This window comes from Mandrillus leucophaeus, unplaced genomic scaffold (genome assembly GCF_000951045.1).
Source record: "Mandrillus leucophaeus isolate KB7577 unplaced genomic scaffold, Mleu.le_1.0 Scaffold5, whole genome shotgun sequence".
Taxonomy (NCBI): Eukaryota; Metazoa; Chordata; class Mammalia; order Primates; family Cercopithecidae; genus Mandrillus; species Mandrillus leucophaeus.
The window spans coordinates 14,506,852-14,578,940 of record NW_012105364.1 but is presented as its reverse complement, the minus strand read 5'-3'; the positions used below and the strand labels follow the sequence as shown (position 1 = coordinate 14,578,940).

The 72,089-nt window shown below is 36.7% G+C and overlaps 2 protein-coding genes across 5 annotated transcripts in view; both read left to right on the top strand.

Moving 5' to 3' along the window:
- The first annotated feature begins 16,113 nt into the window (after positions 1–16,113).
- Positions 16,114–44,502, top strand: ING3 (inhibitor of growth family, member 3). 3 transcript variants are annotated; one of them, XM_011995977.1, is made up of 12 exons: positions 16,114–16,291; positions 16,531–16,602; positions 18,673–18,773; positions 20,971–21,036; positions 33,496–33,592; positions 35,376–35,447; positions 36,671–36,790; positions 37,076–37,233; positions 38,150–38,343; positions 39,519–39,711; positions 42,044–42,082; positions 43,568–44,502. In XM_011995977.1, the coding sequence occupies exons 1-12, from the start codon at positions 16,264–16,266 to the stop codon at positions 43,682–43,684; spliced, it is 1,257 nt and encodes a 418-aa protein (XP_011851367.1). In that variant the 5' UTR covers positions 16,114–16,263; the 3' UTR covers positions 43,685–44,502. The 3 variants fall into 3 exon arrangements, with proteins under 3 accessions (XP_011851367.1, XP_011851369.1, XP_011851368.1); XM_011995979.1 differs by lacking the exons at positions 33,496–33,592; positions 35,376–35,447; positions 36,671–36,790; ... (3 more) ...; positions 42,044–42,082; positions 43,568–44,502 and adding an exon at positions 21,584–22,389; XM_011995978.1 differs by lacking the exons at positions 33,496–33,592; positions 35,376–35,447; positions 36,671–36,790; ... (3 more) ...; positions 42,044–42,082; positions 43,568–44,502 and adding an exon at positions 21,581–22,389.
- Positions 44,503–57,245: 12,743 nt separating this feature from the next.
- CPED1 (cadherin-like and PC-esterase domain containing 1) overlaps positions 57,246–72,089 on the top strand; it is a 327,742-nt gene continuing 312,898 nt past the window's right edge. Inside the window, exons 1-2 of one of the 2 annotated variants that reach the window (XM_011995975.1) lie at positions 57,246–57,480; positions 57,959–58,439. In XM_011995975.1, the coding sequence (XP_011851365.1) occupies positions 58,191–58,439 (249 nt within the window). In that variant the 5' untranslated portion in view covers positions 57,246–57,480; positions 57,959–58,190. Of the gene's footprint in view, positions 57,844–57,958; positions 58,440–72,089 lie in introns of both variants that reach the window. The other variant, XM_011995976.1, reaches the window with a different exon arrangement.

Here is a 72,089-nt window from a genome sequence, read left to right as displayed (position 1 = left end):
TTGCTTTATTTATTTCACTGTGAAATGAATTATTGAGTCAGATACAATGACTGCGATTAGATATTTAGTCAATCCATAGATGCTAGAAGGGAAAGTGAATCAAAACTGGGTTTATCCCACTAAAGAAAATATAATTGCTCCTTCTAACGTGGAAGATGTCCAACATATTCACAAGCTGGGCATAACTGGTTGCTGTTGCTATTAATTCTGGTACATAGTAGTCACACTACCAAGTCAATCTGGATGAGGAAAAGTTCTTGTTGAGCTCAAGCAAAACCTCTGCCCTTGCCACGTGTCCACTGAGCAAGCCTCAGGGTTGAATAGGAAAAGTAACTGACATCCATAGAGTTGGGCATCTTGCTCACCTGGTTAAAGAAAGCCTATTTTTCTGTGGAGGTATTTGTGTAAACATTCATATGAGACACAAATATTCTCATACATTGGGTCTAATACATGTCATTTCCCCCAAAGTCCTCATTACCAACCTTCCAATGTTGCTTTTCCCAAGTCCCAGATCATTTAGTCAAATCATTAAAGCATAACCATGAATTGGTATGCTTAGTTCCTTATCTCAAGTCATCCCACTCTACAATTCTTTTTTTTTTTTTTAAGTGAAAGCAAATTTACTAGAGAAGTAAAGAAACAAAAGAATGGCTACCCCATAGGCAGAGCAGCACCACTCTGCAATTCTTACAATTAGCATTGCTTCCATTCTGTTCAGTTCTCATGGCTAGTCCAATGATGCACCTTTTATCTGAGTTTACTGCAGAAGAAAGTATCAGGAATCATGATGGGGTAGTCCATGACAGAGCCTATGGCTTATTTGAAATTTTACTATTTGGGAATAAAATCCAAGAGAGTATAGGTGAAAGAATAAAAGGGTGGGAGGGAAGAAGGCACAGATAATATAAGAGGATGACGTTTTGACCTGGCCACTGTTTAGTACTACTGTTTGTCCTCAAGAAGTGTATATCTAGAGCACATTTCTGGATAATCACTGGGTGGGTTGGGAGGTAGAGAAATTCATTGGTTGCCACTCTCCAGTGGTCAAAAATTTTCCTTACAGTGTGTTAATTTCTCAGCAGGGTGTGCATGCATAGATGTGATCATGGAGCAGAAGCAGGAGGTAGGTAGCATAAAGCACAGGCTGGAGGTCAGAACTGCATGATATAGACAAACGGGAAGAAACCAATTGTGTGATAAGAGTGCAAGGCATCCCTCTGATTGTGGCTAAATGATGTCAGTTAAATCTCAGGCAGTTTGGAAAAATAAACAGATGCCAGAAGCTCTGATAGAAGTCATCAAAGTTGCCTGAAATACAAAGACTCACATCTGTAAGTTCTTGATATCCAGTCCTGGAAGCATTATTTTACCATATAATGAGCCAGCATAATGTCCAGTAAAACGCTGAAATGATCAAGGTCCTGAGGGATTAAACTATGGCAAGGAGTGGAAGCAAGACAGTAAAGGTGCACTGCTGTCCCTTCTAGATGAAAGACACCTTCTTTCAATGTTCTGGCTTATTGGGATATAGAAAAAAATAACATTTCACAGATAAATAGTTGCATACCAGGTTCCAGAATATGGGCTGACTTGCTCCAATAAACAGACCACATCCGAAACAACAGTAGTAATTTGCATCACCATACAATTTAACTTTGAAAGTCTGCTTTCATTCTTGCAAAGATGCCTTAGGCTCAATGGCAACGTAACAAATATCAGAACCACTAAGAACCACTAAGCTTCTCATTATTCCATAACAAGTAATTATGGAGCTATTAATATATACCAGATACACTTCTCCATAATTATGTACAACAGTTAATAAAATAAAAATCTCTGCCCTGATGGAGTTCACATTCTAGTGCACAAAAGACAAAAATACAAATCAATAAGATATATATGTATATATCTTATATGTTGTATGAGATAGTTATATATAAATAAGATCGATCTTATTTATATGTATATTTATCGATATATAAAATATATGCATATATTTACAATATATAATCTTATTATCTTACAAATAAATTATATATATACACACACATATATATATATACAATCTTGGACCACATAATGGCATTTTGGTCAATGACAGACCACATATGCGACGGTAGTCCCACAGTTACAATGGAGCTAAAAATTCCTATTGCTTAGTGATTTGTGTTACAGTTTCCTATAGTATGCAGTACAGTAACACGCTGCAGAAGCAATAGGCTGAACAGCCTGAGTGTGTAGTAGGCTACATCAACTATGTTTGCGTAAGTACATTCTGATGTTCGCACAATGACAAAACTGCCTAACAATTCATTTCTCAGAATGTATCCTCATCATTAAGTGATGTAATAAAGAAAAGAGAGGAGGAGTACTTGGTTGAGCGAAGGGTTGGGGCGGGGGGTGTTGAAGTTTTAAATAGGGTCACTAGAGAAAATCTTACTTAGAAGGACGTAATTTGACTGATATCCATAGAGTGATAGGGGAGAAAGCAAGTTGTGAGACATATCTGGAGGAAACAGCTGACAGAAAGGTCCTTAGGTAGACACCTGCCTGGTGTGTTCAAGGAAAAGTAAGGAGGTTGTCATGGCTATAGTGCAGTGAATGAGTAGAAGAAAATGACAACAGAGAGATCACAGGAAGTCAGGTCATTTGGGGCCTTGTGGGCCATTGTAAGGACTGTGGCTTTTGTTGTGACTTAAACGGTAAACCACTGGAGGGTTGTGAGGAGAGGTGAAAGGTCATTTGACGTACCTTTTAGGAAGATAACTATTTGCTAGTCATGTAGAGAATGGACAGTAAAGAGGAAGGGGAAGAGGGAGGCAGGGAGACCAGTTTAGCACACTGCTACAATCATACAGAGAGATTATGGTAGATTTGTCCAGTGTGGACTAGGCAGATAATCTTCAAGGTTTAATGGTAGCATTGTTCTCTCCGGTATTCCTGAAATGTGTTATCACTTGAGAATTGGATAGTGCTAGAAGGATAAAGTGATTTCCACTGGCCCTTTCCTGGTATTGTTCCAAAGCAGAGATTCTCCCAATTGTGCAGTACGTTAATATCTATTTCAACATTACATTAAGGAACCGATGAATTATCAAAGACTGAGTTCAGAGGGGTAGTAGGTGTACTATGAGGCAGAGTTCCTTGAAAACTACATCACTCACACGAATCCCAAAAGTACCTACATTCATCTGTGAACTGTAGAATTCTCTGTACTCAGGAAGCAACAATTAGTTAAGGGCAGTATCCAATAGTCTCAGAAAAGGTAGGTATATTTCACCTAAGCGCAAATTGTATCTTTGGAGAAGGCTAGAAAAAAAAATAATGGCATGGCCTTACAATGATGCAAGGTCCCTTTTCAAGTGCATCAATCTCCCCATCATTAAAGGGAATCTAGATGTGTAAACTAATTCAGGTCTCATAATCTAATATGGTGGTTCCAATTAAGATCCTGTTCTCCAGACCTCGAGTTTTTGGTTAGAGAGAATAAAGACAACCTTCGTGTGTTGTCCATCTACTAATTTATATGAACCTGATTAACATTCAGCCATGCATCACTGAGCTTTATTGAAGGTCAGATCATTCAGATTAACACTCAGGCCACAGAGATATTAAGAGGACTAAGCCCACTTGCCCCGGTAGTTAAATGTGGCTATTTCGCCCATGCTATCTTGGATCTTAGCATGCCTGCTGCAATCGAAGAGTTCATATCAACTGCAGCATCTTCTACCAGCTTCCTTAGCCTACAAAGAATGTTCCCCCAGAACATTTTTTAAAGTTACTGATGTTGCGCTCAAAATACATTTCCCAGTGTCTTGATAAAGGGAAAGTCTTCAGACATACTCAGCAGATATGATTAGGAGGAGGGTGAAAGAAGAGCATTTTATAAATTCATTCCAAGCTTCCTATCTCCCTAAGTCTTGCATTCATCTCTTCAAGAAATTTTTGGCACCTCAATCCATTAAATGTAGGCCACCGTTAAATACTTATTTAGTCAACTAGTCAAACAGAACTGCTTCCAACTGCTTAAGCCTACAAGAATCAGATTCACTGGCATATGCCCCAACATGGAAAAATTCAGCCTAACCTGAAATTGTTTCTCCTGTCTTAGGTGAGCATCTTCACAATGCATTTACAATTTCATTCTCCCGTTTTTTTTTTTTTTTTTTTGCTGATACAAGTTAGCAAATCTTGTATATGTGGGTGCATTAACCTTTTCGTCTTAAGTTTGACTTTGTATTTGGCCTTCTCTATAAAAAAAAACCAAAAACCAAAAAACAAAAAAACAAAAAAAACCAACAGGTGTTTTTATTTATGGCAGTGTAAGCTCAGAAGTATTTGAAGATTTGGGGTCTCTGAGTCTTCTGAAACCTCTCATAGGACCACATTTCTGTTCTTCATGCCCTGAACTTTCATGGAAAAAAAAAAAAAAGCATTGTGTTCACATAAGAGATATGGTAGGGCTGTGAATTTTTCTGATGCTACAGTCCTACAACCCATAGGATCTAGTTTGAAGTTTACTGGTTGCAACACATTATTATTTTTTTGTCACAGTCAGACAAAAATTTTGGGAATGCATTGAGAAAACAGTTTAGTTTTCCACTGTTATTTTTTAATTTATTCTGCACAATGTTAAAAGCAAACACCTGATCTGGAATTCTTCACAGCCTTCACACTTGAGGACAACATAACTGATACCTCAATCAGACAAGGCAAAGACTAGAAAACTACAAGCCAATAATCAATAATCCTCATGAGCATGGACACAAAAAATCCTCAAAATATTGGCAACTCAAATCCATTAATATATAAAAAGTATTACTATAGTATAACCAAGTGGGGTTTACCCCCAGAAACACAAAGTTGGCTTAGTCATCAAAAATCAATCAGTAAAATGTACCACCTAATCAGAATAAAGGAGAAAAATCATATGCAATATCATGAAATTTAGATAAAGCATTTGACAAAATTCAACACCAATTATTTATTTACTTTTTTTTCTTTGAGACAACGGAGTAGATGGCATGATTGAGAATTACAAGGTAACTGAGGATGTAATATAAGAAAAACAGAGAAATTATACACTACAAAAACAGAGGGAAAATGAGTAATAATTAATGGTCCCAATATAAAACAAGGTAAAAAGTGGCATGATTTTGAGCATGTGATGGAGTGTCATAAAATGGTGCTCAAAACATTTTTCTTCAATTGCCCCATAGTTGTAATATTAAACCCCCAGAAGAAAAGGTTCTTTGCCTTAGTATTAAAAAAATTATGTCGTCATAGCGATATAAATGTTACTTATTTCTAACGTTTTAGAGTTATCCTACAGACATCCCAATAAAGACTCCGGGGTAATCTTATTACAGAGCAGAACATATTAACAAACATGACAATGTAAAAGGATAGCTAAAGGAGGTAGAAAATTGAAGGGGAGGAGATAAAGATAGGAAAAAAGTTAGGCGTTCTAATAACTTTATCTTCTGAGGAAGAGTCAAGAGAGCCTGTCTCAAAATGATGGAGTTAGGGTTGTGTTAGAGTTAGGAGTAGGATTATACACACATAACTAACATTAAAATTGTAACCAATAAAATATCAAATCATTAAAGTTATATTTCAGACCATGCAAGCAAGGAGGAAGTGTAAGTGTTGTATATTGTCATATTTTGTATAGAAGCAGCAATGTATCTCATCTAAAATTAACAAATTAAGACCTTTATAAACACATAATTTTGACTTCTGCAGGCCACGGTCAGAAGAATGTAAAACAGAAATAGTAATTACCTCCAGAGAACGGAAGGGAGATGAGGACAAATAGGGCAGGAGTCTGTTGCCTTTTACCACAACCTCTTTTACGCTATTACTTTGTTACTACATTCATGTACTACTCTGAAAAAATATCTATCATGTGTCAATTCTTAATTTTATAATAAAATTGGGGGGACAACTAAATGACCACTTAGAATATAAGTATTTCAGATTACTGGTCTTTCATTTTACCATGATATTTGTTACTATAAATATAATATTTTTTAAAAACAGAGTCAGGGTAATAGTACTGCATTTTTTAAAATGGTCTATCAAACTACCTCTAACTTTTTGTTTTTTCTGATGAGTTTTTAAGTTGGAAAACAGACTAAGTATGCACTTTAAAAGTTCTTTAAGCACATAGAGTACTAACATAAGGAGACTAAATGCCTCTGAATTTCATGAAATCAACTACAAAAGAACATATGCTTATAGTAAAGAGTATTGGGTCAAGCAGTACAAAAATAAAGATTATAAAATACTAGAACAGGCTACCAATAAAACTGTGATCAACTATACATTAGTATTACGTGATATATTTTATTTTCTCAATATTTATATACAATTGGTTCCCCCCCCCCCCAAAAAAAAGGTAAAACATTGGAGATATCAGTACTCAGGATATACATTAAGAAGGTAAAAAAGTCATGGTTCCTATATCTGTGGAACTTGTATTTTAAAATCTTCAATACATCTTTGCATAAAATGTGTTTTTTCCTAAAACATACAAAATTATTTTCTTTTGCTTTATTGTTTTGCATCTACTATTATTTTTGTTTTAGGAATTAGAGAAGTAGAAAAAGAAAAAAAATCTATGGAGGACAAATGATAATGTAACACAAAAATTTGTTTATCACTGCCCTCTACTGTACAATTTTCTCAAACCAACATTGATTAAGGAAATGACAATGTGACTGAAAGGCACGGAACACTAACCCAAGAATGTTGAGTATTCTTCAGCTATAGTATCTATCTGCAGCAGAGTTTCTTAATCTCATCATTATTGACATTCTGGGTCCCGATAATTATTTGTTGCAGATGGCTGCACTGTGTATTGTAAGACATTTTGGCAGCGTCTCTGGTCTCTACTTACAAGATGCCAGTAGTACTTCCCCAAGTCATGACAACTAAAATATCTTCAGATATTGCCAAATATCCACTGAAGGGCAAAATCACTCCTGGTTGAGAACCATTGAGCTACAGGTTAGCAGTTCTATCTGTAATTCGGTTTATTTACAAATCAAAGCCCTAAGCATCGAACAATGTTACCTGTTCCCATGGATCCACTTATAAGCTATATCTGGATGGCATACAGAATTACTTGTTTACTCCGTCAATTTAGTTCTAAAAACACACCCTCACATGTTGAACTAGATGACTAAGCTACTCAATGGATACCAAAACACTGATGATGCTATCCCTCTTAGTATCATCTTCTCCTGCCATCAGCACACAATCATCCCAGGGTGAGTGAGTATGTGCAAGAAACAGGACTTCACTTGGCATCCAAAACAGACTCCTCTCTCTACATTTACTTAATTCCAAAACCTGAATTATGCTGTTTCTGCTACCTCAGATGACCTTAACCTAGCATTCTGAATGTTGTCCCATGTTCCAGGATTTGTCTTGGCAAGTAATTCTTTCCTCCACATGTTTTTAACCTCATTTCCTATTTGTGTATCTGCTTCCCCCAGATCCCTGACCTTTATGCATCTGACCCAAGGTCGGTAATGGGACTCAGAATCCTAAATGCTTCATTTGCTTAATGACCTGGCTTCGTATTTTGACACTTGGACACCATCTGGACCCTGACAGCAATATTAACCCAGCATGAAAGTCTTTTGAGAATAAAATAGTTTTGAGAATAGTTGCAAAAATATTGGACCAACGTTTTTAGAACTTAAAAAAATTTCGAGACACAAAACACCACATAGGTTGTCAATCTCATTGCTTTCATTTCGTGTGTGTGTGCGCACAATATATTTCTGATTATAAAATAATTTTAAAGTTTGAAAAATATAGAAGTAGATAAAATACAATCACCTGAAATTCCATCATTCAGAAATATCTATTGTTAACTTTCAAAATGTAAACTGAAGTCTAAAGTATAAATATGTCTGTATGTATCCATGTATCCACATACTTTTTTTTTCAGAGTACTATCATATCCCACACAGTGTTGTGACCCATGTTTTACTTCATAATGTATCCAGGAATGATATCCAAAATAATTACCAAATCACATAGCAGAGGCTGGCCTCATTGATGCAAAGTTCTGTGGTGCATGTTTTAACTCTATGGGAGCTACGTAATAAGAGGCCCAAAAAGTCTCGTAGGAAGGGTCAGGGCAGACAGGGTGATATGAGACACTGCAGTGGCTCAGAGGAGCTGCTATTTAGAAGCATTTCCACATTTTAACAACTGGTTAGGGTTGTACCAGTGTAAATATTCTGATTAGCATCCCTGTGCATACTGCACATTAATATATAGTTAGTAATCAAAAACATGGTATTTAATGACTACAAAGTCTGACCTGTAGATATTTTATGTATTGAATCTTTATATTGCTATCACTTTTTCCTTTTGCTGAATCAATATGATTATCCATTAAAAAAACTCTACCATAACTCAATAAAATTTATGTAACTTCCTCTTGATGAATCTAGTCCCTTCCTCAAAATTTCACCACATCATAGCATCTAGTACATTATGTTTAAATCATTTCCTGAATCATCTATTTCTCTTAAAAAGTTATATGTTTTGCAAGAACAGGGACTGTGTCTTGGTCATGTTGTGCATTATTAGTATGCGTTGTTCAGTAAATATTTACTGAAATAAACTGTAGTAATACTATTTCTCAAATTCCCTAGATGTCTTATTTATTATGCTATATTAATATATACAATTTCAAAGAGTTTTTAAAAATATAGAGCTTCAAGAATTACCATATTACTTTCAATTTCCCTCTGCCTCTCCTTTTAGGTTAGCCTAATTAAAAATCGCTATGAAGGGGGTTGACCTACTTCTGTATTTGAGAATTCTTCAAAGAATTCTATTTAGAATATTCTTCTCAGCATTCCAGTCCAGCTACTTGAATGACAATTGGAATCCCATTTTCTTCAAAGAGCTTAATGGTTAACAATCATGACAACTTTATGTTGCCCTCTCTATTCTGAACTTGGAATCTTATGAACTTCTGCTTAATACTCATGCATTCGTTCATTCAATAATTTATCACATCTTTATTGAACTCATATTACCTGCCAGATCTGTGGATCAACAGATGAATAAAACATGGTTTCTGCCCTTGAAAAATTCCAAATGAGTCGGAAAGGCAGGCTCTAGACCACGATGTGGTAAGTCTCATAAGATATTCATGGACAGAGTGTAAAAAAGCACTGTATTGTCATACTTCTACACTTTATTTCCTCAATGGCAAGAATACCCTAACCTACTTTACAAAAATACTTTTTTACCCTACTAGCAAAATAAATATTCCTAAGACTCTACTGATTTGGATTCATTGAAGACAAGGTAAAAAATAAAAAATAAGAAAAAAGCTAAAATTTTCGAAACACCACTTCTTGTCAGTATCATAGAGCACCTGTGTGATACTAGAGAGCAGACAAGGAAAATCTTTGGAGCATTTCCAACAGTGTAAAAAGTCCTTATAGTCACTGAAATATTCTCATATTGTGTTACAAAGAGAAGATGGTTGGTAATTTATATTTACATTACCAGTCTCACAAAAATGAATGCTAGAGAGTCTAAGTCTTTCAAAATCAAACCCAGGGAAACAGTTAAAGACAATTATGGCATTGTGTATAAATACATTTACACCTGTTTCCTGTGAGAAGTATTTAAATATACTTACCTAGCATATCTGGCACCTGAAGCAGTTAATTTTAACATGCTCCTTCTCTATACAAGAATATTATTTTTCAGAAATAATCATGAAATTAAATGAATAATGATAATGAACAAAATAAATTCAGAAAAGGCAAATTTTCTTTTTCTCAAACTTTATCATATAATCACACTTGTGGTGAACAATTAACAATTAATAGCATTGAAGAAAAAAGTAGTGATTATCTTTAAAATTAGATTTAAGCATTTTTTTGGAAAGAAACAATGGCCTGTTACACTAATGAGTCACTACATTAAAATGTTATAGCCATTAAATAAAAAACAAGAAGAATAACAATCTTAAAACAATACATTTCCATTTTCAAAATATTCAATTCAGTAATGTGTTTCACATTTAAACTAAAATTTGCATTTAGTAAACAAACACAGAGATACTACACCTAGCAGTTCAGTTTCACTGTTTTAAATTTAAAATACAAATAAAAACTCCGAGTGATCATATATAACTGAAAGAACTCAAGTTGTATCTTGTCTTTTATGTCCAATCAACTATTTACATAATGTCTCAGTTATTAAAATTTCACCAAAACTGAAGCTAATGTTTAGACCTTAGACTATCAGAATATTTTTTCCAGGAGAAATATTTCATCACTGACATTGTTTAGAATTGCTGGCTCATGGTAGTAATAAAAAGCAGGCTGTAAAAGTCAGTTTTATTATTGTTTTTAAACCCTCTAACGACAATACATCCCTTTATTTGCCTTCTCTGGGGTGACTGCTTCCACTGTAGTGCCCTTGGCATGGCACTTACTAGATCATTTATCTTTGTACTGTCAATTCTACAAATAATGTTTTTCCTGATTACATTTATGTGCTGGACACTGTGCTAGGTACTCTTAAACACTGTCTCCTTTGAGACTTGTCACAATCCTACAATGCAAGTGTTCTTTCTTACTCTCATTTCATGAATGAAAAAACAATGTAGGGACTCTGAGTAACTTGGCTCAGGTGATATGAGTAAATAACAGAGACAGGAGTCAAACTCAGATATGATTAAAAAGCCCACAACCACCCAATACTACGTTTCTTATTCATGCAACAAATATGAACTTAGTGTCTTCTGCAAGCTTGTAACAGAGCAGTGCATAAGAAACAATCCCTGTCAGCCAAGGATCAAAGATGAGTTAATCATCTACTTTTCCTAGAGGTGGTCACTCTCCTATTTCTATCATCATAGATTACTTTTATCTACTCAGAAACTTCATCTAAATGTCATCCTAGCATATGTACTCATGTGTGCCTCCACTTTTTTTTTCCTATCCTCTCCTTCTGGAACTTCTACGAATCAGGTATTAGAAATTTCAAATTGATTCTCCAATTGTTACATGTTTGTTTTTTGTTTTTTTATTTCTTGTTTGTTCTACTTCCTGGTTTAATTTCATCAGTCGTGACTCCCAGTACTCACATTTGTAGAATTCCTTTTTATTCTATCTGCAATAATTTCTTCACATCTTCTTTTCTTTCAGGGTTTTGCAATGTTTCAATGCGAGCTCACCATCCACAATTGCTCCTCTCTGTGTCCTAAGATGAGGAACATTCTTAAAGGATATTATTATATATTATTGTATTTGCCTCTCTGGGGGGTCCCTCATCTTTTGCCAGGCCAGACCAATTTTTACTGTCTTGTTTAAAGGGTCTCTGTAGCTTGCGTGCAGTCTGAATTTGGGTTCCACACCCATGCATGGTACAAGTTTGAGGTCTAAATTCCTCTGGGTTGCCTTTTCACCCATGATCTCAGGTGGATGGATAGAAAGCTTTATTATTGTTTCCCCAGGCAACTTCATAGGAGTAACCCTTCCTGATTACTCGTTTATTACAAGATGGTTAGTGTTAGCTCCCTGCAAGCACAGTACCTGAGGCTTGTATCTTTACACAGTCAGAAACCAACAAGTAAAGCCCAAAAACTCTCAAGTTCTTTCAGCTTAAACTCTTATTCTCTACACCAACTTTGAGTTTACTCTTATTTCTGGTACCTGGAGATTTCATTCTCTGTTTTAAGTGTTATCCTTACATTTTTTTCCAGAATTTCTATTTGTTTTGAGGGAATGGTTTTGTGATGGCTTTGTATCCAGTAACCCACCATCTATATCAGTATTATCCCTCTATCATCCACTGAATGCATAGAGAGCAGTCCCCTTGGCAAAATCGCCTTAACTATCCTCCCATTACACACTTGCCTTCTTCCTCTCTCTCCTCTTTTACTCCAGATTCTCCATTACCAACGCCCAGCAACCAGTCCAGGAAATTAGAACGTGCATAAAGAGGTTTCTTTAGTAGGTATTAGGGGAGGGGGGAAAGGCTGAAAACTTCCACAGGTGTTTAAAGGGAAGAATACCATCCTATTGATGCTGCTTATAACCAACCCAGTGAGTGACTCGATGAGTTTCGAAGATGTAAAAGTAGGTTTATGTCATGATAGCATTTTACTCTGCTTTCTTCCCACATCACAGGGATGATGCACTGCTTGGTGTAAAGTTTAAAAATTTTCACTTCAAAGTTTTAATAGGTTTCAAGATGGTAGTTTTCTTTGTAAGATAGGAAAGTGTTAGAACCTTAAGACTTCAAGCAACGGTTCCTCGAGAAACATGCTATGTTAGGGACTTAAATTTCCCCTTGTCTTAGACTCAAAACAGTCATATTCTATACCTACTTTTGAATCCTTTCCCTAAATTTTAATTCCATCTATTTTTATTTACCTAGTAGCCTTAACTGCAGTGTTTTTTATTTTGTTTTGTTTTTTTTTAGACAGTCTGGCTCTGTTGCCCAGGCTACAGTGCAGTGGCGCAATCTCTGCTCACTGCAAGCTACGCCTCCCTGGTTCACGCCATTCTCCTGCCTCTGCCTCCTGAGTAGCTGGGACTATAGGCACCCGGCACCACGCCTGGCTAATTTTTTGTACTTTTAGTAGATACGGGGTTTCACCATGTTAGCAGGATGGTCTCGATCTGACCTTGTGATCCACACCTCCTTGGCCTCCCAAAGTGCCGAGATTACAGGCGTGAGCCACCGCACACGGCCAACTGCCGTAGTCTTGCACAGCCTTCCTTGCTTCATTTCTCCCTTATATTTAGTATGACAGTGGCAGAATCACACTGGTAGGTGAGATAATCCTAGAGTTCTGGTGGTGTCCAGCCTCAAGAGAAGCAGGGGCACAAGGTAGAGCTAAGAGCAGCGAAAAGGAATATGAGTAACTTAGGAGGACACATATGATATTAATGATGGTAATAGTTGATGTTTATTGAATCATAACATTTACATGGCATTAATATAAGTGTTTTGCATAGATAATACTTCAATCCACACTCCTATGATTCTGCTACTGTTTCTATTTTCCCATTAACAGATCAGGAAACAAAGGGACAGAGTGTTAAAATTACTTTCTCAAGGTTATACAACTAGTGTTAGAGAAACTGACAAAGAAAGGGGGGAAAGGCAAGGAAAAAACTAGATCTTCTCTGGGGGCTCTCACCAGCAGGAGTTTGTGGGCCATGTATTTACTGTCTTGTATTTGTAAGTTTGCCAGTCTCTGTGTCTTTTCATTCCCAATTTCAAATCACAAGAACATGTATCTGATAGGTCCAGCTTTGGTCAATCCCTGATAAATTAATGAGTTTTGATACAGATATGGTCAATCCATATGAGGAGCACTCCCTAGAAAAGCAGTATTGGTTTTAAGTAGGCAGCCACTGGAAAACGGTATCTACTGTATGACCTAATGATGTAAGAAGTTATCACAAGCCTTTGCAAACATAGTTTCTGCAGCTCAGCTGATACATGTTCCAACAATAAGAGTTACATTTATTAACTAAAATATACAATGTGTAAGTTTTATTTTTGGTTTCTGTGGAGTGTGTATTTATACTGACTGAATTGGGAACCATTTATTATCTCATTTCCCTTAATATGGAACACTCCCTGAGGAAGCTCAGTTTACACTGAAATGATGGACTTCTATTTATGATAGCATACCATTTTAGCTACTCTGAAAGAGCCACCTGGCGAAAACAACTAAAAGTGCTAGATTTTAAAAAATACACTGATGAACTAGTAGGAAATCAAGGAATTTTCAGAGGTAATATAAAAGGGGAAAAAGAAGGAAAATGAAAATATCCTCAGAAATAAATGCAAGCCAAAGTAGGCTTTTGTTCAGATACTATCTGTCAAGTTCTGGACACCTAGAGCTCTTGCTTTAATAGCTGTGCAGCATGCCAGGGTCAGAAGATAAACCCAAGTATCAGTTCAAAAGGAAGAGTCTTATAGCGGACAAAAATCTGGGACCCCAATGGACTATACGCTCCATGTAAGGGTAAATGACTTATAAGCCTCATGCACAAAATAGGCCAGTAATGAAACGTGTCTTGGCCTTGGAGCCCAGTAAAGAAAGAAAGAAAAAATTCTCCTCTGAGAATCTGTAACAATTCATTTGGGATAGAGGCCCAAATTCAATCTATCTGTGCAATACAATAAACCTGAAGTGGACAATTTAATCTGGTCCTAGGGTTTATGATGTCTCCAAACAAATTGACAAGCAAATTCTAATGCTCTCCAGGAAAACTCAATTTCAACTCCAGCCTCAAAGAATCCTTATGCTTGTAATCCCAGAAACAGGAATTCAGAGTCCAAAATCACAATCCAACAGGAAATAGGCACCATAAGCAAAAGTGCCCATTTCTGAAGCAATAGCGCAAAAAGGCCCACACATTTTTCAATATTAGGTTTAACAGAAACAAGATACAGACTAAATAATTTGTATAAATTAGAAAATGGCTTGAAAAGAGAACCAAATAGAACTTCTAAACCTGAAAAATTCTGAAAATTCTAAAATAAAACATATAAAAGATTAAGATAAATAAGAGAATAAAGAGAGTAAGTCTTAACGGAAAAAATGAGAAATAAGCAATACTGAAAAGACAATCGTTGAAAATTTTCTAGAATTGTTGCAAGAAACCAATCCTGAAATTCGGGAATCCCCTCAAATCCTAAGCATAATTTTAAAAATTTAAGGAAAGAAAAGGGAATAAGGAAGGAATTTAGACTTAGATCACTGCAAAACTGCAAAAACACGTCAAAGAGATCTTAAAAGCAACCAGAAGGAGGAAGGATGGGAAAGAGGAAAGGGAGAAAGAAGGAAAAGAAGGGAGAAAAAGATTGAAAGTACTTGATTTTAGATGCAAGCAATGAAAAAATTAACTAGAAACTAAAAAATTCTAATTCTTATTCAGATCGAAGTAAGGTTCCGTTGAGATTCATCATGATTCATCATTCACGACAGGGAAGTTTCCTGCTTAAGATGAGTGAAAACCTTGAGTAAGAGTATGTAATGGAGAAGGAAAGCAGGGAACACACACACACAGTTTCAACTGCAATCTGAAAAACAGAAAATGAAAAATAAATTATCAACTAATGACAATTTCCCCAGAAAATCGAAGAGCTAAGAAGAGAGGAAAACAACACCTAGTATTTATTGAATGCAGGAGTTTTTAATAAAAACAATGTAAAAAGAAACTGAGTAGGGACGTACTAACTATATCACAGGAAAACCTTCCCTGGGAGACGTCGAAAAGTAGAAAAAGAACGCCCAAGACAACCAACCTCGAATATGGACTATTTACTCAACATAAAGTTACTGCTATTACAGCCTATTCGAAATGAAGGCTCCATCCGTAATTCATGGCTGCTCACTATGATGATGATGATGATGATTACTATTATTTGTGGGTGCACATTGTATGTATAGATCAATTACATTAGAATGACGATTAGGCGGACTGCAAACTACAATATGTAAGTGGCTATTGACACTATTTGTGCATCTTTTAATCTGGGAAATGCATATTCACTCCACAGTCTCAGTATAAACCATTTCAAAATTACACGTAAGCCAACCAGGTGTCTCTCTTATATTTTAGGAGTGAATAATGAGGATAAATTCCAGCAGAGAGTTCTAGTTTAAGTAACCCAAATTCCCTGAACTTTGCTGATTATTCTAGCGTTTAGAACCTTTGCTATTTGCCTGGCACTTCTTGAAACCCATGACTCACAAACGCCGGGAATCACAGCAAAGAACAGGTGAAAAGTTGTTCCTAGTTGTGTTATGCAGGCGCACACAACTCCCGCCATTCTCCGTGCAAAAATCAACAAATAAACAGAGGCACCGCATTTCGGATTCTGTTACGCACTGTTTGCAATGGCGCCTGGTATTGGTAGTTTCTACGAGGGGAGCCGCCAGCGCGCCAACCCTTGCTCAGCAGGAAGAAAACTACATTTCCCACAAAGGCACGGGGGCGAACACCGGCCGGATTACGTCATTCCTTTAACCAACCAATAGCAGCTCCGGGCGGCAGTGAGGCAAGCGCCGTCAGGCGCCAAAGTGGTTTTTTTTTTTTTCTCTTTTTTTTTTTTTTGCCGGAGTCGAGCGGGTGCTGCTAGCGGAGGCGCCATATTGGAAGGGACAAAACTCCGGCGACAGCGAGTGACACAAATAAACCCCTGGACCCCCTTGTTCCCTCAGCTCTAAGGGCCGCGATGTTGTACCTAGAAGACTATCTGGAAAGTGAGTGCGCGGCGCTGGCGGCGGCCGCCGGTGGGACCTGCGGGAGGGCAAGAGCGCGAGTGGACGGGCAGCGAGATGGCGGGAGGGAGGGGGCGGCGGGGGATGTTTCTCTCTCACGGTAACTGGCAGCCTCGTTGTGGGCTGCCGGCCCCCTCGACCCCCCTGACGCACGCGCGCAGTGACGTAAGCGCGTATTTCGCCGTTGGCCCCGCCCCTCTGACGGACTCTCCCTTTGACAGTGATTGAGCAGCTTCCTATGGATCTGCGGGACCGCTTCACGGAAATGCGCGAGATGGACCTGCAGGTGCAGAGTAAGTCGGCGCGTCTGCTCTTCATGTTGGCTGTGCGCGTTCAGTGCCAGACTTGCTTTTCATCACTGCTAGCTTCTAATGCTCTTTCACTGTCCTCTGGCTCACTTCGCTAGTGCATAAGGAGTTGTCAAAAAGAACTGGCAGCCCTGAATCTCGCCTTTTCCTTCCCTCCCATGCTACTTTTTTCTGGCTTTTGCAAGAGGAGGCGGCATTGAGACAGGTGTATTCCTTTCTAGAATGTAGGATTGTGCAAAAAATATTTCTCTACCGTCATTTAGATAGTTATCTATGTTTCAATGCACGTCAGCATAATAAATGTTGAGATGTTGTCTTGAGCCTTTTCGTATCGAACTTAGATTTCAGCATTTATACTTATTTTAAAGTTCATCCTATTCAGTGTTTCAAGCGTGGAGAGCATAGAAGCACAGGTTATATATAGCTCTTTAGAGACCCTGGCGAATGTCAAATTTTGAAAACTTAGTTACACATTATAAGATACATTTTAAATTGTAACAATCGTCATTTTCTTGGTTAAAATGAGTGACAGAAATTAGATTTCACTGTAAAGTTTCTTATGTGCTGTACTAAAAATTTTAGCAGTTAGTGAACATTTATTTTTCTTTCAGTGATAGCTTGGTAGTCTCTGTGACTTTTTCCCCAAATTAACTTTGCTCTTTCGTAGAGCAAGGACTATAAATAGTTGGCTTAGGGACCACTTGCTGCAGCTAAGAACCTGTCCTTTTCACTGCCCCTGTCTTCTCTGCCCATGACCACACACCCACTTCTATACCCTTTGTTTATGCGTATATTTTTCCAGTAAGTTCCAGGTGGCACATAATAAAAAGTGGTGGCATGGAAGCCACCTTCTGTTCAGTGGATTGTGGTATGAAGTATGAATTGTGTGTGTGTTTCTCCAGCTATCTCACAAATTCATTTTAATTTTAGTGTAGTCGAAATGCTAAAGATTTGCTGAAGAAGTATTTTCTGCAGGACTGAGCATAGACATGGATGTCAGATAGATCTGAGTTTGTTTTAGGGTTTTACTAATTTACTCATTGACTCTGACTGTATTACCACTTGTGTGGGGCTTTCATTGTCTATAAAAAGAGAATCATCTAAGGATTTAAAATATTACAGATGGATTAGAATTTATAGTATCTGATACGAAGTAGGCATTAAATAAAGGGTAACTTATTTTAAATTTATTTTTATATTTTGTTTAAAATTTTAAATTCTCATAATTTGGGCTTACAGTATACATATTACAGGGTTTTTAAACGTGCATTTCTTTACAGTAACGAATTTTCTGAAGTTAATAGATATTATGGATTAACAGAACAGTGTGCCAAATGAATTCAGAAATGCTTATTTAAACAAAGGAAGATACTGAAAATTAACCATAGTACTTCACAGAGTCTTTAAAAGGCTATTGTGGACTGAAAATCTCCAAAAGAAGTATGCTATGAAAAGATTTTTCTCAACTTACATAACAACAGAATCCTTTTTATTAATTTTTCCTTTTTTTTAAGCAGACATCCAATGAGATGATTAGTCTTAGCACTTAATTTGGGGAAAATTTATCTAGAATTAATGTTTAAATGATTGCACCTACTACTTTCAGTTGGGATATGACATGATGAGATGTTTAATGCCATATACCAAATCTTTTTATCACTTTTTCTTGTTAAAAGAAATGTGAGGATTATCTAATGGTGTTTTCATTGTGTTTTGGTACATTTGTCTGATTAACACCTATAGCTTTTGACCCCAAGGCTGTATTGCTCAAAAATTATAGGATAGAGCCGATCTACTTTGTTGACTCTACTTTGGCTATTGGAAAAAATTTTGAAATAACAAAAACAAAAATAATCTGTCTATAAGGAAAATTGTAACTTTTTAAAGGAAGGTAATTGAGGCTTTATATATTTACATAATCAAAGCATAACATATTTAAGTTACTGGCAAAGTGAAAGAGTATATATTGTCAGATTTTTTCCCTCCCTAAATCAAACCATGTATATTTAGTATATGAATTTGGTCATTTAATATGATTTTTTTATTATGTCATAGATGCAATGGATCAACTAGAACAAAGAGTCAGTGAATTCTTTATGAACGCAAAGAAAAATAAACCTGAATGGAGAGAAGAACAAATGGCATCCATCAAAAAAGTATGTGCGACACTTTGGATAATTTATCAAGAAATATTGGGACCCTCTGAAAAAGATATTTCAAAATTAAATAGTGATCTGGATATCAAAATAAGGGAATATTATCAATGACTCTTTAGAATGTAAATAATTTAGTGTGGTTTAGAGCTTTAGATAGTGATTTTTAGTCATTAAAGCATTTTGGTAATTAAAAATATTGTTTCAATAATTAGTGACTATTAGAAAGTGACAGACCATTTAAAAGTTACATTTTTTTCTATTTGTTTTATTCTAGTTGTGTATAATTAAAGTTGAGTCATTTCCAGAGATGCAGTACTGTATTCCAGTTTTGTCCACAAACTAGCGTAAATAAACATCAGCAGACCTTGAAGAATATTTTATATATTGCTAGGTACTTGAATTAGTGGACCCACAGAAGAACAAAATCTTAAAAGTTAGAAGGAACTTAAGAAAGCCTTTTAGTTAAAAACTCCAAATTTGCACGTGAATTGGTCTGGAAACATAGAATTCTTTGAGGTTTTGTTAGTTTTATAGTGGTTATAGCTCTCTTCCAGAACTGAGTGAGTATACACTCACATCTCAAAGTTTGCCTTACAAATATCCAGTTCATTCCGGGATAGATACATTTGAAGAACAACTTAAAAGACTTGAGTTTGGTCATGACTCTGCTATTTAGCTGTGTGACATTAAATCTTGATATTTCTGAGTAATAATGCCTTCCGAAACCCAGTGTTCATAGAATTGTTCAAGGATCAACTAAGAGGCCGGACCTGGTGCCTCACACCCATAATCCTAGCACTTTGGGAAGCTGAGGCGGGTGGATAACCTGAGGTCAGGAGTTCGAGACCAGCTTAGCCAACCTGGTGAAACCCTGTCTCTACTAAAAATACAAAAATTAGCCAGACGTGGTAGTGGGTGCCTGTGATCCCAGCTACTTGAGAAACTGAGGCAGGAGAATCACTTGACCCCGGGAGGTGGAGGTTGCAGTGAGCCTAGATCGTGCCACTGTACTGCAGCCTGAGCAACAGAGTGACAGAGTAAGACTGTCTCCAAAAAAAAAAAAAAACCAAAAAAAGGGGATCAATTAAGAAAGAAATTTGGAAACTACAAATTGAGTAGTAATGTTGTTATTTATTCTACCACATGGAGGGAAGATTATTTCTGTTAGGGAAAAAAAAGAATGATACTGTATAACAGAAGTGGTTCTAGCTTGGAAGAAACCTGGAGGGACATCTATTTGTGAGTATAGACATGATATAGCCACATCCCAAAGTCACTAATCATCTCTTTAACCTAATAAATTTTTGGTGGAGTGTACCTTGAGTATACCCTGAGAAGTCTAGTACCCCATGGAAATTCATAGTATCATCTTCTTTCCCCCTCTTTTTTTAAAAAAATAATAAGTTGAGGCAAAATCTAAAATATAGATTGAGTTGTATGAATATATACCTATTTTAAAGTGGGAGTTATGGAACAACTGGAAAATAGGGAAATGCAGATCAGAATCCTTTCAATAGCTGAACTTTAACAAATTTTTTTTAATGGAATGCAAAGGTACTCTACAAGTTAGATAAATTTTAGTTAACTTTTTATTTTAAATACTGTTCGTTAACTCATATAACTTTTTCTAGACTTACGATGGCATTTGCTTTTAATTATATCCTTTCCAGAAATTCTGAACATCTCCCTTTTACTCTTGGCCATTGTGCATAATTTCTAACCCTTTTCCATCCCACCCTATTTCTAACAGGTTTTTGTTTTGTTCTGTTTTTCGTTTTTTTGAGACAGAGTCTCACTCTGTTGTCCAGGCCAGAGTGCAGTGGCCCAATCTTAGCTCACTGCAACCTCTGGCTCCTGGGTTCAAGCAATTCTTGTGCCTCAGCCTCCCGAGTAGCTGGGATTACAGCGCCCACCACCATGCCCGGCTAATTTTTGTATTTTTAGTAGTGATGGGGTTTTGCTATATTGGCCAGGCTGGTCTTGAACTCCTGACCTCAAGTCATACGTCCTCCTTGGCCTCCCAAAGTGTTGGGATTACAGGCGTGAGCCACCATTCCTGGCCTCTAACAGGTTTTTTATTACTAAGGTAGGATGACTGTGATAACAAGGTATGATAATGAAAATGCAGTTATATGTCCTGCATATGAATATTTTTAAAGAATTAATTTATTTTTGAAATGAAAATGTTTTCATTCAGGACTACTATAAAGCTTTGGAAGATGCAGATGAGAAGGTTCAGTTGGCAAACCAGATATATGACTTGGTAAGTAAAAGTAATGTGCATACTGTGTCATAAGTACTTGGATAATAGATTATGTCTTAAATTGTATTGGCTTAAATGTAGTAGGAAGAAGCAACTAAAACTGAAGTATTGCTTTCTTGATCACATCCAATTTGACATTTCAGTGTCCATTATTTTATGTTTTCTTTGTGGAAAAGTCAGAGTCCACAGTGTTAGTGAATGTGGTGAGAACTGTACATTTTAGCAAGTCTACACTGCGGTAAGGTGGTTTCTGATGTTAGATATTTTTTAAACAAGAATTAATGTTTAACTTTATTTTCCTAATCCTTGTCTTCTTAAGGTAGTGTGTTTACTTACCTCACACATCATTTTGAGATTGTTTCTGTGGTAAAATACACCTGAGAAGACTGCCTTGACAAGAGTTGTTGGTAGTCTGGTTGAAATGAAGAAGAATCATTTGAATCAGTGTTTATGTGAGTGATGTTAATAGATAGTATGTAACAGCTGTGTCCGTTGTTTACGCAATACAAGATGACAAACTTTAAACAAGATTCTTTTTTTACAGCAGCAGTTCTAAAAGATTGAAAACACCAAGAAGATAGATAGAATATTCACTATTTCTCATATTGATGCAATTATGGTGTTCTTTTTCATTTGAAACATCTTCTCCTAAAATATATACTTTAAGAAATAGTCATTTCTGTTTTTGCATTAAAGTAAATTAAAGCAGAAAGCATGCTCACTTTTGGCTAACTTCAGTGTATAGATTTCATACGGATGTTGTCTTTCCTGGGTATGGATTTATTACTGAACAAGTACGGGTAAATGAAATGTCACTGGTGAGCAAGACACAAGATAAAAGGTGAACACCACATATGGTGTGAATTGTAAATGCTTGTACCAACCTGGAAAACATATGTCATGTAGAGCCATGGAAAATGTTTAGTTGTTTTTATGCAGTACACACATTTTGATGGCACTAATAACCTGGGCTCTTTTGTTCATACGGTTATTCTGAAAAAAATTTCATAAAAGACACTGCTTAAAGATAGGTAGAATAGGCTGTAGCTTGATTTACTGTAGAATAAAAACAAAAAAAGTTCTTAATTGTTTCAGTCTTTAATTATGTCTATAAACTTAGAAAAAGGCATTAACATTTGAATCTAGACTGATTTGTTTAGTAACATTCTTCCTCATATTTAATGACTGTATGTATCAGTCCTTATTTAGAGACTGCCTGCCTTTTAATTCATATAGCTCTTTGGTTCTATTCTTTGTTTTGTTTATTCTTTTGTTGTTTTACTGCTTGTTAGACCTTTACTAAAGATATTTTGTGTATTTAGAAAAAATATAAATATATGCTTTTTAAATATGTGTGTGTGTGTGTATTCATCTCTTACTTATAAACCACACTGTTCATCCACTCTGTGCCTGAAAAAAGGGAGTTGTACCTGGGTATAATGGAGGAATAAGAAGCAAATACTAGGCCGGGCGTGGTGGCTCACACCTGTAATCCCAGCACTTTGGGAGGCGGAGGTGGGCGGATCACGAGGTCAGGAGATGGTGACCATCCTGGCAAACATGGTGAAATCCCGTCTCTACTAAAAAAATAAAAAAAATTAGCTGGGCGTGGTGGCGGGCGCCTGTAGTCCCAGCTACTCGGGAGGCTGAGGCAGGAGAATGGTGTGAACCCAGGAGGCGGAGCTTGTAGTGAGCCGAGATCGTGCCACTGCACTCCAGCCTGGGTGACAGAGCAAGACTCCATCTCAAAAAAAAAGTGAATACTAGAAATGGCTTTTGTCCTCAAGGTGTCTGTAAACTACTGTAGTGGGGCAGACATACCTGCAAACTAAAATGGAGAACCTATACAGAAACATGTAATAAACATTAACACAGTTGAATATTAAGGGGTGTCTGCTAAAAAACATTGAAGTAAGTCATGCAGAGTTACTTATTGATTTCTTAGAGGATATAGGAAGAGTTTTGAACAGAGTTTGTTTAGGAAGTCGGGGTGCTGAATTAGGTATTGTATTGAGGGGAAAGCATTTCACTCAGAGATAATGACATAAACAGAAGGAAAGTACAAATTCAGAAATTAATTGAGAAGGGATAGATTACCAAGGCTAGAGAGTGAAATTATAAAGGCGAGGTAGTAAATTTAATAAAACATAAGAAATGTAACCGAAAGCAGGTGTCCATAATGGATCCATGCAGACGTGAGTTCAAACCCTAGCTCAGCCATTTGACTGACACCATGACTTTGGAAAAGTTGCTTAATCTTGAACCTCAGTTTCCTGCTGTAAAAAAGCAATATTAATTTATACCTTACTGGAGGGTTTGCATTAAAATACATATAATGCTATTAGTTTGGCAGATAGTAGGATTTACTCCTTCTTTGAGAACTCAGTCCAACTCATTTCCTGAACTGGAATTTTCTAGTTTCCTGAAGCCACTGCTTCCCTTTCAACTCTGCCAAGCTGAAGCTGCTGTCTCTCACTCCCCTGGTATCTGTGAGGCTTCTTTTTGTCTTCTTTTTCTTCCCCCACCCCTTTTTTCTGCACCCTCCTTTGCTCTACCCTCTTCCTCTTTATTTTTTCTTTTTCCCTTTCTCCCTCCCTGCCTTTCTTTTTAAATACTTTAATCCTATTTCAGGTGAGCATTATATCCTTAATATAAAAAATCCCTTCTCTTTCAGACTTAGTGATAATCATCTCAGTTGCCCTCTACCTTTTATCACTATAATTTAATGGCTTCTAGGTGAGTCTCAGATTGAAAAACTGGCATCTGGTTCACAGTTCTCTGTTGAAATCATCTTATACTAGCTAGCCATCTACTTCTTTGGCTTCTGTAAATACTAATCCACTTCAGTTGCCACAGACTGAACCTGATCATCACTTGAAACTGCCCTACCTCTGATACTTCTTGCATCTACATTTCATTTCTTCCTATTTTATCAGCCCTTTCCTGTTCAGTCAAGAGACTGGTTGAACTCTTGATCTCTTTTCTTATAGGTACCTTCCACATTGCTACTGCCTTAGGGCATGTTTTTACTTGCTGCATTTTTGCTTCATCACTTATGCCTTCTCTTTTTAATCTTTAGCCTCTTTTCTTTCTATTGGCTTCTATACCACAGCATTTTAACATGCTCAGGTCTTCCTCATATTTAAAAAGAACCTAGACAATCTAATATAAATCCTGTCATGACCATGACTCTGCTTTAGCCAGTGTAGTCTGTAGTTTCTCATTCAGACTCTTGGACACTCCCTTACCTTTGATTTATTCCTAAATTTATGGCAATTGGGGTTCTATTTACCAACCCTCTAATTTCATTTCGTAAATTCTTTATTGCTAAATTCATCAGACAGCTTCAAGTCTTTTTAGCTGACAGTATTGGTAAATTTAATGCTTATTGCTATTCATTTTGTCTTGCCATTCTTGATCATGTATTACCATGTGACTGCCTGCTCTGGATGCTCCCACCTTCGTGTCCTTCCTTAGTCTCCTTCTTGGATTCAGCCTATAATGATGGTGTTCCTCAGGGTTCTATCCTTGACCTACGTGGTTTCTTACTCTTCAAGTGGTTCTTACATGAAGGTGATTCTCTTCCCCTCTTCTACCTGCCAAGAGGGCCAGGAAGACCAAATTCCACACACTAAAGACCTGTTCTTTCAAATGCCAGTTTTATCCCCAACCTTTGCACACCACCCAAGTTGAGAAACACTCCTCTATTACCATTCCATGTGTTCTGTTAGTGTTAACAATTATACATTAATTATTCCTTAATTAATCCAAGCCCAAGCTCTTTCTTTTGAGTCTTTTAATCTTATCTGAATATTCCCAGACCCTAGAACTCAGTGTTTTGAAATTTAAAACTCAAAGCATCTCCTTTTTCTTCTCTAACTACCCTTTCCTGTCCCACCACCAACTTTTTGTTTCTAAATCTCAGATGAGGCACTGACCTTGTAGTCATTCAGATTAGGGCACTGAAAGTCACCCTATACTCCTTGTCACTAACTTCCTCACATTTAGTTAATCACCATGTGTTGTTCATTTTACTTTATAAATACCTCTAATTGTCCTTTCTTCACCATTGCTGTAGTTCAAGTACTTAAAAAAAAATGTAATTATAGATAATATATGTACATGTCCTAAGTGTACAATTGACATTTTGACAGACCAGTACCCCAATCAAGATATGGAACATTGTCTTTCACCCTAGAAAATTATCTTATGTCATTTTCTAGTGTCTGTCCCCTCAAGTACTCTTCGTCTCTCACCCAACTATAATAGCTTTTCTAAATGGTTTTTCTGCCTTTGATTTATCACTGTTTTCCTAAAATACACATTTAAGCGTGCTGTCTCCTTGTTAATTTTTTTTTCTTTTTTTGTTTTTTTTTTTTTCAAGGCAGAGCCTTGCTCTGTTAGCCAGGCTGGAGTGCAGTGGCACAATCTCAGGTCACTGCAACCTCCGCCTCCTAGGCTCAAGCCTCCTAGGTGCTCGTACTACAGACACTTGCCGCTATGCCTGGCTAATTTTTGTATTTTTTGTAGAGATGAGGGCTTCCTATGTTGCCCTCAGGGTTGGTCTTGAACTCCTGGGCTCAAGTGGGAGGCTTTGACCTCCCACAGTGCTGGGATCACAGGTATGGGCCACTGCACCCAGCCTGAAATTCTTAAGCATTTTGCTACTGACTTGTTTGATCATGCCATGTAGAAAGTTCTTGATTTGGTTTCTGCCAGATCTCTAACTGCATCTCTTTGTTGTCCTCTGTCCCTCACCACCATCCATGTGCCCGACCGTGGTGAACATACTGTGTCTGCATGACTCTTCCTGACTGGGATGAGTTTCTTTTTCCTGTTTGCTTGGTAACCTTTTCCCTATCCTTCATAATCCTACACATGCCTGTTTATTAACATAGTCTTGATAACCTTGATATTCATATCATTTATATCTAGGAGAAGATATTTGACAGCTTATGACAGGAAAGGCATGTAAGAGTGGTATTTACAAATGCATTTATTTTTCCCTCATATAAAATACCTGTTGGAGGAGGCAGACCAGGGTTTGTATGGCCACTCCAACGCAATCACTGTCCCAGGCTGCTTCTGATCTGTTCCACCATCCATTCTGGACAGGAAGAAGACTTGCAGTAGGGGATTACTCAGAAGGGTACATTTTGTAGTTTAGTCAGCTCTTTGAAGGAGTCTTCCTGAAAATCTTACTTACTGCCATCTTATATCTTATTGGCTCCCTCTAGCTACATGATTACCCCAGATAGGTGAAATTCTGTCAGAAAGAAGGGGAGAATAGAAACTATGCAGCTATTTAGCAGTTTGTGCTTTACCCTGTCCTCAGACATGTCAGCCTCCAAATCAGTCTTACTCAAGTGATGTTATTATTGATCAAATAACATTGTAATTATACATTTACCTTTGCTTTTGTGTTTGTCTTCCCTAGTATAAATGTCAGGAACTGTGTATTTTTATTTTAGTGTCTTCAGAACCTAACATAGCTGTTCTTCAGTAAATATTTGTTGAGCAAAAATCACCTGAATATGTTAATAGAGAAGAAAAAGCACTAACATGACCCCCAAGTTAGGAGTCTTGGTGAGAGAGTTTAATGCTGCTATTGTTGGTGGAGATGTATTTTCGTTGGGAAGCAGTTTCTCCAGGGTACCAGAGTATGCTGAGATTGGTTCGGTTTTGATGGACAGACGAGGACAGACTGCAGTATACAATAGCTACTTCTTTTCAAGGCATGACTTCAAGAAGTAATATATAATTCAGGTGAAATTAGTTTCCTTTATAGCATCACTTTGAGAGACAAAACACCCAATCTTATGATCCTTTTCTTTGCTCCAATCTTTTTGGTTTTCCTCTTACTAAATTGCTCTCATAATTTTGTTACTGTCTTCAATTTGGATAGATTTCCTTGTCTGATATATAAGTTCATTTTGAAAGTTCTTGTAAAACAGGATTTGCAGATGAGCATTCAGTAAAGGGAATTTTTTTGCAATAAAAACTTATAGTAATAAGTAATATGTATGTTTTGAGCATTTTAACTAAAAATATCTTCAACTTTATAATACTTTTTCCTTCCTAGTTTTAATTTGTTTGTTTTAAAAGAGCTCCCCTTTAATGAAAAAACAGACTTATTAAACAGTGAAGTAAATTTTACTATTCAAAGTAATGAAAATATTGGGCCTCCAGTTAACATATTCCCTAAAAAAATCTTTTTTTTTTTTTGAGATGGAGTTTTGCGCTTGCGCCCAGGCTGGAGTCCAATGGCGCAATCTCAGCTCACTACAACCTCTGTCTCTCGGGTTCAAGCAATTCTCTTCCCTCATTCTCCCGAGGAGCTAGGATTACAGGCGTACACCACCACCCCTAGCTAATTTTTGTATATTTAGTAGAGACAGGGTTTCACCATGTTGGTCAGGCTGGTCTCAAACTCCTGACCTCAGGTGATTCACCCACCTCGGCCTCCCAAAGCGCTGAGATTACAGGCGTGAGCCACCGCACTCGGCCATTTTTTTTTTTTTTAAATAAAATAAAAAATATTAGCTCTCCTGACCAAGGGGTCTGAGGGTAGGTGAGGTTTTTGGTCATTCTGTACCCGAAGAGCCTGACATAGTAGATTAAGTAAACAATGAAGAGAAGGACAAAGGTTTCCAAGGTAATCTAATCCAGTGTCTTCCAAACCTTAGTCATCTCTTTCATGCCTTCACGATTTTTACAATACCTGCATACTAAGTAAATTTTTAGATGAAATATGTTTAAGAGGAAAACTTACTAATTTGATACTACAAATATAAGTAAAATACTAACATCACTTATGAATACATAATTACCAAAATGTCAAAAACAATTATGTACCTTCCTGGAAAACTTGTGCTTTGTGTAGCACATATCAACACAGCGTCTTATAATATTTGGGCACGTTATACCTGAGGGAAAGAAATTTACATTATTACCCTTACATGTAATTAGAGTCAGATATAAGGGAATTACTGACTTGTTCAATTGGGAGGTCACTAAATGGAGTTACCCTGTCAAATTAGTTATTCTCCCTGAAATAACAGTAGTAAACATCCAAATGTAAGTTGATAAATAATAGAAATGGCATTCCTATAAAATATAACATCTGAGAACTGAGACTACTAGTCTGCTTTAGAGGGGAGTGGATGGGACATAATGTAAATGTAAAACTACAGTAAATTCTGTTCTGATATATTTTACCCAAAAAACAGTGATATACTTGTATTTGTACAACTTTATATAGTGGGAGAGTATGACGTGGAAGAGTATGACTTTCATTCATTCAGCAAGTGTTTATAGAGCTCCAGCTATGAGCAGTCACAGGTAGCAGGTGGGCAATAATGACACAGACAATGCTGAGGCAAAATGTTTTTTGTTTGTTTGTTTTTTGAGACAGAGTTTCACTCTTTTTGCCCAGGCTGGAGTGCAATGGCGCGATCTCAGCTCACTGCAACCTCCGCCCCCCGGGTTCAAGTGATTCTCATGCCACAGCCAGTAGCTGGGATTACAGGCATGCACCACCACACCCAGCTAATTTTTGTGTTTTTAGTAGAGATGACATTTCACCATGTTGGCCAGGCTGTCTCGAACTCCTGACCTCAGGTGATCTGCCCACCTCAGCTTCCCAAAGTGCTGGGATTACAGGTGTGAGCCACCGCGCCCGGCCTGGCAAACTATTAAATAAAGACTATTTTAGATTTTGATAAGTACACAGGAGGAAATAAACATTGTGGAAAGGAGAGAGGAAGGGGGAGAAAGGGAGAGAAAAGTGAATAACTGGTGAAGGCTGTTAAGAATGTAGTCTAAGGAAATGACATTTGAGGTGGTACTTGGAAAATGAGAAAGAACCACCTGTTGGAAAAGCTAAGGGAATAATGTTTCAGGCACGTGATATACCAAGTGCAAAGTCTGGAGTGGAAAAGACTTGGCATGTTGAACCAAGAGAGAGGCCGGGGTGGTTGGTCTGTGGTCTGTAATGGGAAAGGAGCAGCGTGAAAGGAAGCAGGCAGGAACTAAGGTATGGGGGCCTTGCGAGCCAATCTAGGAGGAGAGTGAGTCTTAGTCTAAAGCAGTGGGAAGCCAGTGAAGGACTTTAAACAGAGGCATGGAGTATAGACCTTAAAGGAGATTTTGTGTATGTATGCCTTTGCTTAAACATTATATTATAGGAATTTTAGACAAGCATGTATTACTTTTACAGAATTTATGGTACGTCACCATAGTATGTAATTGTGTTTGATTTTGTCCCTCAGTGTTTTATATGGCACTGCATTGCATTGTATCTTTTTCATTGAAATATTTTATTTACTTTTAAACCAGTAGTAAACTTTTTTTTTTCTATGACCATCACTGCACTGGTCACCTCTTTTATTAAGGAATAAACCAAACTACGTATTATCAACAAATGAAGAAATTTGTTTTAGGGGTCCGGTAAAACTGACAGTTTATTTTAGTAGCCATTTTAGTGAAATTTGACTAACATACACAAAATCTATCCTGTTAAAATAATTTTCTTCCAGAAACCTGATACTCATAAATAGTCGTTAAACACTTATTTGTGTTTCTCAGCCAGATGTCACTGTCATAAGGATGTATTAGATTGCAATACCTAATAAAGTTGATTTATACATACCCTGATAAAATTTGAGCTTTTAGTTGATGCTTGAATGATTTTAGCAGTCTCTTGTAGTGCTCAATACCCTTGAACTTGCTTCTTTTTTTATATCCTGGCCTGTTCCTGAGATGATTATATTTCAGATGCACATTTTACCTATAAATTTGAGAGTTTTCATCTGATACTCTAATTAAGGAAATATATTATGTGAGTTTGACCTTTTGATTTCTGTCCTGTCTTTATTGTCTTTCAGGAAGATGATTAGACAAAGTTGTATGCTAAAGCCTCTCAAGTATTTGTTTCAGCATAACGATAGGTCACATTTTCATCTAGTTTAAATGTAATTTAGAGATATAAAGAATCATTTTCATGACCTATCATCTGAGAAATACTTTGCCATCATGGTTTCTTTTTCTTCCCCAATTTACCCTCCTTACTCGCTATTACCAGACCCTTTCATGGATAGAAATTTAACTTACTGCTGTCAATTTCAACTTAGAATGGAACAGACTTGATTGCCTATTTCGAAAGGGCAAGCTAGAAATCTAAATTTTATAAATTGATTGTATTGGAAGCAGTAGATCATGTAGAGACTTTAAAAAAGCTGTATTTAGTTGTGTTTGGGTCCATTTGTGATACACTTTAAAATTTGAATATTGGAAAACCAGAGAATCAAAAAAGAAAGAGTCACAGATTACAGCTCTATGCAAATATAGGATGAAGGATTTGTTGTTTTTTTTTGTGCAGAGGAGCCAAGTATGACTTAAATTTGCTGTGATCATGAGTATGTTAACAAGTAATGTTGCTAGAATATCCTTTGTCTTTAAAGAGGCTAGAAAAATTATAGGAGTTTAAACTTAAAGCTGTTATGATTTGGGGTTGTAGATATGATTTGGGGTTATAGGGCAGGGAAACTTGTTGACATTAACTGGGAAAAAAATGAATAATTAGACTCTGTGGTTAGCCCTGTCTTAGGAATCTGTGGCTAATGGAAAAATCTCTCAACTGGATTAGTACCCTCTTTACTATAGTAAATCAGTGTTATGAAAGCAGATGTTTGTGGAAGGGTGAGGTAACTTAGGTCCTTGCTTTGCTTGATGCCTATGGGGACAACATGGTGATCCCCTGTAAGAGGTGCTTTAACTGTTCAGAATCATGTAGGTTGAGGGAATGCACATGATGGATTTGAGGCAAGTTCGCAGCTCTTATTATTGCTGTTTAATATTGTTTAAATATCCTAGTGCTTTATAGCTTAAGTTAATTCTTGTGGTCAGTGGTACTTTCCAACTTCTAATTTGATTTAGTACAGCAGTGATAAATAGAAAAATAATTCTTATTGCCTAATAATTGTTTATAATAATAATCAGTTCATAATCTCTTTTACATATGAGGAAGTGAGAATGACTGGAAGCCGTCTTTTAAAGCTGCCTACCACAAGTGGTTAAGGCTTTTCTGTCTTTGTTTATTTTAACTATGAATTTGGTTTTTAGAGTTATTAACCCTTTAAGTTCTAGTGCCTTTTCTGAGCTATCTAGTATTGAAAGTCTCGTCATTATTTTTCACATTTTCATATGTAATGAACTTTATCAATATATTTAATAAAATGAAACAATCCTTAAATGCAGAGGTGAAGTGAGTTAGAGTAATGTATATGGTATGAAAAAGTCTGTATCTCACCCTAACCCTACCCCCTCAACCTAACATTCTTGCTCACTGTGCTTTATATACATATTACACGCTACATCATACTTTGTTTTTCACTAAGCATATTGTCTGTCTTTCTGTCTCTATACATTTTTTATTGTGATTCCTTTTTTCCCTCTATTTGAGTACAATCCATCTTTACTGTCTAACTAATTCATACCTCCTTTGTGTCTACCAGTGTTATTTTTTTATGTACAACTTTTGACTCTTTTTGAACTGTTGCTTATTTGTGACATCTAGACTATATTTTTATCCCTTATTATATTAAAAATCATATGTAAATCTTGATTTGTCAGCTAAATTCTAATTCCTATAAAGGCAACAATTCTCTTCCATTCTTCATATATCCTTCATTTAATCCAGCACCAAGCACATAATAGCTCAATATTTATTATTAGTATAATTGTAGGTACAAAAAGCAGTGGAGTGTTTTCATTGCATTAGCGGTCTTGGAACCTAAATATGAATATTTTTTCTGATTTCCCTTGAGATTAAATTTTGACAATGAAAGAGGTATGCTCAAATAACAGACGTCTGTGTTCGCACTATTATTGGAAGGGAGGTTCCATTAAAGGATGCTCAATTACCTGCAGATTCTTTGAATAGGAGCAAGGATCCATAATATGTGATGATACAGGTTTTTAAATATTCTAGAACTCTGAAAAGTAATGTGTGTGTAAAGGTAGAAGGAAAACTGGCTTTCAATTATTGAAAAATCACAAACCAACACCCTAATGATTGTTGTTAATATATAAAATACAAATAATAGGACAGTATTACTAGTTTTTATACTTGAGTTATATTATTCTGAAGAATGTTTTTCAAAAAATAAAAACAGTTGTTTTCTGCATGCAGAAAGTTCAGAGGTCAATGTCAGGTAAATGGCAAAGCACAATTCATTACAAATAAAGTTAAATTTGGTTTCTGTAATGCATTAGCTGTATGACTTTGGCCATATTACTTAAGTAACCCCTCTGAGCCTTAATTTCTTCACCTATAAAGTAGAGACAGTAATAACCTCAAAAGATCAGCTTGAGGATTAGAAAAGATAGGTCATCTGATGCGCCAAGCACATTACCTGCTCTTCGTAGGCATCTAACCCATGCACGTTGTGTTTTGCTACCTTTCTCTCCTTCTTCCTCATGTTAGTTATACATGGTTTAATTCTAAACCTTACTTACAATGTTGCCCTGATGCAGTATCATAGCACATTTTGATATCTGTAAGAAAGTTATTTCTAATTCTAGCAGTAATCCAATGGGAAACTAGACTTGGAAAAGGATGTTGTCAATAATGTGACATGAATATTTTTCAAAGAATTTGTGTGTTTTTTTGTTTCACTTCAAAGTAGTTTGAAAAAGTATTAAAAAATTTAATATTAAGCTTAAAAAATACATTAAGACTTTTTTGTTAGCTTGAGGCGTCATACAATTTTCTGAAACTAGTCAAAAGATCTCTCAGTGACAAAATAAAATTTTGCCACATTAACTAGGGAAATTGTATTTTAAATAAAATAATTTTAACCAGGCCCTTTGAGGAATGGAGTTTTCTGACTAACAACCCCTTTTGTTTCACCTCTTCACATAAGTGTTTACAAGCATTATGATTCACTCTCATGCCTTAGAGAAATAAATGTATAGAATATAGGAACTTCTTTGTAGACTGAGGATCTTTCATCATTCTAAATAATAGCTTTTATCGTGTGACAGTAACAGTGTGGATGATGGCCTTATAAGTAGGAGGAGATTAGGCTCTAAGTAATCACAGGGCGTATTATGAAAAGTGACCAGCCTCCACCATCCCCTCCTCCCATTCTCTAATCCCTAATCAGTTTTGCTTTAATTTTCATGTCCTTACTTCTGAAAATGGAGTATAGAACATTTCCTAACAAGTTGAGAGTCTGGGTCTTAGAACTTAAAATTTATTAAAGGAGACTTCGGAGATTATTTAGCCTAGCACCCTCATTTTATAGATTAAAAACCTCTGAGGCATAGGTTAATTGACTTGCTCAAGGATACTAAGCAGATTGACTAAAAGAAACAAAGATTTAGGTTTCCTCATTAAACTGACACTTTAACAGTGTCCCAAATTTTGGTGGTTATCTTTGATCTTCTTTGAAACAGGTAGATCGACACTTGAGAAAGCTGGATCAGGAACTGGCTAAGTTTAAAATGGAGCTGGAAGCTGATAATGCTGGAATTACAGAAATATTAGAGAGGCGTAAGTAAAATTTACAGTTTTCCATCAATATTGGACAGTACATGTGCAAATCACTGAGAAGACCTTGTCTCACAGAGGCTTTTGAAACCTGCCCTTCAGTGGATGGTGGCATCCAGGTCAGATAGCTTGGACCCTAGCAGTTGGAAATGTTTGGGTCATGGATACTGAGAGAGATAATATAGGATATCATCCACTCACTCTTTATGAAATAACATATTAAATCATTTTATATTCACATATATTAGTAAGTTGAGTGGTAAGAACAAATTTAAAGAAACGTAACCATCGGGACACAAAGTAACCATCTTGCATTAAGTATGTTGACTTTACTCTGCCTCTTTATACACTTAAGCTTTGAGGAAGGTTGTTAGTTTCTTAAGAATTGTTTTATGGCTTTTCCTTAACTGCATATACTGAAAAAGATTCCATTGGTTTCATAACACTACCTCTTTTTCTTAAAGAAGTGTTTCCCTCTTTCCCTTATCAGCAAGAAACCATTTTAATATTTCTTTGCAAGGCTCTATTTGATCTCCTGCTATAACTTACCCCTGTCACTTCTTTGGTGTGTCTTCCCAAAAATGGAAGCGTGAGCACTGTTTCCTTGACTAATTTAGCATTTCCTCCAACCTAAATAGGTAATATACATAAAAGCAGTTAGTGTGGTACTTGGTATAGAGTAGGCACTCACTGGATGTTAATTGAACCAAGTTAGTATTATGGCTAATTTCTACTAGAATTTAATTAAAACTTTCAAACATATTTTTTCTTGATGCACTTCAACAGCAAGAATATATACCTGTTCCTACACACAGATGAAAGGTTTCTTTATAGTGCCAATCTATGTATCTCTCTATATAGTCACTAGAAGTCAGCTAGGGAAGCCAATCACAGATCTGTCTTGGTGTCTATAGTTGCATTTTTGTGTTCAAAAGTAGATGCATCACTTTAGATAATCATCTATTTATTTGTGATACTTTTCTTCTGGAGGAACCCTATATAAAGATAATAAGTATTTTGAGACAAAATTAAAAATTCTGTAGCTGCTTTGATTTTTAAAAAATGCTGATGATAGCTGTGAGTAATGATAATTCATGCCTATTCAGTACTGCAGGAAGGTTACTAAAGCATCCTCTCTAAGGACACAGACATATGAAACAAAATTGGATCAAGTTATAAAAACTGCTCCACCCTGTGCCCTGCCATAATTTCATCTCAAGGGATCAAAAATAAACCCAGAAAAATTTATTTAGAGGTGTTTTAAAGCTTGGTGTTACAAATTCTATTCCTCACTTTTTGCAAACAAATCCCTCACTTCTTTTAGGAAGTCTTTATTACCATAATGTCATTTTAATGGTCAAATAATTTTTTTCATATAGTAATGTCCCCCATCACATAGAACTTTAGAATCTCCCATTAAAACATCTTCAAGTCAGTAAAACTAGATTGCCTCTTACCAGTAATGAGATTACAATGTCCATTCATTCATTTATATGCCACCCACTGTGGTGAATTCCCTAATTAGACACGAGTATTCCTTGAGCCATATTGTACTTAAGGTAAATATTGGGAAAGGGATAACTTATTGTTTAGAGAGAGGATATACTCAGTGTGGGATGGACAGTGGTGATCCTCTAACATGTCTGGCTAAAATAATACAGGCATATGCATCAGAACTTGCTAGTCCTCTGCTGGGTAAGGGAACTCATTGCCTGTAGTTGAGTGACATCTGAAGTTCTGCGGTGACATTTAATGGTGGTGTATCTCTGTGCCTCTCTTCTTTTAGGATCTTTGGAATTAGACACTCCTTCACAGCCAGTGAACAATCACCATGCTCATTCACATACTCCAGTGGAAAGTAAGTTTGGTGTAGTGCAGCTAAGTTTTAAAAACAATGAAAACCTTATTATATCACCTGTATGTTCTCTTTTTTTAACTCTACACAACCAATTGAGAAGTAAATCCCTTCTTTTTTTTTTTTTATTGCAAGTACTGGTAGACTTATCTTTTTCCTTGAGGAGAGCATAGGTGATTCGGAAATGAGTATTCTGTTTCCTCTTAAATGTGTAGAGGGAGAATGTATAGTACTAATAGCATATATTCCCTTCATATACATACCTGATTCTCCTTAGGGAGCTAAGCATATATTCTAATAACATATATTCCCTTCATACGCATACCTGATTCTCCTTAGGGAGCTAAGCATATATTCTAATAACATGTATTCCCTTCATACTCATACCTGATTCTCCTTTGGGAGCTAAGCATATATTCTAATAGCATATATTCCCTTCATACACATATCTAATTCTCCTTAGGGAGCTAAGCATATATTCTAATAACATATATTCCCTTCATACACATACCTGATTCTCCTTAGGGAGCTAAGCATATATTGTAATAACATGTATTCCCTTCATACTTATACCTGATTCTCCTTAGGGAGCTAAGCATATATTGTAATAACATATATTCCCTTCATACACATACCTGATTCTCCTTAGGGAACTTTTCAACTGAGAGTTCTCCTTAGGGAGCTTTTCAACTGAGCCAAACAATAAACTATTTTGTAATAGGCCCTTTGTCTTTTTTATCCTTGCTTCTCCAGTGCTTAACCTAATGTTTGGCGTATAATTAAGTCTGAATGGTTGGTAAGTCAGTGAGTGGATGAATTGTTAGTCAGATGACTGCTGGCTAGTTGATACAGTCAAAAAATGACTGTATCAGTGCTTCTTTTGACACATCAATTTGGTGGGAAAAGATAGTTGACTAAACACTATTCTAAGTGGTAGATGATGTTTTGAAAACAAAGTTTCCCTCACCTTGTATGTGAGCCCATGGTGTATCTTGAGTTATCTTTAGTACTTCGCTACTGAAGTTTTTTAAATGGTGGAGAAGTCTACTCTTAATAAATATGTGACACAGAGTTCTGCTTGTCCTGGCTTCTGAGGAAGCATCATGTTCTGTATTTTATGAGGAACCCAGGTCATACTCTTTCACATTATAGCTGGATATAAGTATTATGCCTTGTCCATAGTTCTCTAAAATTTAAAAACACGTGAATTCTTTATTTATATTTAGAAAGGAAATATAATCCAACTTCTCACCATACGACAACAGATCATATTCCTGAAAAGAAGTTTAAATCTGAAGCTCTTCTATCCACCCTTACGTCAGATGCCTCTAAGGAAAATACACTAGGTAAGTTAATTTTCTTAAATACGATTGCTTTGTTTGTTTGTGTTGGAATAAGGGGAAATAAAATCTTTCAGGATAAATGAATCGTACAGTTTCTCTACCTGGTTAAATTATACATATTGAGAAAGAAGAAAAAGGAAAACCAGATACATTATTCAGTTGACTTAATGTACAAGTGACATGACAAATTTTAATAATTTTATGTCTGTGTTGGGAAATAATGTAATTTAGACTCACTGACATTATGTTCTCTGCAACTATTTTTATTTCTTTTTTACATCTACACAGGTTGTCGAAATAACAATTCCACAGCCTCTTCTAACAATGCCTACAATGTGAATTCCTCCCAACCTCTGGGATCCTATAACATTGGCTCGTTATCTACAGGAACTGGTGCAGGGGCAATTACCATGGCAGCTGCTCAAGCAGTTCAGGCAACAGCTCAGGTAACAAGTAAAGGGTTTAAAGACAAAATGTTACATTTTGTCGGAATCATTGGAAACCTAATAGAAATAACTGGATGTGAACAAATAGTTTTCTAACATTGTATAGTTTCATTTTTAAGTCATGGGTTCATGGTATCTGAAATTTTATTTAATGAAATAATACAGAGAAACTACCTGATTGATAGTGAAAACTAAAAAATAGGTTTATCATGCAGATTATATGCAGACCCTTCTCACAATAACTCCTCATGTTGCCCGTGTTCTTGACTGCTGTCCACAGCACGTGCTAGCATAGTTCTTTGTTCCTTCTGCCAGTTCCACGGCTTCCTATGTAGCCTTGGACTTAGGTCATCTTGAGTTTGTTCACTTCTGTATAGTTTGTCTGTATTCCAAATTAAGAAGTCGCCCATCACATAGTTTATATTCTAACTGTAAAATCTTATTTTAAATCTTTTCGTAAAAAAGGTTAGGCCGGGCTCAGTGACTCACACCTGTAATCCCAGCTCTTTGGGAGGCCGAGGCAGGTGGATCACTTGAGGTCAGGAGTTCAAAACTAGCCTGGTCAACATGGTAAAACCCCATCTCTACTAAAAATACAAAAAAATTAGCTGGGTGGATGGTGGGTGCCTGTAATCCCAGCTACTCGGGAGGCTATGCAGGAGAATTGCTTGAACCTGAGAGGTGGAGGTTGCAGTGAGCCAAAATCATGCCACTAGACTCCAGCCTAAGTGACAGATTGAAACTCCACCTCAAAAAAAAAAAAAAAAAAACACTTAAAGGCCAGCGATGAAAATAATAGTTTAAACAATATAAATTAATATTTGATAAACCAAAATAAAACTATAATTTGTAATACTTGAAAAAGAAAATCTACATATTTACATATATTGATGCTGTCAATGAATGTCTATTTAAGATGAAGGAGGGACGAAGAACATCAAGTTTAAAAGCCAGTTATGAAGCATTTAAGAATAATGACTTTCAGCTGGGAAAAGAATTTTCAATGGCCAGGGAAACAGTTGGCTATTCATCATCTTCGGCACTTATGACAACATTAACACAGAATGCCAGTTCATCAGCAGCGGACTCACGGAGTGGTCGAAAGAGCAAGTAAGTTTTATTGGTACAGTAGCCCTACCCCTTTACTGGGCGCTTGGCCTACTTGACACCTCAGCCAGGCCTCTCCGTGTTAAAGGCAGGATATAACGGCTTAAAATGAACCTTGCAGAGGTGGGGAGACATGCAGTTTTCATTTTATAGTGCCATACTTTGAAGGGGTCAAGTCTTTAAAAAGTATTAGAGTTGTTTTTAAGTTTTCTAGAGTCTTAAATTGAGTCTGTTAATAGATGACTTCCGTTTATCTTCTTTTATTCATTAAGATAAATCATTTTATGGAACTACTTTTCATTTATTACCCTTTATTTTGCCATGTATGTCAAGGTAAATTAATGCAAAGCAAGTTATATCCTGGTGATGATTTTTTTTTTTTTTAAACAAGATTGTTCATTTTGATGAAGAGTAAGCAAAGCATCTTAGTTCTTAGTCTTGGGCCCCAAAAATGAATGGTATGAAAATATCCCTAGATTTTGTATATGAGACTTGGGATCATTTTATAAGCTTTGAATATGAAAGCTTAATAGCATTTATCACTGTCAATCCCAGGTAACTGAATATCCTGGATGTTTACACATAATGAAAGTTCAAATGCTAGGCCAAAATAATTAGTTACCTAGTAGTTATATTTTCTGTATTTTTAAATATGTTATATTTTTTGTGAATTAATCCCTAAAAGAATGATCAATATGAAATAACCATGACAGAAATGTCAAACATCTTAAAAATTAATTCATCTTAATGGTGCAAGTTTAATATAATTTCTTATGATAAAGTTCTATACTTGTAGAATTAAAATAGCATATGGCTTAGCAATAAATTACTTGTGAATTTTCAGTCCTGGTTCCCTGCCATACTCGTGGTAGGTATTCACCCATTAATTGATGGTTATAACCACTTTTATCACATGGTTTTGTGTATATGTGCTTTAGCTTTTGATGAAGAGTATTCAGTTTACTTAAAAATACAAATAATGTCTGTAAAGTAGCCAAAATTTATATTAATTCTTCACAGTACTACCTATAATTTAAGTCATTGGTAAATCCAGATTACTTTAGCTTAGACTTTAATTTATACATTTGATGTCATTTCATTTTATACTATTTATTAAGGAGTTATTCTCTGGTAACTTCTGGATGGTGAGCAAATAAAACTTATACTATTTTTTTCAGAAACAACAACAAGTCTTCAAGCCAACAGTCATCATCTTCCTCCTCCTCTTCTTCTTTATCATCGTGTTCTTCATCATCAACTGTTGTACAAGAAATCTCTCAACAAACAACTGTAGTGCCAGAATCTGATTCAAACAGTCAGGTTGATTGGACTTACGACCCAAATGAACCTCGATACTGCATTTGTAATCAGGTAAAAGTCTGGTATATGTCTATAAAAGTATAATCTGAATAAACTGGAAGAAAGAGAACTATTTCATTTTTAAGCATTTTTAAAAACTCACTTAAAATACCCCTGCTTTGTTTGTATACTTTTCTCTCCCTTCTTACAAAAGTGACATTTGCTGTAAATACTGAGTATAAAGAAAAATGTTACCCATAATCCTAACCCTCAGATACAACCTGTAACTAAACATTTTTGATGTACCACTACCATATACCTCACGTGCACATTGGCTGCCTTAATAAAATTCAACAGACTGGGTAGCTTAAACAACAGAAAATTATTTTCTCACAGGTATGAAGGCTGGGAAGTCCAAGATCAAGGTGTCCACTGACTCAGTTCTGGAGGAGGGCTCTCTTCCTAGATGCAGACTGCTGCCTTCTCACTGGGTCCTTACATGATAATGAGGGAGAAAAAGAATGCTGTGGTGTCTCTTCTTGTAAGGGCACCAGCCTTTTCAGAGTAGGACCCCACTCTATGACTTCGTTTAACCTTTACCACCTCCTCATAGGCCCTGTGTCCAATTGCAGTCACATTGGGGATTAGGGCTTCAACATATGAATTTTGAGACGTAAGCATGCATTTCATAACACATATATATGCAGATAATGCACACACGTGTGTGTATGTAAGTTTGTCAGTAGGAACCACAGTGTATACCTTCTTGATGCTGGCTTTTTTCTCTAAATCAGGTATACCAAACATGGTTTTTCTTTAAAATCATGTTTGTAATCTTCACATAGTTATCTCTTATACCATCCACTATAGTTTTTTTAACCAATTCCTAGCTATAGATTATTTTAGTGGTTTTAATTTGTTTGAAATTCGGGATAATATTACGATAGGCATTTTTTAAATGTAATCCATTTTATACATCTGATTTTTTTGATAATCTTTTAGCAATAAAATTAGGCGTAAATATTTGACAGACTACCAAAATGTATTTTCTAGAAATTTATTACCAAAAATTAATGAACATACCTGTTTACTAAACACTGTCCAACAACTGGATATTATTTTCTTTTAAAACCTAAGTACCAATTTGATAGTTTTATGTCACAATTGTTTTAAATACACTAATATTAAAGTTAGACATCTTTTGACCATTTTTGTTTTTCACATTATGAATTGACATCTAATAGTATTGGCTGATTTTTCTATTGTTTTTATTATGTGCTTTAAATATTTGCTTGATTTAGTTATTTTTAATAATTCTAAAATTTTGATTTTTTGTAGTTATGACTGTTAATCTTTTTTTTATGAAGCAAGCCATGGATTATATACTTAGAAGGGCTTTCTCTTTGTCTCTTCTTTCCATAAAAATTTGTCTTGTATAATATTTTCTCCTAGTTTTTATGTGGTTTTGTCTAGTTCTTTGCATGCTTCAGTTTCTTCACATTTAAGTCTTAGTCTATCAGCAGATTATTTTGTCTAACAGTGTGAGTTACCATTCCGATTTTTAAAAATTTTAACAATTTGTTAGCTGTTCTACTATCACCTGATAAACATTTTTCAGCACAAATGGTTAAGGAAAGCATATCCTGTATTCTCACAACAAAAGTAGATTACTTGCAAAAGAACAAAATCAGACTGAACCTAGAGTTTTCCTCTGTAACACTGAAAAACTAGAAGGTGATGAAATATATCTGTAGAGCTTTCAGGGAAAAATTAAGAGCCCCCCAAAAACTTGATATTCAAAGAAGTTATTTCTATGCATAGGACCATGTAAATATATTTTCACTCATGCAGAGAATCAGAAGGTATGCCATCTAGTTAATCCTGTCTGAAAAATTATTCAGTCCACTGAGAACTTCAGTGAACTCAACAATTAGCAAGTTACACCCTAAAGTGCTGGTGATGAACAGCAAAAGCAAAATGAGAAAGGACATAAAATAGAGAAGTTTAGAAGTTTCAAGGAAGTGGACTATTAATTGCAAAAATACAGATGACCTAATGTGACCCAAGAAGTAAAAACTTTCGGTAAGTAAATAATCAAGAAAGAAACTGAAAATTTTTACAATAAGAACTACCCAGAAAGATGACTCCTTCATCCAGGTGATTTATATGGCAAGTTCTTCCAGACTTCTGAAGGGCAGATAATTCTTGTGCATTTCTTCCCACCCTTGCCCCATGCTGCCCAAAAGAGTATTTCAGGAAAAAACTAATTATACCTTGATTCTCAGTGTAATTGTATATTCAGTGTATTTCCCTCTATTTTCCAGCAGTATCATAAACAGTTAATTGGGATTTAGGTGTTTGTTACATAGTCATAATAAAGATATTTAAATTTTTTTTTAACTAGGTATCTTATGGTGAGATGGTGGGATGTGATAACCAAGATGTAAGTATTAAATTTTTCTATTTAGGAATGAAAAAAATCACAGGTTGTCATTACTTGAATATTTGTCTTATTTGCTATATGGCTTGGTCTAAGAAAACAGGTTTGCAGGTATATTAATTATGTTATGCTAATGCTAGAATATTCCTCTTCAAAATAGGGTAATGTCCCTTAATGTGTTCCCTATTTTAATTTTTAAAGCTAATTTTATGGTTTTCTGTGCAGATGGTTTGTCTCAGAAGTGTTATGTTGTACGAAAATTATAAATATCCTCCTTTCCCTTTGCTAAAAAATACTGTGTTTACTAGAATCCGGTTCATTTATCACATTGAAGAAATGGAATTTTAAAACAATTCATTCTTTCAGGCTACACCATGCTAAAGTGAAGGGTGGGATAATTGAGGATCTAATGTGAGATTATCTTCCTCTCATGAGTATAATATTTTTTACTGTACTGTGCAGGTGTCAGCTGATAAGAGCCATCTCTGATCTAAAAAGTAAAGGAAATTTGAAAGGAAGGAATTCCTGGTTTTTAGGAGACTTAATTTTAGTTAGAGATATGTATTTTTATTCAATACTGAGAATATTGTTGTCTAGTAATTTTGACTCCGTCCTTATTTAGTAGTGACAGGATCCTAAGATTAACAAGAATTTTAAATTTGTAAAACAATCTGAAGATTGAGGGGGTTGGCTAGGTGCATTAAAATGTGTACTTTTCCTAGACCTGATAGGGTCACAGCAACATGCTCACGTAGATGGGGACAGACCCTCCTTCTATTTCCCTATGTAGAATCCCTTGTAGGCTGTTTGTGGTTATTGCAAAAACAGTATTGCCCAACCATTTCAAGAATATCACTGTAAACTCTTCTGGCACAATTAGTGAAAATGATGAATGAGATTTCTGTGAGTACCAGCATCGTGCTTCTCTGATTCTTCTTATTCCCAGTTGTGCTCTTTAGAGTGCTAAGACTTTCCTTGAAAGAGTTTTCTGCTTAATATGTTTCAGAGAGGAATACTTTTTCTCTACATTTCTAGGAATAGAAACACCCAGGTAGAAAATCCAGGGAGTAAGACATAAATTAATGTCTTTAATTACAATCAGCTTATTCTGCTTTATGAGACAGCAAATAAGGCTATTACATAAAATCTTAAGATATATTTACCTTCTACATAGAAGACTCATCTCACTTCTTTTTGCCCTTGAAAGTTGAAAATTAGTGAATTTTCATTCATTAGGATGATGGGACTAGATTACATGGACCTCAGGATTCTTGAAGATGCGTAATTTTTTGTGCCTTCGTTTCCTCATTCCTGAAGCTTATCGTTTAGTCTAAATGATGTCTAAATAATCTAGATCTAAAAATTCTGATGTTACGCATCCAATTATTGTTAAATTAAATGGATTATTCAGGCTCCTGAGCATATTTTAATATACTCTCTTGCCTTCAGAAGTACTGAAAACTTGTTTTTTTGTAATTTTGCCTCTAGTGCCCTATAGAATGGTTCCATTATGGCTGCGTTGGATTGACAGAGGCACCAAAAGGCAAATGGTACTGTCCACAGTGCACTGCTGCAATGAAGAGAAGAGGCAGCAGACACAAATAAAGGTGGTCCTTTTGTTTGAGGAAGAAATAAACTTCAGCTGAACATTTTATATAGGACTTTAAAAAGAAGAGAAGAGAAAGAGGAAACAATGCATTTCCAGGCAACCACTTAAAGGATTTACATAGACAATCCTATAAGATCTTGAACTTGAATTTTATGGGTTGTATTTTAATAATGTAAGTAAATTATTTATGCACTCCTGGTGTGCTATGAATATTATTCCAGTTAGCCTTGGATTATTTCAGTGGCCAACATATGCAGACATTTGTACTCCTCAACCATTTTCTCAAAGTAATGGGCATTCTATGATTTAGACTTCAAGGAATTCCAATGATGAAGATTTTAAGGAAAATTTTTTATATTCAACAGGTATATTCTGCTGCATGTACTGTACTCCAGAGCTGTTATGTAACACTGTATATAAATGGTTGCAAAAAAACACAAAAAATAAGTCAGTGCTTCTAAAAAGAATTTAAGATAATGGTTTTTAAAATGCCTTTATAATAAGCTTTGTTTCTTTGTGAAACTAATTCAGCAGGCTGAAGGAAATGGTTCATGTGATAAAGTGGGCTGGTATCCTCTAGAGTACCTGGGTACATAAACAGAAACTCCTGTAGGTGAAAAGTAATTTGTGCCATTAGTCTTTCTATGTTTCTGCATCCAGATAGAGTGCAGTTCATGAGGGAGGGGGCGGGGGACTGAAGGGGCAAGGGCGTTAAAGTGATACATTTTTATACCAAATGTGTTTATTTTTTTGTGCAAGTAATCCTTAAAATTGCAATTGTATTAGGTGTTAAAATAAAGTTTTTAAAAAATTACTTGTATTTATACTTTACATACTTAATAATGAAAATTTCTGAATTCCAATTAACTCTCAACTTTCATAATCTAAAAAGAATCAGAGGCCCAGGACACAGAATACTGTGTAATCTGTGATGTCTTTAATAATGTTTAGAATTTGTGATATGAGAATACAGGAAAGATATTTTTAATGTAAATTTGAAATGCCAATGTATTTTTTTTTTAGAACATCTTCTGGCTTTTCCTTCAGTCTAAAAGACATGAAAGAAGTGTAAGTACAGCAGTTAAAATGAAAATAATGGTTATGGGTGTTTTGACTGGAGGCAATGTATCCAAATAGAGTGAAGAGACCCCCCATGGTTGGGAGCTTCAAATTCAGCTATTTTCGATTCTGCCACTTACTGATATGACAGTTAATTCAAATTTTGTATTGCTCTGGGCCTTATTGCACCAGGGTGATGCTGGCTACAGAATAGGTCTTATTCTATAGGTGCTATTTAAATTATAAATTTGCATAGTGGAGGTTTTATTTAAAGTATAATATCGAGTCTGGTCTATAGAAAAATCCTTAACTTTTAAGATACTTAATACATCATATATCTTTTATATTGAAACGTACGGGGTCCATCAGATTTCTGCTTTAATTAAACCACTTACGAGCTTCTTAGAACTTATTCAGATAACAGTGTAAAATCTATGCAGTGCTACCCAAAAGGTGTGAGGTAGATAGGGGATTTCAGAGGTCTCTTCCACCTTTGAGATCCCATGATTCTGAGCTGTCACAGTCTGATTATACAACTCTGCCAGCCCCCTAAACAAGTTAGGTTCATTTGTGGGTACTCATGATTTCATAATATCGTGATTATCACCATTTCATGATACTCAATATTTTGAGATTTTATAACCCTTTAAGAAGTGATAAATAATGTAGTATTCAATTCGTTTATCAACGTATATTGCCTGGAAATACTCACATGTATCATTTACATCCTCTATAGATTGTGACTGTTCTAACCTCATTCATTTTATAGAATTGGTCAAAAGAAAAAGCCTTATGCACAGCCTTATTTGAAAAGAAAGTTCTTTGTCTGAATCAGGAACATCCTGTTTTCCAGCTGCTACATCCCCTTTCAGTGTGTGAATTCCACTCCCTACCAAATCACTTAGAAAACACTTTGACAAGTTTTAAACTTAAACACTGAATATTTTATGAAGCATGCATAAAGAAAGAAACCAAAATTTGGTGCAGGTATTTAGTGATGGGTAGAACCTGTTAATATCTGAATCATATATAATGGGCCCAAACATGGAACTACCTCATCGCCCCCCCAAAAATGTGGCCAACTATTAATATTCTTTGTGACATTTACACCAAGCAGCAAAGTAAGTATTTCTGGTATTATAAAGTAAACATTCAAATTCTCTGTTGTACAAAACTCATGTAACAGTTGGTGGGACAAAATATCCAAACGTGGGTTCAGAGTTCATAGGTGGTGAAAACTGAGGCCTTACTGCTGTGGAGTGTATATCAAAATGTTCGTGGTGACACATTTGAAGCAATAAATGGCTTAATTAAATGCCAAAATGAGGCTGAGTGTTTGATCAGCATGCAATCATTCTTTTCTAGGGCAGTTTATATTTTTTTGCTCTCTTCTCCTTTAAAGCAAATTCCACGTTTTAGGTTTTTAACCATTTTAAGTTTGTGCAATGTTAGTGCCCGTTGTCCTTAGACTTTAGAAATGGTCTTATTGACCTAATTAATTATTTTAATCTTGTACAAATAAATGTCTAACAAACTTGGGTTATAAAGGGGTAAGATACTCTTTAATGAGTAGACATTGCAGTGGTTTCCCCCTCAGCTCGCACAGATGAAAATACATTTAGTTTTTAGCAGATGGGTTTTAAGAGAAAAAAAACCCTCAACAATATTATTTAACTTTACAAATATTAAGCACCTAGATGCTGAGAATATACATACGAAGGTATTATATGTGTGTGTGGGGAGTGGGTGGGGGCAGACATGTTAAATGTGATATCTTGATAAATGCTATAATGGATATACAAAGCACTGGGAGAACACTGGGAGGCAGGGAAATTGATTACTGAAATAATCAAGAAGACTTAACAAAGCAGCTATCATTTGAACTGAGTCCTAAAGACAGATGTAGTAGAGATGGCGTTCAAGGCAGAAGAGACTCTTCAAGGCCACATGCATTCTGGAACTTAAGGCAGTCTGGAAAGAGTGGCCACGAGGCAGGTAGACAGTGTCAGGGAAAGAAGCCAAAAGACAGCAAGAGTCTATTCATGAAGAGCAGGAGTTGTTTGTCATAGGAGTCTAGGGTAACATTTATGTATTGTTATTTAACTATAGTTATGATTATTTTAACAGTTCAATGAAATCACTGATTTAAGTATGTTCCCTTATTAAGATTATAAAGTAGGGATGACTTAAAATTAATTAGTCTGTAACTTGGAAAATGTTAAATTTAAAGACAAATTAAAATTGCTAGTCAAGATTTTTAGATTTCCTTATTTTTATTATTTAGATAATAAAATCAAAACTGCTGAACCGGTTTATAGTTTCTGATCCAGGATCTTAATATTCATGATCTGATTCTGCTACAGAGAAATAAAGTTTAAAGTGATTTAAAGATGAACTAACTTCAGATTTCTGGGTTTTTTGAGTGAGGGTCTCACTCTGTCACCAAGGTTGGAGCACAGTGACACAATTATAGCTCACTGCTGCCTCTGCCTCCTGGGCTCAAGCGATCCTCCTGCCTCAGCCTCCCAAGTAGCTGCGAGGACAGGCTTGCACCACCAATGCCTGGCTAATTTTTCTATTTTTTGTAGAGACGGGTTCTCAGTTGCCCAGGCTAGTCTTGAACTCCTGGCCTTAAGTGTGTGTGCCCAGGCTAGTCTTGAACTCCTGGCCTTAACTAGCTGTTTTTTTGCTTTTTATTGTTGTTGTTTGTTGGTTGGTTGGTTTTTGAGGTGGAGTCTCTCTCTGTTGCCCAGGCTGGAGTGCAGTGGCATGATCCTGGCTCACTGCAACCTCTGTCTCCCAGGGTCAAGCAATTCTCCTGCCTCAGTCTCCTGAGTATCTGGGATTACAGGCATGTGCCACCATGCCCAGCTAATTTTTGTATTTTTAGTAGAGACAAGGTTTCACCATGCTGGCCAGGCTGGTCTTGAACTCCTGACCTTGTGATCTGCCCGCCTTGGCCTCCCAAAGTGCTGGGATTACAGGTGTGAGCCACTGTGCCTAGCCAGCTGTTTCTGTTTTAAGCAGTAAGTCACTTATACCTTCTAAGTCTGTGTTTTAACTAATAGATTGTTAGATGCATTATTAAAATATTCATTTGAAAGCAATTTAATAATTTCTTAATAAACTCTCCAGAGCCGTATAATTCAGTTTTTAGTTAATCAGGTACCACTTTTAACTTTCTTCACTGTTAAAGGAAATTACAGAGGAAAACATTATAATCATTTATCTTTCTGCTGCTTATTAAAAGTTGAAGATTTGATGGCACTTATTGCCAGTGTGGGATGTGAGAGTGTGGCTGTGTGTGTCTGTTGATGTGTGGTTTATTCACTTTCTCCACCTCTACCTGCCTATGTTAATTAATACGAATAGCTCTCCTGAGGAAGGTGTATACTAGTATGCTGCTAGTCTTTGAGGATGGACTAATTGAAAACATTTACAGGTTTCATATCAGTTGTAGGAAAAATTAGTGGTCATATGTTAATTATTTTTTTGAGTTTTTGTTACTTTATTCTTTTTTATATATATACTTTAAGTTCTAGGGTACATGTGTACAACGTGCAGGTTTGTTGCATAGGTATACGTGTGCCATGATCGTGTGCTGCACCCATTAACTCGTCATTTACATCAGATATATCTCCTAATGCTATCCCTCCCCTCTTATCCCCACCCCACAACAGGCCCCGGTGTGTGTCGTTCCCTTTCCTATGTCCAAGTGTCCTCATTGTTCAGTTCCCACCTCTGAGTGAGAACATGCGGTGTTTGGTTTTTCATCCTTGCGATAGTTTGCTGAGAATGCTGGTTGCACTGTTAAATCTGCTCCAGTACAGGAACCCTCCATTCTGATACGTTAAAATAAGAACAATTGTAACAGGTGTCAGGTTACTTTAAAAAGCTGTATAAGTCAAATGTAATGCCCCATACATTTGAGTCGAGCATAAATATGAGGCAATCCATTAGAATGATTTCACTAATATTATAACTAGTTTTAATATTTAAACTATTTGGTCTTAATAAAACTAATTATAGTATTAGTAAAATCATTCTAATGGATTGCCTTATATTTATGCTCAGGTAAATATGAGGTATTGGTAAAATCTAATTCTAATGGGATATGACCTCTCTGGTATATATCCCATTAGAGTTTATCAAAGTTTATGATTATATCCTTGAAGTATTTGTGTATTTATCTTAATATGGTCATTCATTTTTTTTCTTGAATGCTTTGAGGAACTGGCTGTAAAGATAATTTTTGTGGGTTTCCCAAATGTGCCAAAACACATTTTCACTTTACCAGTGGTCACGGTGCATAAATGTTTTTAAAAGAGTGATCTGTTGAAAAAAAGAAAAAAAAAAAAGGTGATATATTGTTAGAGATCATACGGTTTAGATTAGATATAGAAGTAACCTTTTGACTTATGTGGTGGAATGTGACCAAAGGGCTATACTCGGTCAAAGAATGCTTCCTTCTTACCCAGCCAGATTAGCTACATGAAAGCCAGCATTCATTGAAGTGATGAGACAAAACCTTCCTCTCTCCCATCCACATCACACACATCAATTTTCAGATAATCAAATGACACTTACATAAAAGTTTTAAAATACCTTTTATTTTCTGAAAATGGAAATGACTGTTTGAATTGTGATTACATTGAAAAAAGAAAGCAAGAAAAGGGAAAAGAAAACAAGCTAAATTATGTGGTTATTTTGAGACATTTTAAAAAATGTATACAGTTTCCAAAGAATCTTGTTTTGCAGGTTTACAGAGAAGACACATGAGATCCTTCATGGAGAACATTGTTTGAACTGTCATACAACAAATGAAAGTTAAATGTTTTATATATTATTGAACTGATTCAAACAGAAATTCTGGTTCCATACCAAGGTATAAATTTATGTCCTGAAGAAAGTAATGAAAAAAATAGTATAATTCATTGCGTTAAATATTTACCCAATGAAATGTTTACCTCACCCCTCCCACCCGCCCTCATTTTACATGTGTGCTCACTAATTGAAGTCATTCTACCTGTCTCTCTTTTAGAATGTGTGTATACATATATACAGATATATTTCTATATATGTATATATAATCTTTTAGAGGATACAAACTTCAAAGACAAATTTGGGAGGCTTAAAGGAAATTATATGCCCAAAGTTGCATTTGTTTGGGGAAGCAGTATAATTACACATTCGGGAAATGGCTACAATTCTAAGGAAGTTAATCATGTCATTGCCATAAGTTACTATTGTAACTTAAGTAACAGACAAATTTCAGGCAGCCATATGTAAAAAAATGTGCAACAACTATTTGTTCAGTTAATTTTGAGTTTCTTCACCTTAGCACTTTAAATAAATTCTTATTTTTATAGGTTTTGGTGGTACACATGCAGTTTTGTTACATGACTCTATTGCATAGTGGTGAAGTCTGGGCTTTTAGTGTATCTGTTGCACAAATAGTGAACATTGTACCCAATAGGTAATTTTTCAACCCTCAGTACCCCTCCACGCCACCCTCCTTTTGGACTCTCCAATATCTGTTATTCCACTCTGTCTGTCTGTCCATGGTGTAGCCATTGTTTAGCTCCTACTTATAAGTAGAGAACATGTGGTATTTGATGCCTTATTTCACTTAGGAAAATGCCCTCCAGTTCCATTCATATTTCAGAATGAAATAAATGTACAAAAGACATTTATTTCATTCTTTTTTTATGGCTGAATAGTACTCCTATGGGGTGTGTGTGTGTGTGTGTGTGTGTGTGTCTGTGTGTATTACATTTTTTAAATCCGATCCACAGTTGATGGACATTTAGATTGATTCCATATCTTTGCTATTGTGACTAGTGTTGCAATAAACATATGAGTACAGGTATCTTTTTGACTAATTGTGTCTCCTGTCCAATCAATCAGGCCTGATGGCCTGACCCTGTTTAACTTTCTGAGATCAGATGAGATCAGGTGTGTTCAGGGTGGTATGACTGTTAGATTGATATAATGATGCCTTTTTCTTTGGAAAGATACCCAGTATGGGATTGCTGGATCCAATGGTAGTTCTGTTTTTAGTTCTTTGAGAAATATCCATAGGGTTTTTCATGGAGGTTGTATTAATTTACTTTCCCACCAGCAGTGTATAGTTTTCCCTGTTCTCTCTGCATCTTCACGAACATCTTTTGTTTTTCTATTTTTTGTTTTGTTGTTGTTTTGTCTTAGAATCTCCCTCTGATGCTCAGGCTGTAGTGGATCTCAGCTCACTACAACCTTCGCCTCCTGGGTTTAAGCAATTCTCGTGCCTCAGCCACCTGAGTAGCTGGTATTACAGGCATGCACCACCATTCCCAGCTAATTTCTGTATTTTTAGTAGAGATGCAGTTTCGCCATGTTGGCCAGGCTGATCTGAAACTCCTGGGCTCAACTGCCTCGGCCTCCTAAAGTGCTGGGATTACAGGCATGAATCACCATGTTTGGCCATCTTTTGTTTTTTGACTTTTTGCCATTCTGACTGGTGTAAGGTGGTATCTCACTGTGGTTTTAATTTGCATTTCTCTGGTTAGTGATGTTGATTTTTCCATATGTTTTTTTTTTGGCCACTTGTATGTCTTCTTTTGAAAAGCGTTCATGCTCTTTCCCCACGCTTTAATGGGGTTATTTGTGTTTTCTTGTTGAGTTGTTTGAGTTCCTTGTAGATTCTGGATCTTAGCTCTTTGTTGGATCATAGTTTGCAAATATTTTCTCCCACTTCCAGGTTGTCTGTTTGTTGACTATTTCTTTTGCTGCCCAGCGTCAGCACTTTCAACATTTTGTGCCGAATGATTCTTTGTTGTGGGGGCTGTACTGTGCATTGGAGGGTGCATTTCGCAGCACTCCTGGCCTCTGTACACTAGGAGTCGGTAGCAACTCTGCCTCTGCCTTACCACCCCCTGCCAGTTGTGACAACCAAAAACATCTCTAGAATTACCCCCCCAAATGTCTCCTGTTTGGGGGGACACAATTGCCTCTACTTAGTTAAATGTTACCATCATGTGAAACCTTGTGGAAAAATTGAAATAATAATGGAAAATATTTGAATTTATGATGTGTAGAATTCTATAAATATAAATTTTTTAAACAATCACTTGCCAAGGGTGCTGGATGCTCCCAGGGGATGGAGGTGAGTAAAATCTTCCATCATAAGCAGTTTATATGACAAAGGATTATAAGTACACTAGTAACTAAAATACAGCACAAATGTAATGAAAATCATTCTGGTACTGGCGCAAGCAAATTCAAAATTTCTATGAAAAAGAGTCAGTTGTGAAAAATAAAGTGAGCAGTTGAAAACTGTGGAGAACTGAAAGTGTGTCTGTCCCATTTAAAACAGGCAGCACCGAACGTTAGCCTAGGGGAACTCTGGGTGATTTGTATGCTCAGAAGCACAGGTCTGATGTACCATCTAACATCCAAAGCAATTAGTTTGGAGGATTTGGTCTATCTGGACTCTTTGTTCATCTAGAAACTTACAAAGAGATTGACAAACAAAAACTAAGAAAGGAATAGTAGCAAAATGATGAATTTTCACTGCGGCATTTTACTTTCATGTGTAAATTGGACAAATGCTGTGCACGAGGGGAGTCCTGCACATTCTTCCTATCACCCTTTGACACAATTCCTGGACCTTTGCCATAGCCTGCTATCACCCTTCACAGCCTAGGGTGGTTTTAGGACCACTGAAAACGAAGAGGGAAATCTTCATTTTAAAAAAAATGCACAGAAAGCTTCATAAAAGATTCAGGTGTCTTAAATTGGAGTCCGTAGTCTGTACAAAAGTTACACTGTATACATAACCCTGTGGTTATGTATACATAACCCTGTGGAATAATACATCGTCAGACGTATTTGCATATACCTTAATTGAATACAGCATGTATCTCCTAAGGGACAGTAAAGGACTCTAAAACAGGAATCTGACATTTCACATAGATTTTAAAATTAAATCTTACATGTGTTTTGCACTAAAGAGAATAAGCACATGCATTTGACTCATGCTGTTCTTTTCCCACCTATAAAACAGAGGAGATTTTGCGTTCTGGGTTTACAATAGAAGGTAATGGTAACCTAATTTTCTCAGGTAATTGGAGACAATGGTCACCCTACCCTGAAAACTACCATATCTTCACTAATAAATCTGGGAAAGAAATTTTTTGGATTCCTACTGTCTGCAGATGAAGGCTAAATAAACTGTTAAACTTGGAAATGATAGCCCTCCTTGATCTGTCCTTGATCTGTAGCTAACACTCTTTTTTTCGGTTCTGTGTCAGTGGTCTCCTACTAAGACATAAGACCTTTATTTTCTCTCTTGCAGGAGTTGAAATCTTTGCGACTTGTTAGGGCCCAGTCGAGAAGTGGCTACTTTTTTCTTATCACCTCTCAAAAGATGTGAACTCCTTATTTTGATTCTCCATGGTTCTTGGAATATATCCATCTTAGTTGTGGCTGGGACTGCTATCTGTTTATCAGCCTTATTTTCTTTTCCTCCTGGGCATGTAGCTAGACCTCATTTCACAACTCCATTTCCATTAGGTGGGTCCATGTGAGTAGGCTCTGGACAATAGAATATGGCACAAGAGATATATGCCAATTTGAAGCTTGACCCATAAAAAACCTCCCACAAAATTCACCATGCCCTTTCTCATCCATTGTCTGCTGATGGGAGGCAGAGGATCCCAGTGAGTATCCAAGATTCTAGGTTATGGAAAGTCACCAGGTGGAAGGACCTTAGGTACCAAATGTCTTGGAGAAAACTGACAAACACTTAAAAATGGTGTGAGTGAGAAATGAGCTCTTATTGTATCAAGCCAATGAAATTTTACGGTTATTTGTTGCAGCAGTTATCATGCTGTGACCCATTCATCAGTGTGTTTCTTATATTTCAGTTGTTCATAGTATTTGCCATATGTCTTCTGTTTTACCCAGCACCTAGGGTGATGTTTCTGCATAGTAGAGAATCAATGTGTCGTTCAAGGTTTAAAAACATCATCTTAAGTTCATAGCTTATGGGACAAGTTCTAGAGTCAGCATTAAATTAGAGGTGATAGGAGCTGAGAAGAAGGCTGTCAAACTTTCTAAGGAAGAAGTGCTGGAAGGTTAGAGACCAGGCATTGCTGATAAGACTTCCAGCACTTAATTCATGACTTCGCTGCTAGTAACTACAGCTGGATTTTACCTTATCATAGTCAGATAATATCTTGAAAGAGAAAGGCTGTTCCCTGCAGAAAAGCAACAGAGCCCAGAATCTGAAGACAGAGAGGAAATCCCTGTCAAAATGTATCCCTAAAAGCATACATTTTCGTAGCCTAGGGTGACCTTTGAGGTCGTCAGTTGATCCCTGAAACCCCTGTTTTATGAGAAAGATGGGACTCAGAGGGGTAGAGAAATATATTACTTTCCCAAAGTTCCGAATCCAACACTGGAATTTTATGTTAAGAATACTTTTATTCCCTAGTTTAAAAAAATAAAATTTAAAAAATACCTTCTTCAAACAATTATTTGAGTGCATACTTTCCTCTTACCTCCACTCCATACCAAAGACCAAATGAAATGTGTGGGAAGGGAGCATATATTTTGTGTTGGAGAGGTTTGGGGAGAGAGATTGTTCTGTTTTGTCCAAGCTCGAAATGATAGGATCCTGAAAGGTCCGTTAATCGATTGTCCCAGATTAATCTGCTTAAATACAGGCCCTTGAATACTGAAATTATTTAGTGTAAAGTATACTTTATGAAATTTTATGCACAAAAGCATTTAGTCTGAAACACTGTCAGAATCTACAGCCTCATGGTTCTAGTGAATATTTACCCTCTCACCTCATCCCTAAACTAACTTGTTCTCTGTCTTTATTATTCCCTGTTTTTTTGTTTTGTTTTGTTGGTTTTGAGACAGGGTCTCACTCTGTTGTTCAGGCTGGAGTGCAGTGGCACAATCATGGCTCACTGTAGCTTTGACCTCCCCGGGCTCAGGTGATCCTCCTACCTCAGCCTCTTGAGTAGCTAGGACCACAGGCACACACCAACATGCTCGGCTAATTTTTGTAGTTTTTTTGCAGAGATGGAGTTTCGCCATGTTGCCCAGCCTGGTCTCAAACTCCTGGGCTCAAGTGATCCTCCCGCCTTGGCCTCCCAAAGTGCAAGGATTACAGGTGTGCGACATCACGACTGGCCTCATTCACTCTGACTCCTTCAGGCTGTATCATTCTATTCAAATGTGTGTAACCTATGGCTCAGGTATAAATACCTCCCAGGTAGAGTCTCCACATGCTGCTTTCATGCCACCCTTGCCCTCATCTTCCCAAATGAGCATCTGCTGGTGGGTGCACTTCTGTCTCAAAGAGGGAAGGGAAGAGAACTAAGAGCTCATGTTTGCTTTTGGTGTTTCACGGGGCTCATTATTTGATAATTATCTTTTTATGTGTCTGACACCACATCACCCATTAGCTCAGTGAGGACGGAGCACAGCCTCAGGATTCAAACCTTAGCAGACATGCATTCAGCATTCATTTATCCTGCAAATACTCACAGAATGCTTAGTTGCTTTCCATATATTATCTCATCTAGTTGTACCAACAACACTTTAAAGGAAACATTAATATCCTTATTTCACGAATGAGGAAAGCTGAGACTTCGGTCAAACCACTTGTTTAAGAACAGCTGATAAAAGGCAGTGCCATGAATCGTATCCAGATTGGGTTTACTCTAAAATCAGATGCTTGTGGATCGCCTTAGTCTATTTGGTGATAATTCCTGCTATATCTCCTTTCCACCTCTTGTTTACACCTTCTCATGCTACATCTTTGCTTTCTCTTGCAAATATTTCCTTACTGCCTTCTTCCACTTCCTTGGACTCACTAGTTAAAATGGGGAATTGGGTTCTTCAATCTACTAGAATCATTTCTGGGATACTAATTTTCCACCTTCTTCCCTATTCCCATTAGTTGAAATCTAGCTATATCATCTTCTTAAAATTTTTAATACTGTTGTATTCATTTCTCCCAACCCAAAGGCAATTTTATATTAGCATCTTATTCACTCTTTTTTCTGTACCTTGTTCTCAACAATTTAATAAAGCATAAGAATGACTCTTTAGATTCCCCAAACTCAGACTTCTTGCCTTAACAAAACTTAATAGAACTGTCTGCCTATTCCTTATCACTCAGTGACAGCACTGTTACACCCTGGATTCCAATTTAGAAATCTCATAATTCTTATTATCTCTCAAATCACATTGCATCCACCAAAACGATATGTCCTACAACACCATTGTTCAGCCATTTTCTCTTAAAACTCTTTTGGCTTCTAAAAGTGAAGGATCACTTTATTTTTCTCTATCCCATTTGTCATGAGATTAAGGACTCTGAACCTATACGTAAAATAATATTAAAGCCACTGGAGGCGATACATGCAAGGGCTTTGGATAAACCCAGCTTCCATGTAAATATTTCTTCTGTAATGTGTTAATTAATTTGTTCTATAAGATGTTAAAAGGTTTTCTCACAAGCAAGGATCTCTAGATACCCATTTCTCTGAATCTGTGATAGCCGGACACCCCTAGGGGGCGCTCCGTCTCTCAAAATACAAGGGGCTGACAGCAGCGTGCCTCTGGGGTGGGGCTCACTCTAGGGGTGTGGCCTCACGGAGAACCTCAGCCCACTAGAGTTTGGCTTAGAAACAAGTTTGAAAACCTCTTCAGTTCCAGAGCCTTTAAATAATGCCTGCTATGCGCTAAGACAGCCCTGGGTATCCAGAGTTCGCAAAGCAAGGACTGGGGAAGAGAGCTACATGCACCAGACTGATCTCCTTTCCCCTTGACAGCCTCAGCAAAAGTGGAAGGGGATTTGCAGAATTACACTATTAGCAGCGTCCACCCGAAGGTCTGCACAGAATTAGATTGAGCTGATTCTGGACAAAGCCCACTGTGGACCTTTTTCTATTGGGCAAAAGTTACCCCCAACACTTGCTATAATCAACTCATTTTAGGAGCAAAATGTCAGGCCATAAAGCATCAGATCATTGAAAGACCCAACTAATTAGTCCAGGAAAGGAGTAATAAGAACATCCGTGATCTGAGTTCGATACTAAGGCACAGAGAGACGACTGAGCTATTCTGGTGCTTGCCGTCTGAGGTCCAGACAGTACTTGTGACCCTCTTATCCTCAGAAGAGTAACCACAATTCCCTGGAGTGAAGAATATCCCAATTCACTCATGGAGTTCACTTTAGTCTCATTCTCGACCTTTGTCACCAGTTGGCTAGGGTATTTGTTTTTCCAATTCTGTGTTAGGAAAAAGAAGTTGCATAGAGGATCAGACATCAGATATGTTTCTAAATTCTGCAGCTCTGGGTGGGCAGCCTCATTTGGGGAAATGCTAGCTGCTGTTTCCAACGTGGGGAAGCCCACAGTTTCGGACCCAGAGCTGACAGCGCTGTTCCAGCAGCCCCCACGGCCAGAGGAACCCGGCCTTAGCTCCGCCCCGCCAGCCCGGCCCGGGTGGCTGCGATGCCGCGGTCCTCTGCTCCCGCCGGGCGTGCAGCGGGCGCGCGCGCGTGTGTGTGTGTGTGTCTGTGTGTGTGTGTGTGTGTGTGTGTGTGTCTGTGTGTGTGTGAGATGAATTGGAGTCATACGACTGGGTGTTTCCTTCCGAGTGGTTTTGATCAGCAATCCATTAGGAAATCATGGAAACTTTTTTTTCTGGCTAAAAGGATGAAAACTGAGTAAGTACATAGAACTTTGAACTTGAGACGGAATGAAACAAATTCAAGCAAAAACCCTGACAGTAACCATGTCCATTCAAACTGCGTATGCCCTTTTTATGTTAAAAGCCGTGAATACTTACAAGACAGTGGGAATTTAAAACTAAATGAAGGGAAGCATACAAAAGGCTGAAAGCAAGACTGCTTTAAAACCGGAGGAAAATTGAGGAACTGCTAAGGCAACCTGGCCTGAGTTCAGCTGTTCGACAGACACTTTGGGTTTTAATCTTTTGCGTTCTTCAATGCTGTTTTCAGACTCCAGATTTACTTTGGTGTTGTTTTCTCTCTTCCTGCAAAGCTGAGGCAGAGTCGGACTCCTTTACTGTGAGTTTAAAGATGTGAAAATAAGGCATTACTGGAAGCAACAGTTTGGCAGCCTGGGATACACTCAGGTTATTCGTTACAACTATTATTATTTGATGTCTTTTTTTAAACTCAGGTCATCCACTTTTGACTGTCATCCATGGAAGAGCTCTTATTAAATGCCTCAGACTTTCGGGACCTATGATTCTTTGGCACAACCCTTTGGAAAATTCTTGAGCAGGGATGAAGCAAACTTGATTGGAATTGTGGAAAAAGAAGACAGATTAATATTTTTTATGCTGACAAAAAAATAGCTGCTATGACTTTTCCCGCAACGTGGACAGGGGCCAAGTGAAGCTGAACTGGTCATGGTCTGTCGCCCAGTGTTCCCTTGTCGTCGGCGATTTTGCCCCCGACCCTTCTTGGTGGGCTTGGTGGTGGCAATCTGTCTGTTCTACCAGACTCTGACCCTCCGAGGGACTCGGAAGCTCACAGCCGCTGCCCCTGGGGCTGTCCCACACACATCCACTGAAACTCAGGCAAGCAGATGCAAGAAAGGATTCTCTCAGGACACACAGTGCTTCCTTCTCTCTGGTAATGCCCAGGAAACCAGAAAGGTAAGACTCTCATAAGCCTAATGGAGACAGTTTCTGCAAAGACAGCAATCTGCCTCTGTCCTTTCTATAAAACTAAAATTAACTTCCATGAGCTCTGAAAGGGATCCAGAGTGTAAACAGCCTAGAGAGTGACCTGATGACAGGGAAACACGTTACGTAAGCTTCAACTTCTTATAGTTACTTCCAGAAAGTTCTGGCCTTACTTTGTCTCTTAGGATTTCACTTCATTTCAGTAGAATGAAGTAGACAGTTTGGAGGAGGCGTAAAATGATGTGGATTCTTTCTACAATGTCAGGATTCTAAGAGATCTGAGGATTTACAATTCGAAAACATAAATCAAAGATTCAAAAACTTTTATAAACTTTGAGTGTCTCTTTTCTCAAGGCGGTCAGTATGAGTGCCCAGACCATTCCAGACTCAAAGATTCTCCAAAGTTTCATTTTGTAACTAGCTAGATCGATTCTTAATTGGTGACCACATTTCTAAAGCAATATATTTACTTCAAAAGTATTTAAAATAATAGTATAATATGTTTCTTCAAAAGAATTGATACACTGTGTTTTATTGTTTATAGGATCAGGGAAATACAGATTATTCTATATTTATTCTATTCAGATAAACTTACTAATCTTACTCGTCAAATGTTGAAAAAAAAACACAAACAGCCCACAAAGTAACACAGGATTTCTATTTTAATATACCACTCTCCTCATGCCTATCAGTGAAATAATGACCTATAAAATAGTCAAGTGTAAAACAGAACATGAACAAAGAAAAAAAAATGCACGCAAAAAAAATCATGGTGGCAAAGCTACTAAATTTTATGTTACAACAAGTAGTATTGTAGCAACATAATTGAGGGCTCTGTAAGTAGCATCTTATACCTACAGTAGATTCTGGTCGATCTTATGATGCCGGTTACCATTTGAAGTAGAATTTCCACTTGAACACCAGCTCTGTTGCTACCGTTATTGCCAAAACCTCCACAATTGACCAGCACCACTTGTTTTAAAAACCCTTTTATTTATTTTGTTTCAGACTACTGTCCTGTGAGACAGGTACAGTAGATATGATTGTTATCATTTTATGAACAAGGAGCCTGACACTCAGTGCCATTTAGGTAGGCCACATGGTTAGCATTATGACAGGATGCATCCCCAGAGCAATAGCTATCAAGCTGCTTAGTTCCTACTGCAGGGCTGATGCTCTAAAGAAAAGTAAAATCAAAGCCCTTGTAATAATTTTTGAAACCACAACTACAAAAACTTATTGAAATACAAAATAACGTTAAGTTAAAACAAAGAAAATTTGAAACTTTTAAGTGACTTCATTTGTTATCCGTAATGCCAAGAAACATCTTGACCAAGAACTATCTTATGACAAAGAATAGTGGATAATATAAGTTGGAACACTTTAAAATGAAAACTGCAACTGAAATTCTACAGCTACTTTTAGGCACAGTAAAGTGATTGAAGAATGTGTATTTTTGTTGTTGTTGTTCCTTTACACTAGCATTAACTTTTTTTTTTTGTTTCCTGAATACATCACAGTCAAAATGGATGTAAATTGTGACTGTTAAAGTCATTTCTTGTTAGTTTCTAATATTGAGAAATGCAATTTCTTCAAAAATATTTGAGATAGTCTTGCTCTTATTAAATGCCTAAAATTTTTGCTGAGAATTTTGGATGAAAAGATTTTATTCATGAACTTACAGCTTTCTTATTCCCCTCCTTCGCTCTGTGTGATTCCTGCTTTGTTTGTAATTTAGGCATATGTTAGCTGTTATTTGTGGGCTGTCATAGAAAATTCTATTTCAACTTTGAATCTCCTACTACTTATAAACCATCTGAAACTTACTGGCTGCTGGTGTAAAACATTCACTTGAGAATTTTCTTCACCAAAAATGCCAAACACATGTTGAATTTGGTTTACAAATGATTCACAGTCTTAAGTATTTTAACTATAAGCAAGATTCTAAATTTACAATTAAGTTCAGGAGCCCAGTGGATATGAAAAGTAGATTTCCAAACATTAGCCATGTCACTCCATGTTTAACCTATGCCAGCCCCTGGTTTAAAGCCACTTTTTATTTGAGGCAGAAAGGAAGCGAGAAAGAAAGTATCATACACATGTTAATTAAAACCAGACACAAATTAATTCTACTTATAGTATATGTTTTGAAAAAAGAGTCAAATCATACTCCAATTTAAATTATTAGATATTCTTTCAGATGGCTAAAATGAAGAGAGAAAACCTTTGGGATCAATATATTGATCATTTTCTAAAGTAACTATTTGTGAAGTTCATTTTAAAAAGCTGATTAGATGCTATATAGGTTTCCTGAAAACCTAGAATTAGCTTTGAGGCATTTTATAGAAGTAGCATTATTTCTATCTGTAAATTTTGGATTTTGTTATTACTTTTATTTAGTCAAATCTTTGCTTTAAGTGTTTTTAAAAGTTACTTAAAGCAGCTGATTTTGACCTAGGGTTCATGGATTCCAGAATGTATTTAGATGTATAAAATGTATACATCCAGGCATTTTATGCAAAATACTATATATGTAGGTGTATGTGCAGATCTTTGCGGGGGAAATTATAGATTTCTGTCAGGTACTCAGAACTAAAAACATCCTAAGAACCACCACAAATGCTTAACAACCAGTATGTTTACATGTTAAACTAACTGCCCCTCCAAGATGTGTAAATTGGATCTAGATTTAAAAACCTAAAATGGAAAAAATCATAATTAAAGACTTCGACTGAGCATATTAGAACAAGTGTTTCAGTGAATGTTTTAGTGTTTGCAGGGATAAACATTCAGAAACCAAAGTAAATATACAGAAATAAAAACTTCTTGGATCAGAGTTTTTATTCATTGACTAAGTAATACATATTGCCCAGTCTTTTTTGTTGCAGTTATGTCTATGAGAAGACCTTTGGTACTTTATCAGCCTCCTAATGAAAGGTTCTGTACTACCAAATATTTGATCATGGGTGACTTTACCCTGCACACTTTTACACATGGGATCTGATTCAATGTGTAAAGCTGTTTTCAGTATGGATTGAAATCATGGTATAGTATATGCCAACTTTCCATAGTGAGGAAGTACTCTCCCTCTTTCTTGCCAAACTTTAATTCATTTTTCCATTTGAATAATCCAAAGGGCTTGGCTAAGCAGATGCATTTTTGTCACTTCTTCAGAGTTTTCTCCCAACATCAGTAGTCTGAATATTGCCTGACAATCTGCCAAGTCTTAAAATTATTTCAATTTAATATAGAAACATAGATGTGTTGTCTTCATCAAAGTAGGTCACTCAATAGATTTATCTATTTTTATAGCATCTAACACTTTAACATTTCATAACACAGGAAGCATATTAAATTATAAACAGAAACAATGAAAGAAAATCTCCTTAGTATATGCTCCTTTAATGGAAACTTTGCTATTTGGGGAATACATTTATACTCACCATAGCCATGTGTTTCTGATTACCTCCTGTTGATGGCTCCAAAATGAGAACTACTATTTTGTTGACTGTTGCTTGACTATTCAATTTCCATATCTTCTTGACTCTCCCTTCTCTTTCTGTGACTGTTCTATATGACATTTGCTTTCTCAAGGATCCAAACACAGCTCAATGCAAATAGGTGGATGTTCTCATTGAAAATGATCTAATTAATCTTGTTTGCAATTCTAATAGTAAATAATATATTTAACATTTGAAAATTTCTTAAAAATTCCTTACTTGGCCCAGGTTTTCTAGAAATAGAACTGGAGGCAAATACTTGCATGCTAACACTTTATTAGAGAATGCAATCTCAGGAACACAAGAGTGAGGAAAGAACAGAGAAGGGAGAGCAAACACAAGGGAGTACATTATTGCAAATCATTTCCAGAGAGGCTTTCTTCAGCTACCACGTCACAGTGCAGGTGCTGGACAAAAGGAGCAGAAAGGGCAAGCAGTTTATCTCCTGATATCTTCTCCTGCCTTTTATTGATTGGAGTCCCTCTCATCGTACTTACAGGTTGAGTTATTTGGCTTCTCAGGGCAGCCACTAGAGAAGCTAGCCCCTGGATGGGTGTCATCCTGCAGGTGCAAAGGTGAGGTGGACCCTCCTTTTCAATCAGTACTGTGAGTAGGAGCTTCCAGGTCTGTGAAAACACTGTCCTTGGTTTGATGACCACAACAATGGCAAGTAATGCCCACTAGAGGGGTAGATGAGGCAATGTGATCTACTCACTACTGAGACAGTAGTTTGATAATTTTGCTTTCTAGAAATCCACCAAAAATCCAGCAAAACTGCTCGCAGTCTTGGGAAGAGGCCTTTCTTATTTTATATAAAAATTTTGTAGTTATCTCACTGAGAATCCTTCTCTTCAACTAAAAAATATCCCCCACAGAACCTTGCTTCATCTCTACCCTTTCTCCTCCTGATACCTTTCATTTATTCATTCTTTTCATTCATTTAGTACATATTTATTGAACAATTTGTGTGTATTAGCCTCTTTATGAGATGCTACTGATACAGGAATACAAGCTTCTGTGAGACAGACAAGTAAATTAACACGGTGGTAGGAAACTGATAATTACAAGATGACTTTTTGAATGTTGGGAAGGAACTAGAGAGGGTAGAGAAAGAAAAAAGTATTACATGCAGAATAGCCCACATATGCAAATAAGAAATGAAATAGCTGGATACCCTGATACATTTGGGGAATTCAAAGTATTTGTTATGCTGTGTGTGTGTGTGTGTGTGTGTGTGTGTGTGTGTATGTGCGTGTGTGTTGTTGTTGTTGTTACTGATGGAAGCAGGAAGGCAAATACACAAAGTAGAAAATTCAGCAGGGTCTGGATGTTGGAAACGTGCACATGATAAGGAGTCTGGATTCTATTCCAAAGGCAACAGAGAATCCCTGAAGAATGTTAAGCAAAGACTGGCATAAATAGATTAGTGTATTAGAGAGAACAGTACGAGCACACATTGCAGAATGGACTGGAGTAGAATTGAAGGCAGGAAGACCAGTTGGTAAGCGTTTCAAAATGCCTCTTCTTTGCCAAATCTTACTTTCCACGTGTGTTCTTGAACACCCCCTTTTCAACCTTTTCCAAAATTGGCTCCACAGTTACCCTCTATTACTTATAATATTGCCAATTCCAAATCTTACTCCTGCCAGCAAACATGTGTAGAACTAATAAACCAGTAAGCTTTCTTCGTACCTGGCAATCAACCTAATACAATATGCTCCCTGTCTCTCTACTTCCCTTCGGAGAAACTGTAACTGGTTCTCTTTGCATGTACTTCCTGGTCACCCCTCCCCATTCCTTATCCTTTGCATTTGGTCATTTCTATTGAAAGCTCTCTTGGTGAACCCCTTACTACCAAATCTAATGATCTATTTTCAATATACGTCCTTCTTCTCTGAGGCATCTTCTGCTATTTGGAAGTGATTCTTTCTTGAAATTTCCTTTTTGAATTCCACAACACAACAAAGTTATTCTGAAAAACTTGTGGTCTCCTTTCAAGTTCATTTCCTCTCTCCGATGACACAGGTAGACATTTCCAACCTTAGGCTCTTGGAACTTCGCCTTGTTTTATACTTTTCCTTGATGAATGTATCAATTTTGCCTATTGTTAATTTTTGCCCTTGGGCAGATGACGTATCACCTACCTCTTCAAATTCCTGTTACCTTTTTCTAGAATATTATAAAATACTACACAAATGTAAATAATTTATTTCACAAACTTCATGCCCAAATCAATGATTCCTGTTAACCTCCCTATTTCCATGAATAGGACCTGACACCCAACCACCATTTTCCTAGATGCATAGGTTTTACACCTTTGGTATTTCTTGCTCCTTCCCCATACCTTGCTCCTCACCAAATCCATCTGGCCTGGCTCCTTACCAAATCTGAGACCTGCCACTGAGCCACATGGCCAGCTCCAAATTAGAAAGGCTACAACATTCTTCAGGTTTTTCTCCTCCTCCTCCTCCTCCTCCTCCTCCTCCTTCTTCTTCTTCAGTAAGTCTGGGAGTGGTGGCTCACATCTGTAATCCTAGCACTTTGGGAGGCTGAGCCGTGAGGATCACGTAAGTCCAGGAGTTCAAGACCAGCCTAGGCAAAATAGGGAGAGCTTATCTCCACAAAATTTTTTAAAAAAATTAGCTGAGATTGATGGCATGTGCCTGGAGCCCCAGCTACTCAAGAAGCTGAGGTGGGAGGATTGCTTGAGCCTGGGATGTCGAGGCTGCAGTGACCTGTGATCGTGCCATTGCACTCCAGCCTAGGTGACAGAGCAAGCTCCTGTCAAAAAAAACACAAAAAAACAAATTATCCTAAAAATTTTTTAATAGAGGTAAAAAACCCCATATATTATAAAATTTACCCTCTTAACCATTTGTAAGTATATAGTTAAGTAGTATTAATCATATTTACATTGTTGTATAAAGTCCAAAACATTCTTGCCTTGTTCACAGCCCTTATTCAGAAACATTAGTCTCAACCAGCTTGCATGTTGCTTCCTCTTCTCCTTGGCATCTGGCCCAGATCTAGATTTCCTCCTCGTGGTTTATATATTGCCTGTAGACATGGTGCTCCTTTTTTAGCTCTAACTTGTAATTTCTCTCTGGGACCATGCTGTGCATTTAGCCCTTTATTATACTATTATAATTTTAGTAAATATCACATTAGCACAGCCTTTATGGCTATGTAAAGTGGAATTTTCTCTGGTCCTCCAAATTAGTTCAAATAAGAGTTCATCAGATTCCAAAATCTTAGCGTCTACCTTCACAATCTCAATGCTGTGCCCTCGTTGTCACTAACCTAGACTCGTTCAGTGATTTAACCAGTTACCCCTCCATCTGCCTGCATATTCTATGCAGTCTGTGCACAGGTCCCATTAATACCTCTGCTGAAAGCCTTCAGGAGTTGTAACACTGGGCGCACTCAATTGAGTAGAAACCACCCTGACCCAGGCATGTTCCAACATACTTTTCTAGCCTTATCTCCACCCTGTCTCTACGTGTAATCCATAATCCAGCCAACAGCCTATTCTCTAAACTCCCACATCTCTCCTTCTGTCAGGAGTCTCCTCCAGGGAGCCTACCCTAGTCAATGCCTCTAGAAATCTTCATGATCATTCTTAAAACTTTCAAGAACCTATGAAGTTTCACCTCCTTCATCATAGCAGCCCTTATCTCCATAAATGGATGTGTGCTTAAACATCCCTAATAACACTTATGTTTCATTGTAAGTATTTATAAATGAAGGAACATTAGAATGTTAGAACTGCAAATAAGTTAGAGATAATTAAGTTCAACATCTTTTTTAAGTGAAGAGAACGAAGGCCACAGAAAGAAAGTGGCTCTCTCAAAGTAACATAATAAGTTGATAGTGAGGACAGGAATGGACTGAGACCTATGTCCTTTCTATTTTATTATAGCCCCATATGCTACCTCCATTCATTGGTATTATGGTCGAATTGTGTACCCCATCCCTGAAAAGATATGTTGAAGCCCTAAACTCCAGTACCTCGGAATGTGACCTTACTTGGAAATAGGGTTATCGCAGATACAATTAGTTAAGGTGAGGCCACACTGGAGTAAAGTGGCCCCTAATCCAATATGACTGGTGATATAAAAAGATGGTAGACAGGGCGTGGTGGCTCACACCTGCAATCCCAGCTTTGGAAAGCTGAGATTTGGAAGGGTGGATCACTTGAGGTCAGGAGTTCAAGATCAGCCTGGCCAACATGGCGAAACCCCGTTTCTACTAAAAATACAAAAAATTAGCTGGATATGATGGCGGGCACCTGTAATTCCAGCTACTCAGTAGGCTGAGACAGGAGAATCACTTGAACCCAGGAGGCAGAGGTTGCAGTGAGCTGAGATCATGCCACTGCACATCAGCCTGGGTAACAAGAGTGAAATTAGATCTCGAAAATAATAATAATAATAATAAAATAAAAAATAAAAAGAAGAGGACAACATAGGAAGACAGAGACACACAGGGAGAATGTCATGTAATGTTGAAGGCAGAGATTGGAGTCATGCAGCTGCACATTGAAGGACACCAAAGATTGTGGCAAACCCCCAGAAACTCGAGAGTCAAGGAAGGATTCCACCACAAGTTTCAGAGGAACTGCTGACACTGTTATTTCAGGCTTCTAGCCTCCAGAATTATGAGATTTAGTAAGTAAGCTTTTCTTGTTTTAAACCATCCAGCTTTGTTACAGCAGCTCTAGAAAACTAATAAATTTGGGAAGGTAAAATAGTTAAGTACATGATCACTGCATTCAAATTAATACCATTTGTTAACTTGTTCCCTTGGGCACATTTCTTGACCTCTCTAGGATTTAGTTTCCTTACCTGAACATGGATGTATTATCACCAACTCCCCAAGGCTAACATGAGCCTTAAATGAGATAAATCACATGAAGCACTTAAAGTGTCTGGCAGATAGAAAGCACTCAATAAATATTAACTATGAAAATAATTATTATTTAATTTCCTTGAAGACTCACTCATCTCTGTGGACCCTATAGACCCTAACATTTGGCCTTCACAAAGTCAGTGAGCAACAAGTAATTGCTGCAATGAACATAAGTCTTTAGATAAGAAATAATCTGAGATGAAAGCTTTGTTGAGTTTCTCTCTCTATCCCCCAGCCTCTAAGCTGTTGCCTTTTCAAAGTAAAATGAATCTTTTGATTCAAGACCAAACTTAGGGAGGCTGATGTATCAGTCAACGTCAGACTTGCTTATCTATAGGCAAGTCCTTAGTTTTGCGGATTTTTTTTTTTTTTTTTTTTAAATCTGAGCTGCTGAGATGAACAGCATGTTATAGCTGGGGATGGGGAGGAGTGAGCTGAGTGCAGATAGGAGGGAAGAGATTAAGATTTTGGACCCTGAGTAACATATCTATTCATTTGTTTATCGTGTCTTTCTGGATGGAATATAAGCTCCTTCAGATCAAATACTTTATTTATTGGTTTACTGCTACATCCCCAGTGTCAGAATAGTCTCTGATACATAGTGAGGATTGAATAAATATTCAGTCGATAAATGAATAAATAAATGAATGATGAATTTCAACTTGCCAACTCTAGAGCAGGGCAACATATGAGAGGAACTCCTTCTCCTTCTTTTCTGTCTCTTGCTGGACTCAAAAGTCCTCCACTTCTCCTTCTTCCTACACAAATATCCCTTGATCTCTTTACTGTACTCTCTCTTAGACTTCTGGCTAATGGTAATCATCATGCCATTTCTACATTAAAGTTGATTAATTATCTTTGATTAACTATCATTGATTTCTCTTGTTATCATCAGCTCCTTTGTCTCATTGAAATCCTTAGCCTATAGACATTCTCAGGTATCTACCATAATAATAATAAAAATAACATCCTTTCCTAATCATTGTGCCTTTCTAATTACATCTCTTCTTTCTTACCCTCATTGTCACCATCATCTAACCTCTATTTCTGTTAAGGAATTTCCATTTTTAACAGATTGATCCTACCTAAAATTGAACCATTCCTTTTCTACATTTTTATATTGTAACTGGATTGGAAAATGTAGATTTTAAAATCTTGCTGATGGAATTTAAGCACAGGAATTTATGTATAGGAGGCTTTCAAGAGATGTTGTCAACGTACTAACAGGTATGCAACTTTCAGAGAATTAGTTAGGCTGCCTGATGAGCATTTAATGCTTGTGAGCTTATCTGAGACAGTTGATTAGAGCAATGTTAAATTTTTGTAATGAAATATGCATGTGGGTAAAAAATTGCTCATACTGAGAGAATTTAAACAAATTCAAATTTGTTTACATTAGATACATTTTAATGAAGTCTTGATGAAGCTCAAATTTAAACAAGAAGTTATTTTTAATGTCATATGTATCAAAGAATTAATCATTTTGTAAGTGTCATTCTCTCTTGTTTTTCAGATAGTGGCAGGAGCTTCTGCTTCTTTTCCCTCTATGCAGTTATGTTTCTTGTTTTAATGGAATTAAAATTCATATAAGATAAACTCTCTGAAATGGAAACCACTAGATACACTGACATTATAAAAAGTGCTTCCTGTTATCAACTCTGAGTCTGTGGCCTTTTGGGGTGAAAGGAATGTTTTGGTTTCGTTTTTCCCCTTGGCTTCCTTTAGATATTTTTTCCAAGGGATCTGTTCTCACTAAAAGAATGAACTCATGTTCTAACATAGGATTTATGTTCTGTGGCAGAAACTACACCAAATTTGGAAATTTGCAAGGTAAACAGAACTTTGTCAACTTTTGCACTTTTTGGAGACTTGCTCAAAATGTAAAATTAAGCATTTTGACTTATCATGTATAGAGTTCGGAAAGAAATATGACAATAAAAGACTGAGTCGGCTATGTATAATGATCTTAAAAGAGTTTATTCAGCTTTCAATTAAATTCACTAATAGAGGCTAGGCATATTTATGATCCAAAATAATAGATGGATCAAAATAATTATTAAAAAGAGCACATGGATTTGGCAGCGCAGAATGGGCCTTATCATGTTCCTTGACATATAACTACCTTTAGTGTCCCTAATCTTTATCTGGGGGTTCTCAATAGGAACCCCTACCAGTTCATTTATGGTGCAGCCCTATCAGAGTAACTTGGTAAAAGGGAAGCTCTGCAACTCTGCATATTACTGTTGAGAATAGATCTTACAATCTCCAGCACAGCTTTCAATCTCAAGCCTGTTAAGTACCTTGAATAAGAAGCCTCACAGATCTTGGATATGTTGTGGAATACATTGGTCCAAATTCCAGCTTTATCTTAGCTATGGGACAATTGGCAAATTTTATCCACATTTTAAAATCCTCAGTTCTCTTATTGGAAAATGGAGCTAACCCCTATTTTTGGAAACTGAATAAAATCATATGTTTGAAAGCATCGAGCATGGTGGTTGGCCAGAGTTAATGTTCAGTAAGTATTATGTGTGTCCTTTCTTCCCCTGAGAAGCTGGATTTAAGCTCTGATCTCAAAAACAAGCACTTGGTATAGGTTACATTATATTTGCTTCAATAATGCATATATAGTAGGCATTTTTTATTATCACCCTGTGTTTTCTTCAGTACATTTATTTTGCTCAGGTAAATGTTTAAAGCTGCCTGTCCATTTTCCCCTTTGACACCTATAGATACAGTCAAATGCAAGCATATTCCACGGGCTTTCCAGGGATATGCATAATGCTTCTTTATCTGCTCAAGAAAGTCACTTTGACTGCCAGGAGTCAGAATGCAACATATCTTCCCTCGTTTATGAAACATAAATTATTCACAAATGTTGATATTTTAGTTCTTTTCATAGCCAATTTCTTGTAACATACGTCACAGCTGATCTTGACAAATTCAAGCTGGTAATTGCTGACCTAAGCATATTTTGAGTATGCTTGAGAGAGGGATTTCAGGTATCCAATCTAGGAAGAGAGAGTCAGGTGGAGGAAGAAGCCTGATAGTAATGTATGACAATGGGAAGAAAATGGAATTTGCTTAAAAAATAATATTACTCCAGGGTCATGATATTTCTTATTTCTTTTGGCATAGGACAAAGAAGGTGGTGTTAGGGTGGTGGTGCAGACTTCTAGAAACCACCAGAACAACCTGTTAAAAGTTCATGTGTCTGAAACAGATCCTGCTGTGACCCATTCACCCTTTCCAAGAGAAAGGGAAATTACCCGGGACTGAAATGGGGAATCCCAGTTTCCATTATGAAGAGTTGAATGACCGTGGACAAGTGACTTCCTTGGGTTTTGTTTTCCTAGTCTGTGGTCCAGGATCAAAATGCCTGTCACAGAGGTGCTATGGGACCTAATTAGACACTTTAGCTGAGAGTACTTTGAAAAGCATTGAGATTATAAAAGACTGAGGAATACATATTTTCATATCCAAAAGAATGATATCATTAAACTATTCTCATTGCATTTGGTGCCTCTTGGGAAAAGAAGAGAGATTATATGTATATCTCTCACAAATGTGATTACTGGAAACACTCTTCATTAAAAATTTATAGTATAGTGTGCTATACAAATGCCAAGTTATAAAGTTATGTTTCAAAATGCCACTAGGAGTCCAAAATAGTGCTGCTACAATTGAGTTTCCTCTTGGTGTTTCACTATTTCTTTAACAAGCAATAGGAAGTATAATAGCATTCCAATAGCTACGGCCCAAAGCCTACTTCTTCCCTGGTGGAAAATCTAGTATTAATTTAGCCAAAGTGCACAAATGCTTCAGGAAAAATGGAACAGGATATTAACTTTTCTATAGCAGTGAAGGAACTACCCGACCCTAGCAAAGCATCAGTCAGAAAGTTGACTTTCATACTGAGCAGTAAATCTTCCCTACTGGACACACCCAGAGGGCAGAAGTGATTTTGAATGTTTCCCTTTACTCCCCTCTCTGTTATTATCTTTAAGAACTATCCTTTTTTCTGAATAAACAGTGAAAACATTAATAACATACCTGAAACTCCCAATTGTACAAGCTAAACCTACTTATCTAAGTATTTTAGAACTATATAAGCTATTTTAAAAGCAGATAGGTTTGAGGCAGAGTTAGTTTTCTTGTGGGGGAGTATATGAGGATAGGGAAGAAAGGAGGTGAGTGTACTATGTTTCTTAAAAAAAAAACACTGATTAAAGCATGACCATGTTTGCTTTTAACAAACTTATTTTGCTGGAGAGCAGATAAACTCTTCAGCATATGTTGTGGAAACATATTCTGTCAGACATATAAACTTCAAAAGCTAGAATTGTCTCCTATTTTTCTTGTAAAATAATATCTTAAAAGGAAGCCCCTTTTCTGGGATATAAATAGGAGTATGTCTCGTTATCCAATAATATGTACGTAATCCTAAGCACATTTCCAAAGTAACCAAACATTTATAGTAATGTAACCATACCCTGTGAAATCTAGCATTAAACAAAACTTTCCAATAAATTACTGTCAGCTGGATCAGGGCAGAGACCAAGTTTACACAATTCCTGGCACATAATATGTTGAATGAATGCATGAATGAGATCTAGTGTAAGTTCATGTTGTGTATTCAGTATAAAACTCTCTGTGGTGGTCAGCAGTCCTTGAATTCTTCTTTTGTACTTTCCTTTCAGCTCTTAAACTCTGATTATTCCCAAACAACGTCCCCACCCAGGTCTTCCTTCATTCAAAAGATGTCTTCACCTCCTGCTTTCCTGAGAAGACCAAAGCAATTTGTTTGACCATCTAAGACATGGTTCCCACTTTAGACCTGACTGATACCTACTGCTAGACCCTTTAAGAATAAACTGGAACTCTAGGAAAGGAAATTCCTTTTCCAGCCAGACACAGAAGAAAGCTAAAAGCTATTCTGCAACACAATTGGTCCCATAAAGAAAGGATTAGAGAGTTTAGGGACTTGAAAACTTGATATCAGTATTAGATGATGTATTATTCCTTCCTTTAGGAAACAGTGCTTATATTTGGGAATTTTAGATATTGACATTTCCTGACAATTTTTGATTGTGGGAGCAAGAAGTTGGCCATCTGATGTTTAAACACTCTAGAATGAATATGTAATTTGGAGATCTCCAGGGTAGAGTTGGGGGACCTCCCAAGGGAAAGCATAGGTGGGAGGGTTCTTGGA

Excerpts from the sequence above, each read along its gene's own strand:
- ING3 (XM_011995977.1), top strand. The coding sequence starts at position 16,264 with ATGTTGTACCTAGAAGACTATCTGGAAA. Across the intron at positions 21,037-33,495 it reads CAAACCAGATATATGACTTG|GTAGATCGACACTTGAGAAA; the intron begins GTAAGTAAAAGT and ends TCTTTGAAACAG. Across the intron at positions 36,791-37,075 it reads CTCTAAGGAAAATACACTAG|GTTGTCGAAATAACAATTCC; the intron begins GTAAGTTAATTT and ends ACATCTACACAG.